A 72,089-nucleotide genomic window follows, 5' to 3' on the forward strand; every position below is an offset into this window, starting at 1 on the left:
TTGTCCTCATCTAAGGACAAGACTTGGCCAAAATACATTACTGATGTTGGGAATCTCATTAATGAAAGCAATAAACCAAGTAAGTGATTCCAGGACAGAGTGGGGCAAGAGGTCCATAGCTTTTTAGTATTTACCTGAACAGGGTCCTCAAGGAAAATAGGTTGGGAGCCACTGAATTAGATCAATATGAAAACCAACATGCTGCGTGTTTATCCAAACACCAACATGCACACTCACACAAGTTAGGGAGTAACCTTTTCCAGCAAGAGCCACAGGCGCCCTGACCCGTCTGCCATGATGATGTCATCTGGAAGGTTCCAACTCAGTAGCCACCTCACCGCAGCACGACTGTGCGGAGGAGGGCAGGTGATACCCATCAGAGTCGCTCCATAAACACCCTCGCACGTGCATGTTTAAGTCAACAAAAACACACATCACAGCGGTGGGTGGACAGGGGTGGCCAGCACGCACTCTGTGGACGGACGGGACACAGAATGACGGACAAACACGCTCATGCTGTGCATGATACGAAAGTACAAATGGCTTCAACCACATGCATGCTGATGTATCAAACTCCACCCTGAAGCAGCCTCATTGTCCCTGACAGGGTTTACGTTTCGAAGTAGTGTTTTCCCCGGAAAAAAAAAAAAAAAATCAGCTGAACATCAATTACAGAAGCCACATAATTATAATAATCATAGACATGAGGGATAAATCAAGAGATGTGCAAATTAAAAACCCAAAGGACTCCATCTGAATGACAAGAATGAACCGCACTTCTATGAGAAATCAATTAAAACTCAATCAAGAGCAAAGAAACACTACAGAGGATGGTTTTCATACGTCACAAGCAGCTATATACTCACCACAGCCTGAGGGACTCCAGCTTGTGGTTCCTGTACTGTATATTGAATGTGTGTCGCTAGTGTCTCTTTGATTCGCCTCTTTCCAATTTTCTCCTCGTGTTTTCCATCATGATTTGCAAATCAACTCGCTGTATAAATATCCAAGACAGCTGGAGGCTTGCCATCACATAGTTTCCAAGGAAAGATGCACTTTATTTATTTTTCTTCAAAGATTAAAGCGACAGCTGTTGTAGAAGTCCTGTGTTTATGTTTCATGAGGAGGAAGAATTGTTTTGAAAGGCCGAGCCTTGCGGCACATTTGCGGTACATTTCATACTCGAGTGGAAGTTAGAGATGATGGATTTGATTTATGGGGTTAGATGAAGGAGAAGAAGAGTGAAACAAACATCGGTCACTCCGCTAGGTGCACCTAATAACAATAGCTTGTTAGCACAAGTCGCTGATCAGCCAATCACATGACAACAAATCATTACGTAAAATGTTTTCACCCTAATCCAAACATCACCACGGACGCAGGTGGGATTTTTAAATTGGGTTGGGGGACCAAGCTGTCAGCCAATGATCTTAAATCAAGTTATTGTTGTGTAATTTCTGCACTCAAGCAGTCTATGGGCCAATGGATTACACTTAAAAGCCATTGGAGAATCTGAAATTATGGACAGACAATCTCTTTTTTTCTGCCTGCTGTGTGCTGACTGCTCTGCTCTAATGTACAGAAACTGGCCTGTTTTCCTATCTAACAGCTCGTTTTCAACCCTACGATTTCATAGCATGTGTAACGGCTACAGGAACTGGAAAAAATAAAAAACGGTACAAAGTGATTGTGCGGGAGAGGTGTTTGTGTTCCTTCAAGATCTCTCAGCTCTTTTCATTTAACACATTAACTTATTTTGCTTATATTGTCAAATTTGCATTTCAGTGCAGCCCTCTACATTTGAACAGTCTCTGTAGACATATTCAGTTGTGCACAAACACAAGCAAACATCAGCTTCTATTAGTCATCACAACAAATCCACTGCATTTCTCTGTCAGTTGCATTAACTAGCAGGCATTTACTGCTTCTACATTCAAATTGTAAAGATGTGAAAAAAATGCATTCTCATGTTCATATGCTGTAATATCTCTTTGGACACGTATTTCACAGCTTGACTATGTAACTGATTAATCTTTTGACCACATCTATTCAAATGAGCTAATGGGTTTTAGTCAACGCATGAAATCACATTTGGTTTAAAAGACCTTATTTGCAGTTTACATACTTTGAGGTCGCTGCTAAAAAAGCAGTAAAAGATAAAAATATTTTATATTACTCAGAGAAGGTGATGATGCAGAAATCATGTCAGTGAGATCCACAGCAGAAATGTTGGGATTATATTGCAGTAAACTCTGCAGTGCATTCCAATGTTGCTGTTGCTCAGTCCTGGTACAGAACAGGATGTCCAAAATGCTGTTAGCATCGTTAGCACTGGTCCTGTTTTGGCCATAACTGAGCCATAATCTGATTCAAAGAGAGAAATTCTTATAATCTGAACCAAAAACCAAACTCCTTTGAGTTTAAGGGGAGTTTCCCACAAGGCTGGCCTTTCGTGATGAAAAACTGAATCATGCAAATTAAATGCTAATTTGCATAAAAGAAAAGTGTAAGCTACATCTCAGAGTTAAATGAGAGTGTTTCATCTTCTCTTTTTATCATTCCAGGTAACAAAAAAAAGAAAAAAGACAACAGGAAAGAAGAAGAGCTGGGAGCCAGTGTGTGGTCAGTTCAGTATAAAATATGGTCAGCCTACCACTTCAGCCAGCTATAATTTAGGTTGTTAGCTTCAGTTGGTGGGCACTGGGATAACATACATATGTTAAAGAAGAATTAAACCCATTGTATACCGCTACTGTTCATCAGCTTTCGGTCACTGGTTAAAGCGTGAGGAAGTCCCATCATGTCATCTACCCTGCTTTTTCAACAATAGCAATGTGGCACGAGCAGGGACAGCTGCACCACACACCCTCTGGATGCAATTATAAATGTTTAGGGAGAAAATAAAAAACAAATCATGAACACTCAATGATCACTAATTTCTCTACCGGAGTAATATTTTCCTAAAAAGCCATGTGGCCTCTTCTTGTTTGGTTTGCCACCATGGTATTTACTCAAAAGAGGTCCGTAATAATTTGATTATTCCACGAAGGTATGCAAAATATAATCACTGTCATATTGTATTTCCACGTTGCACAGGACAACAGCGTGGATGGCGCAGCTTCAGGTTCAGTGTTCATGTTCAGTGCACGTTTAGGGTGGAAACCTGATCTTGGGATTCTTGGATCGTTACTTCTTTTACATCAGAATTGACCATGTGACATATCAACTGGCCTGGACTGATGATTTATGCCGGTGTTGTGTAGTTAGGGTTAAAGATTTTAATAGCTTTGTCAGTTGATAAGTCAAATTTTTATGGCTCAATATCTCAGCACTGCACAGCAAGGTCTAGATTTATGACCCACATGCAGAGCTGTAATTGGGCTGTTTTTAATGCAAATCCACATATGATCACTGTCAAAAAAGGAACTTAAAAGAAAGTTTCGGTTAAATGAAATCACACTGTTTTGTTTTCACAAAATGTACAAACACATTCTTTACATTGCTGATTAAACATGTTATATTAGCATCAATTGTAGTATATCTTTATAATACAATTAATTTAATCATAACTGACTCATCAAATAAAGTTTCTGTTTTCAGTGTTTCTCATGCATATACCTTTAGTTGTAATTGACATGATCGAAATAACTTCATTTCACATAAAACAAACTAGATACTGTACAATGTACAACTCAAATTGATCAACTGCCCAAGTTCATCTGGAAACATAGGAAAACATATATTTTATTGTGTACTGACTGGTATATTAAAATCATTTTTGTATAACATTGCTATGTGTTACAAATCGTGATGTCCACATATTGTTTTAATTTGAATCTTAATTATCCAAATAAAATGTCCCAAATTTTGCCACTTACAGGTCAAAATGAGATAAAATTATATTTAAGTTCCTAATATTTCCCGCATGTGATAGTTTTAAAATAGCTTGTGGCAACAGGTTCCTTTTAACATTGTGGCCACAGATTATTATATTTGCTAATGTCACAAGATGGACTCCATTGAGTTTCAAGTTAAGTTTGGTTGCATTATTTCAATATGGTTTCACCAAGTGGGGTAAGAATGGTTTTTATTGGCTGAATCCTGACTGGATTGTGGCCTAGTTTAATGTACCAACAGATATCTGTAGCTGTTGTTACCTAATTGACCCTCAGATTGTATAAACAGCTGAACAGTGGGAGAAGAAAAAGATAAAAATGAAATTGGAATTACATTTCTAATGATACAGCTCATCATAACTGCCTGTAGTTTAAAGACATTTGGACATTTGTAGAAGGTTGTCTGAACACATAACTAATATCATAGTAATATAAAATTCATTCATTTTCCAAACCGCTTATTCCAATTCAGGGTCGCGGGGAAGCTGGAGCCTATCCCAGTCGGCTTTGGGTGACAGGCAGAGTACACCCTGGACAGCTTGCCAGTCCATCGCAGGGCCACACACAGAGAGACGAACAACCACACTCATGCTCACACTCACTCCTAGGGGCAATTTAGAGTGACCAATTAATCATGCATGTCTTTGGATGGTGGGAGGAAGCCGGAGTACCCGGAGAGAACCCACGCATACACGGGGAGAACATGTAAACTCCACACAGAAAGGCCACTGACCAAACCAGCCAAAGATCGAACCAGTGACCTTCTTGCTGTGAGGCCACAGTGCTAACCACTGCTCCACCGTGCAGCCCAGTAATATAAAATAATGGATAATATTAAAATTAAACTTTCTAACTTAATCTATTGATTAAGGTCTTCGGACAAGAATTTCACATTTATTTTGTTAAAAAAATCATTTGGTGGATTTTGGGTTATAGAATCACAAACAAAATTAAAATGTCTTTGTTCGTTCCCTTTTTGAACTAGAACTCTTTAAAGTTACTTAAGTTTGAAACAAAATATTTGGCATTGGGTCCTATTCACAACCCATTTCTGCCTCTGTTTGGTTAGGTTAAGGAATCTAAAGTATGATTTTAGGTTTGGCCCCAGAATCTCATTTATCTTTATAAAGTAAAAAATGAAAATCTTGTTAAATGTGGATTTACGTAAAATCCTGAATCCAGCCCTTCACTCCTTAGCAGTTAAGTAATCCTTCCCCATGCCCCCAAGTGCACGCCACCATCTCCACTAATCACTCCAACATTTCCATCCTATAATGTAAGACAACACATTAATTGCAATGGCACGTTTAGGTCTGCTGCTCTACATTAGTACCGGTAATTGGTCTGCCACCACAAGCCCGAATAAGCAAGGCTAAAGTTGATAAGAAAAGTTTCTGGTTTCTGGTTATGCCACTCTGCATGGCATGCAACTTTTCAGCAGCTCGGGAGCAGATTAGAAACATCCGCTGAGCATTCCTCACCTAATGATAAAACATCAGCTCGCTGATTGTGAATATCACTGACTGCAGTTTGGATATCTGAACTGTTGGCAGGCTGTGAGGCTGCAAACCGCCTGCAAACCGGACAACTCTGGAGATATTTTTTCCCTCCCCAGTGATACATGAGTGACACCAAGAGTAAAACCTAGCAAGTGTAGGTTCTTGTTATTATGTCTTAATGTTATCTGTTGAACTTATCTGATATGCTCTAAATTAATTCAATCTATGGAAACCTGTTTGGGTTTCAAGACTGTAAAAACAAAGGATTAGTTTCAAAATTACCCAAAGTGAGGTTGTTTTACATTTGATTAATAGAAAGTCTGATTATTTTGTTAGATATATTGTGCAAATGTCAAAGTAACTTGATTTAAGTACAAATGGAAGTGATATTGTCAGATTTCCATTGAGTGAATATCTAGAATTTTAAATTAAACAGTTTCATTTTATTTTCATCTAATTGATAAAAGTATCCCTAAAAATACTTTTGATTAAGTTTTTATTTATTCAGATTTCTTCTTTTTTTTTTTTTTTTTTTTTTTTTTAAATATTTTTTTACGTTTGTTTCAATGTTGGCAGCAGTTCCAGACACATTGTGATTAAATGGTCCCCTTTGGCTCATAGTTTAGCCTGAAGTATTGGGTTTCACCTAAAATTAGCCATCAGACTCAATTTATTACCTCAATTGAGAGGTTCGAAAAGTGCCTGTAACAGCGCCTTTGCTAACACAGACTAACCTTGGCCAAACCATATAATGTTGCATTTTAATTCAGCTACAGGAATTGCCGGCGAGGCCGAGCCCATTATATGCCCCCCCCCCGCCCCACACCTCCTTTTTGTCTCTATAACCCAGAACTGGAGGAACATGCTTGAATATTAAACAGGGTACAAGAGTGTTAGCCAAACACTAAAATCCTGGATCATTTTATTGAGGTAGGGGAACGGCCTCCTCCGTCAGCCAGAGGACTTTTTAAAACATATTTTTTGGGGGGGGGTGTTGGTTTTGTGAAAATAGGGACACATGTACAAACGTATTAAAAAAAAAAAAACTTTACAACCACACTTGCCCTTGCTCACACACACACACACACACACACACACACACACACACACACACACAAGCATGTACAACTTTAAATGATTCAGTGTGACATTTTTTTTTCAAGTCTTTAAATAGACTCCTCTGTGTTTTCTTGGATCAGGTTAGTTTGTGGACATTCAGACAGAAATGTGTTAACCAACTTAGATGCCTGTTAAGTATCAGCAGCTCTTGAGTAATATGGACCACAGCAGCCTGAAAGAGTGCCACAAGTCTGTCGCAACTATGTGTCAACACTAACAGAGTTTAAACTGCATATCTGAGTTTGAGAGCTTGGCTCATCTCTTAATAAGTAGCTAAAGCTTGGGTTGTTTCAGAGACTAATTTAAAGTGCTAACATTTTAAGGGGGTAGAAAAGATGAATGCTAACTTAAATCTGTCCCTTTTTTCTGCACAACAAGCCAGCAGAAAGTTGGTAGGCTCCAGACTCTTCAGTCATGCTTCCTCGCTGTGCACTTGGCTGTGGATGATGCAAATACGTGCTGGCTTTAAGAGCTCAGAGTTCTGGGCACAAGACAAATGTCACAATGTCTGGGATTTTGGACTTTCCAGTGTTTATCTGTCATTTGAGTAACCGTCATTGAAATGAAAAAGACGCTGCGTTGAAGACAAGCAGAAATCTTTAAAAAAAAAAAAAAAGCAAAACAGAAAGACAGGCAACCAGAGCTTGAAGATTAGGATTTGGCTGTATATTAGATCATTTAAAAGCATTTATTGCTTGGCTCTTTGCTCATTGAAACTAGTTTTACCTTTGAAATTTGAATAAGAAAAATATTTAAATGCAACAAGCTTTCAAATGTATTATAATTATTGCTATTATGCCAAGTTACCAATAGTCTATTTGGTATTCATTGTTATGGAAGATTTGGGGCAGGGGAAGAATTTACAAGTCAGAATCTGGCGACCATATGACTGTGGGAAGGAGTCTCAATGTTCTAAAACAATTAAACCTAATTTATCCTTCTTGTATGTATCTTGTATGTCCATTTTAACGGTCAAATGTCACAACTCACTTTTTTTTTTTTTTGTGATTTAAATTAGCATGGTTGCTAGGCAAAGGAAAGTCCAGTTGTGATTTCTGGCATTGACGACAGTGTAGCAAACATGGCTAGAGTTGATTAAATTCTAATAATGCATATTCTTCAAAAATAATTTAAATTATCTGGACCATCAAACTGGTGTTTTGCAGCCTGAAAACCAAAACCTTTTAAACCAGTTCCCAAAGTGAATAAATGAGGGTCATCCAAATCTGCCATAGAATACAGTAAAAAATGGAACCATCACCACTTGTAAGGCTAAAATGTCTGCATCCAATTATTTTTCATCTCTGTACAGGGTTTAGTGAGGTCAGGGAGCAGGTGGAGCTACAGTAGTGGAATACTTCATGCCAATCCTGACAACTTTAATTTCCTGCAATATTTAATTAATAAATTATTTTTATGGAAACACCATAGAGCAGATGTTTTGTCCCAAAAAATGTATGGCGATATGCTGTTAATTTAACTTTGGCTTCACTGAAGAAGAGGGTCCGGCAATAATATAGTATTCATGGTAATAATCTTACTAATGAAAACATAAAAACTAGAATGATTTCAGTCTGTTTTTTAGTCTTCGCATAAGGGGGACTTTCTTGGAAAATAGGTTGGGAAGCATTCTCTCATTCATCTATTCTCTATGCTGCTTAGTCCAAAAAAGGGTCACATGGCAGCTGGAGCCTATCCCAGTAATCATCAGGCAAGAGGCAAGGTACAACCTGAACAAGTCGCCAGTGCATGAAAATTACTGCGGTGTGCTAATTGAACATAAACAACCAAGTAGTTCTCTCTCGGGTCGCATCGTATGTGTGTATTATTACCACTACTAAAGCCAGAGTCACAAATGTTAAAAGGTCAACATCTTGTGTTCTGTCAGCTGATAAGGTATAGAATGAGACGTAACTGTATTACACATGCCTTCCATGTATTTAGTACCAAGCTACTGCTAACAGCTAATGTCATTATGTGAAATCAAGTAGAGGAAGGACATTTACCCCCCATCTCCCTTGACAAATCAGGTAAAATAAATATGAAATAATAGAAAAACTCTGAAAAAAGCGTGCAATGTTCTGTTGGTATGAGTTCTGCGAAGACCAACTGTTATTGTTGCAATGGAGCTTTTCCACTGAAGGCTAACTAACAAATTGCCATCTTTGCCATTTTATGTAGCATACTGTTATGCAGCAAAGTAACAATGAAATGATCCAACTCAAATGGGAAGATAAAGTAGTTGGCATGTTTCTAACGTTATGCTAAAATAAACTTTACTGTTAGATTGAATTAGCATACCTATCCAGGAGAAAGCTGCAACCTCCACGTCAGTTTTGAAGTCCTTCTCCCACATGAATTGTTTCCATCTGGTAAACACTACACTGATGTTGACTCTTATTTTCTTCCCCTTTTTTTCTTTTCTTTGCTATATATTTCCTCCCTTTTGTGGGGCAAAGAGTAGGGATGGTCCTTCATTTCAGTGGAAAACAACAAGTTGAGTGATCCACTGTTGTCTTTGCTTTATTTCAGTATAACTTTTAGCAAACAAGTTAGCTAAATCTCATTGCAGTTTACATTATTTCAGTGTGGGCCAAGGTGTGGATAAACCAAGCGACCCATATACCTTTACTTTGCTTTACTTGGCTTAAAAGTGTGGTATTCGACTTGTAGCTATCCCACAATTAATCTTTACAGGTGCTTGAAAGAAAGTGTTAGTCTGCACTCTGCATCACTCATGGCTTTGCACAATTTCACCTTGACTTCCATTTAATGAAAATTTTCTCCCTGATGGTTACAGAATGCATGCAGCACAGCTCCAGGACTGTGGAATAATGGTGAATGTTGTTCACAGCCATTTCATTTTCACATTTGATTGAGTATTTTGGGTGATGGACCATCACATAGATGGGTTTAGGGGACATGGTGAAAAATATCCTTTTTTTCTCTGCAAGTGTAATGAGAAGGCTGTAAATCATATTTACTGAAGGTGTTGATTTTATAACCCCTCTCATATGGCTTTGCTGTTTCTCCTCACCTCCTCCCCAACTTCTCTCAGCTTTTTCTCTTTACTTTATTTCTCCTATCTACACAGGAATCCTCCACAAGCAGTTTGCTTTCCAGCCTATTCTTAGCTTAAGCTGCGGCTGCTCCAGTAATATTTTTAAAGATTATTATAGTATTCGCTAAGCCTTTTTCCTCTTAGGCTTGGTTCCAGAGCGTTGGTTTCTCCCTCCTTCCCCCTCCTTTCGACCAACCTTCTCGTTCTCTTTCCTCCACTTCTACCTTTCTCTTGACAGTGATCTTTGGTTGTAAAATAATAGGGCATCAGCCAGCAATAATTTGCAGTCCAAACAGAGCCGACACTGGCTGACGTTTATTGAAACCTCATCTCCCCGTGAGCTGGTTTCCCTTTCCCTCCCAACTTCGTTGATGCGTGTTTGTACAGACACGGCCCGAGTCCTGGCCATAGCTTTTAATAATGAGGTCTATGGTCGGCCTTGGCTTTAGCTTTGGCTGAGCTGGGCGAAAGAGGTTGGGGTAAGAGGGGTGGCTGCTTGGCTTTCATTAATCCTGAATAGTTGTCGGAGATGGAGGAGACAGTGTCGGACATTCAGATGTTCGAACCTCACAGGCAGACAGGTTCAGGTAATGAGGCTCCAAGTTGGATCAGTCTGGGGGGAAGAGATTGTCTCACTTGTATTTACAGCTTAAACAGCCCACAGAAGTGATGACCTGCAGGCAGAGCCCACACACAGCACCAGCATTTATCTTTATATGAAGACTTAACACAAAGCAACATTTTAGTTTTATTTCAAAAGGGTTATGTCCAGCTCAAAAGTTAAAGCTAATACGATCACCATGATTAAGCATAGCATTGCCAAAACTATTTGGCTTTTAGTCTCAGACTGTACAAGGGATTGCAGCTTACCTCGCATTGACTGATTTGTGGATTTTTCTGGCCAAAATTGATTGCTTGGACAACAATATAAAAACAAAAAACAAACCAACATAAATTTGTATGTCATGACTGAATTTGATGCCGTAAATGTACAGGGACAAGTAAACATTACAGCCAACATGTGATTTGCTTTTTAAATAATATAGAAGGAAATTATACTTTTATTAGACTGAGATTCACTAAATTCTGCTGAGATTCACTAAATTCTGCAGTATGCAGTACCGGCACTTTTAAATTCTATCCCTTTGTATACCCAGACTTTTTTTTTACAGCGTACGGTGCGTACCAAGACTTTTACTGGCTTTCCTCAACAATCAGTATACCCTCCTACGACTTCATTACACATTACAACTTATATTAGTTGGTTTAAAACAAAAAAGTCGCCTCAAAAGAAATGTATTGTTAAGACCGGTTTACGGCATAACGCTTGCTGTAGCCCACAACGTCACGCCGCACGTCACGTTGTTCACTCACTTCTGTGTTTACATTGAAGTGGACGTGCTTTGAATGAGAGGAAAGGTGGAGAAAAAAAAACTATGGCAGCTGTAATGTTAGCCTGACTCCAGAAGGGCTTGAGGACACGAACTGGAGCACAGTTGAGTGGTGACAGCAGTACTACTTAACAGTCATTTACTACACCAGACAATGAAGGTCAGATGCTGCAAACTAAGCGTATGGCTGATCAGTAGTTTGAGTTTTTGAAGATTATTTCTAGATTAAAGATAAGATAATATTGCTAAGTGGCATGGACCAGGCCTAATGCTGGGAAAACATATTTCACAGAGGAAAAGTGTAATAGTAATACACTGTTAAAATAGTCTGGTAATAAGCTAAATAAGTCAAAATGTAGAACTTTTTTTTTGTTTTTAACCCTTTCATGCATCATGTCCCTGTAGTGGGCACCTATTTACAAGCTCTTTTCTTGCATATTTTATTCATGACTGATTATTGTATTTTTGTAAATAAACCACTTCAGTGGATGTTAGTGAGTCATCAAATACATTTCCACTCACTGGAGAATAAATAAATATATATGATTGAACATACTGTTTTTAAGCAACTTTGCTTTTGGGATAAATAGGAAAAATAAATAAGAACATGATTCAGCAATATTTCACAGAAGATTTACAGAATATAATTATGATTATACGTTATTCTATAACTATTTTGTAGTGTACATTAAAATAAATCATACAAAATTCTAAATCTCACTAATTAACAAAAATACTGGTAGAAGGTAAAATACTATATTTAGAAAAATGTTGCCGTTTTTTTTTTTTTTGTTTGTTTGTTTTGTTTTTAATTAATTAATGCATGAAAGGGTTAACAAACTAAGTTGATGTATTTACTTTTCGGTGTTATTTTTAATGTCCATGCAATGAGGCCTGAAGTTCATAAGAAAGTGTCTCCATGGCACTTTGAATTTGGCAAATGTGGATTTGCTTTAGAACTTGCTGCGTTTGTTTTTTGTCATTTCTGTCCTATAAAACTATTAATCTACAGATCAATTTATAAATCTACATGTACGTATCACCAATGTTTTTGTCAGACAAACTGACAGCAAGTACCACGAGGAAGTACCACCACTTATTTTGTTCCACTTAAAGCACTGCCTTCCACCAACATTTAAATTAACTACATATTTAGTGAACTTTGAAAAATTTAAAGGCATGAAATAAGTGTCAAAATCCCACATGCATATGCTTAGCTGACTCTTCCACAAATGTGTGTGTGTGTGTGTGTCATTTAATGTTTTCTATACACTAGTATAGTTGGACCCTATCCTGCTACTATCATGCAAGAATGAGCGTACTTACCATTGCCGTTAGTTCAACATGTAAAACATACATGTTTGTAATGTGTGTTCTGTAAAGCTGTTTTACATTTTGTTCAAATTTTTTCACATCTGAGTGTGGATTTGAGACTTTTCCAGAGCATTATTTTGTACCCAGACTGTGTTCACACTGCACTTGTGAAATTAGTCGGGCCTTTTAAAAAAATGTATTTACTCTCCGCCAGAAGCATGAAAATATTCAGCTAAATGAGATCATCTTGGCCTGGGTTCATCAGACTTCTATCAGAACAAATTCTCTCATATCTTCCCCGTGACCTATTTCTGCCATCCAAAGCTGTCTATTATCCCACATGTATGCGTTGGTTTTGTTTACCCACAATGCAGTTAAGGAGTGTTTGCTGAACCCCCGATGCATTTTGTTTTGTAGTCCACTTCCTGTATTTGGTCCACCTAAAACGGACCAAGAGCTGCGTATGTAGGTATGTAGACCGAGTCTGCTTCTTTGATCCAAATCAAACTTCATTTCCCCATTCACATTTCCCCAAACAAAGAGGATTTTCCAATCAAACGGACCAGAATGTGAAGAAAAAAGGCTGGTGTGAATGTTCCCTCAGCCATTTCTCTGGTCTTCAGTAGTGATCCCTGACCTTAAGGATGCTGTTGAAACCTTTTGAATATTACAAATTTGAACCTTCATCTCCTCCATTGTGACACCTTAGCAAGTAAGCAATATTTGAAAATTTAGTGGTAAGAAAAAGTGTTATAAATTATTTAAATTTTGACTGAACAACTTTAAAATTTGGTATAAGGAAGTTCCAAGCACTGATTTAACAAAAAAGCAGTATAAGGTTATGGTTAACAAGTATATTTCAATGCTTGTTGGGATAGAGAGCTGTCTGACTATAGCGAGAGAAAAACAGCAAGAAAGTGAACGGCAAACAGGTGGCTGCTCTGCGGTAATCTGCTCCTTAGGGTCTAAAACTCCACTTACTGGAACTCCCATGGATTCCTCAGGTCAGCGGTCAGCTTAGACCAACTAATCATCAGTTTCTATGGACTGAGGTCCAACCACAGTGCTGCCCAGTACAAGGCCTAGCAGACTGAAAAACAATGAGCCCAGGTTAATTTTTCACCACCATTGCCACTAGCTGTGCCAAAACCCACTGAAAACAATAAATCCTGTATCAATAGCAGTTAGTTACATTTCCTCGTCACAATCTGGCCACACAAAATTGTTGCAGTTGTGCCCTGTAAAGTGAAGTTTTAATTAAATAATATTTGGCATGCTGCATGACCTTGGCCGCAGACAGGAAAAAAGAAAAAAAAAATCCATACATTTCAGCAGACGCAAAGTAGTATAGAGGTGGGCTTGTGTTTCCTCCTACACAGCTTTCTTGGCCAAAAACAATCTTGAGGAGCACAGCTGAATGTTTTCATTGTGTTTCTTCTGCTGAGTAGGGCACAAGAATGGGTTTCTGCTACCTGGTGCCGGCACACACTGGTTGTTAAACCCACACAAATGATACAGAAAGAGACTAAATACTGCAGCTGTATGAAGTGAGAACCCCCTGAGTTTTAACACTGTCGTACCTGCGGTGTTTGCTAGGTGCTAGACCAGGGGTGTCCAGCTCTGGTCCTCAATGCCAGTTGCATCCCTGCTCCAACACACCTACCTCAAATCAATCAGCCATTGGGCAGAACTTCATGGCTGCTGGATCCATTCAGTGTAAGCCAGGTGTGTGAATAGAGAAATCTCAAAACCCTGCAGGACAGCAGCCCTTGAGGACAGACTTTGGACATCCATACGATCGACCATACTGTTGTGTTGGAATTCGATACCAAGCAAAAAAAATTAAAAAATAAAATAAAATACTACTATCATCCATACCAATATAATACTTTTTCTTATACCTTTCGAAATTAGGAAAATAATCTCTAGAAATATTGTGTTTATTTCTAAAAACTTGCGAAGTGTCAAAGTGGTGAACAGAATTCACCATAAATTACTTTATGGGCCTCATAAAACACTGAACGTTTCCGAACTTTACATTTAGATAATGACAGCAGAAAACCCACTTGATACATCACCCAATTAATCATTCAGTCATTACATCTTACAATCTGGTCCATACTTCTCACCATCTGTATTTACCTGCTCAGCTCAGTTATGTGACAATACAACACCAAAACACAAGTAAAAGCAACGTGTTACTGCTTGGTACTGTGAAAAAAAGGCACTTTAGACAGACACAGACAGGCTGGTCACTTTGATGAAATGCAGCTGCACATACTGCTCAAGAGAGAAACTAAAACTAAGTAATCAATGTTATTGCACTATTATTAACTGATATAGACACCAGTGATATTGTCACTATCTGGATTGTTCTGCTTATCTCTACTGCATTGCTTGGAATAAGTTAAATTCGTATAGAAAAGAGAGGGTACACATGCACACAATTTTGAAACAGTGCAGTCATCACCTGAAGCCTGAGGAATCCACACTGGTAAAAAGGTGTTTTGAATCGGGAAGAATTTTGGCCACTTATGGCCACCGTCTATTTACAACTGTGCTTTGTATTTGAAGTTATTTCTATGCTCATCTTTACCAGTACATCTCAGTAAAGTTACGCGGTATATTTAATATAAAGATAATAAAATTTAAACAGGTTAGCTTGACAGTAAATCTGTTTTTACTGATATAACAATGCATGTATTGTGAACCCGTATACAGATGCGGAAGAGCATGTTTGGTTTGGTCAAATTAATATATATATATATATATCAGCTCACCAGATATCAGGCAGTGGTTTGAGGCTCCTTGTGCTTACCTGGTTGAGTGTGTGCCCTTTGATTTGGGTTTTATTTCTACCTCGTCTGTTGCTATGTGTCATTCCTGCTCCTCCTCCCTTTCCAACTGATCACTGTTAAAAAATACCAAACTGTATTAAGAAATGGTTTAGTCTACTTATAAATATTATATACTTGCCCAATTTCAACCTCCAAAACTGGATCTCTCCCCCACGTGTGCACACACATTTATAAATGCAAAGCTTCTGTCTCCTTCCCTAACAATCAATCAGTTAACCCAAATCTACTGTTGGTGATTTTCCTTTTGACCGTTCGGTGTCCTTCCTTTGCCTCCAGATCATCAAAGGAACGAGGAAATTAGATGGGACATTTCATTAATGTGCAGGAATTTAAAGCTTCAGAAAATGTTGAGCTGGTGTGATTGCATACCACCAAAAAAAAAAAAAATCATCTCAGGCGCCTTTTGATATGGAGTGTGTGAGGAGTGCTGGCCATCTCCAGGGGCATCATGGAGCCACATGTCTCCCCTCATATTATACAGATCTTACAATCATCTCTATCTCTAGGATAGGTGGAGATGGAAGGAGGAAGGAAGGGAAATAGAAAGGAATGGTGGGAGAAGGAGGATAACAGAGCTAGGAAAGTAGACAGAGGAGAATGGTCGCATGAAAAGATGGAAAATAAACTGAAAATCAGAAATCAGTAGCATATGGTAACATACTGATTCCTACTTCTTTTTCTAGACCTGTTTATATTTGTACAACTTCAATACCTTTCAGAAGTGCGAGTAAACTTTTACCAGTTATTACCATTAAATTATTATCCATATAAGGAGATTACAACGTTGTTTATTCTTACCTCATATTAAAGCGGAATCATACTCATTGTGTTGGCCTGGCAAAACACATTTGACAATCCATTCATATGTATTTAAAATTTATTACCCTCCAAAAAAATGAAGTCCTTATCTGTTTAAGCCATCTCTATTCCACACAACCTTACATTTGAAGCATACATCACCACTTTTGTTGCAAATACACCAAATCACTATGTAGCCATGCACAGTAGGAAGTTCTTTTAGGTTTGCCAGAAAGGACGAGCTGTTGGGTTTAATAAATGTTGCATTGAAATGATTTTTTCAAACAATTCAAACAAACTGGGTAATAACCATGCTCCTCAAGGGTGTTTTATCAGTAAATCTCTTTTCTATCTACACCCATACCATTTCTTGTGGCAATGAGAGAATGATACTTTTTAAGTATGTCAATGATATGGCTTTAGTGACTTATGAAACAGGCACAAATGCGCTGTCTGACTATCATCAGGCATCTAAAACACCAGCAGGCACTTTTCAAGAACCTCCCTTGTGCTAAACACCAAAATAGCCAAGAAGCTGTGCCATGGCTGCAGAGTGACTGGACTCGCCACTGTTAATGGTCAGCTGGTGGAACAGATGGATACTTTTAAATACTTGGGGACTGAAATCAACTTGTGCCCAAACTTCAACACACAAACACATGTCACCTCCATTCTGTAGAGCTCAGCAGATTTTCACCAGCTGAGGAAGCTCATGTCTTTTAATGTCATCAAGGACACTCCGGTTCTGGTTTACAAATCACTTACAGGATTCATTTTGTCTTTCAACACAGCATCCTAGTAAAATTTACCCAATTCAAACACACATAAAGCCAAACTCTCCCAGATAATATGACAAGCCAGTAAGATAATTGTACCCCCCTTCCCAAACCCCATTCAAAGACGTCAACACTCGGACACAAAGAAAGTCTTATCATCACATAGGACCCCACACACCCCCCGAACCCATCCTTCTTGCTGCTACCATCAGGTTGCTGCTACAAAGCCCCACTATCCTGAAAAATGAATTGATAAAAATATATATAAAACAATTTTACATTACCACAACATCGGCACACTGAGCAGTTTAAGATATTGTGTGTGTGTGTGTGTGTGTGTGTGTGTGTGTGGAGCCTGTCAAAGTAATAGATGTTTCTGTTACCTGTTACCAACAATAAAAGTTTATCTTAGTAAATCAAACCTGTGTGAAGAAATGCTAAAGAATTTCGAGATATCAGTCCATGAGTCCAAGATGGGTTAATGGTTGCAACAATTCAACCAACTGAGGACATAAGAAAAAAAATAAAAGAAGAAAATTTGTGGGTTATGATAATACAAAGTCTTGACCCCTACCCAAAGTCTTGGCATTTTTTTTTCTGCATTTATTTTACTTTTATTTACTTAGCACCCCTCCAATATTTGCTTCAGTCTCACAGTTGCCCATTCTCCACTACCTCAAACACAAGCACAGAAAACTGATAATGCTGGAAGCATTTATTTGCTTTAACAAAATGTCGCTAATTCATGGCTAGAAAGCTGGATTGAAAGACCTTTTAAGTATGTGAAAGAAGCACATTCAACAAACTGCTAAGCTGTCAATTAAGGGACACATTTGGAGGGTTTTTTATGTTGACTGACAGCTGTCTTAATTTGTAACTTTCAGATGTGGTAATTGCCAGACTTTCAACCACCCCTCGGCTAAATTTTGGCTTCACTCATTGGGAATCCTTGTGTTGACCAGGAGTATGTAAATCCAGATCTACCAAGTCTCACATGTTTCAAACAAACCTCTTGATGATTCCACAGGCAAAGTTAAATGAGTTTGATCCATATTTGGTGACTTTATAATAAGGGGCATTGGCAGAAACAGCAGCTAGTAAGGTAGGATCATTGGTAAAATGAAAGAATGAAACAAAACAAGAATAAAGTTGGAACTAAAATGCAATCAGAAGGTACAACTTGTAGGATTTGGAGAAACGGGGGAGCAGTATGACAGGAGGTGTGGGGGGTGGGCGTGGGGGACTGAGGGAAGGAGAGAGATGGATGAACCCAATTATCCCCCCCTAATTTCTTTTACGGCACTGAACCTCAGTCAAAGCAGAGAGTAGAAAAAGAGAAGGTAAATAATAGAAATGTGTCGAATGATGGAGGTAGATAATTAAAAAGGCCTGCATTTCTACACCCGCCGATTGTCGTGTAATTAACCCATTACAGTTCCACCCCGTAATTTTTTTTCTCCCTGTAATGATTACAATAAGTGTGAGGGTGAAGGCTTTGGCAAGGGAGCATTTACATGCACACTCCATTTGGTTCACTCAGACATGTCATGGTGATCATTAATCATGGGCTGTTTTTTAACTTCCAAATGGCTGGCTGTGCAGGCAGAGGCTTTGGCTTGTTAGAAACTAATAAAAAAAAATGACCCGCCGTTTCACGGCCATTTCTACGAGGCAGGAATGCCAGTTTGAAGCAAAAGAGTGTAAAGCTTTGGGAACAGACACAGTGAGAATCACCGTGGCCCAACAATGATTCATCACCACCATATTAATACGTGTTCAGACATGGAGTTTTGGATCTAAATCACATTGTCAAAGTGAGATTTTCTGTCTAAAAACCATAATCAGCAGCTAGAAAATACTTTATTTGCCTCTTCTCCAAAACTGTTCCAGGTTGCAACACTTCTGTCACTTAAACTGGAAATCCAAAAAAAAAAAATATTAGAAAGAGACTAATTTTTTCCAAGCCAAAATGGCGCACAGCTAACAGATTGAATAACATCGAAATTCTACCATATATTTAATACAGTCCTTATGATTCCCAGTGGCTTTGTTAGAGCAGTTCTACATTTTGGCTCTAGAGTTTCCAGGATTTACAACTTAAAATAGAAATCATGCCTGAGTCACAATCTTATATTCCTTCAAACATGGCAAGCTGCACTGAATTGTCTTTCATGATATACTGTAAATATACATCTTGACAACTTTTTCCTTTTCTACATGAAAGTTAACACTTTGTTTTAAATAGCTGCATATACAGATACAGTCTTATAACTGATTACTTACTTCCTTTACTTGTTGGCACAATGATTTAAGACTGAAAAGGGGGGTGGAGGGGGATCTTTTTTGTGACTCTTCAGCTAAGGTTTTTTATGGCTTTCTGTTAATTACATAGATTTATATGAGAAGTTATCAGAAAAGCATGAATTTCAGATGGATTTCCCAGCTAAAATGCTCTCAGATGGTTCTGGTCTTTAAACTAGATGAGTGATTATTTTTACTTCTCTTCATGCCTCCAGTCACAAAGTTCACTGTAAACATCATTACTCCTTTCTTTTAGATGCAGATTTCCCTCAGATTTATGGGTTCATTCTCCTTTAAGACACTCTCACCAGATGCAAAATGTGTGTACCTGCATGAATGTGTGGGAGACAACACTGGGTATTAGAGGAATGGGAGAGAACATGAGAAATAACCATTTATCACAAGGTGTCCAAGTTGTAGTCAACAATAACTTTTTTCAATTTGCATTTGAAGTTAGTGAATTTTTTTTTCTTTTGCAAGATATTACATAACAAACTAAAGAAAATGTCTTCTCTATAGTTTTTTTTTTTTTGCCAATCTTTGGATTCATTTTTGGATGAATAGATGGATAAATAGATGGATTGGTTGATGGATGGATGGATGGATGGATGAAGTCTCATAGTAAATCCAGTTTGTTCATGTTAATGAGTCTCCTTTACAAGCCAGAGAAAATCATGGTGTTCCTCAGGGCTTTGTGGTTAGACCAGTACATTCCATGTTGCTTTTGCTTCCTTTATTTATATTATTAAACACCACGACATACATTTAAATTCTATGCAGATGATATTAAGCAATTGGACTGTTTCTGTAAAAGTGCTTCAAGTTTATTTTATTGTGAATTAACTGGATGTTTATCAAATTCACAATTTAATTTCACACATTCAGATGAACTGAGGAGAATTGTGTTGAAACTGTTATTAAATTGATTGGTGCCTGGCAAAATTGGTTCTCTTCTGATCCTACATTTACAAAACTGAGATCACGTCCAAATTCACTAACAGATGGGACCCCTTTTTTTTTTTAAATACAATTTCCACAATCAACCACCTTTCCTTTACAGCAGCTGTTGCTGATATAGAATGTTATTAATTGCAGCAATATACATTTTTATTTTAATCGCAAGTAGTATGAGGAAGCCTAACTAACATCAAATTTTGCAAGAGACTTTGGCGTAATACATTTTTGCTTGATAGTGCAAGTCTAAAATTGCCACAACAATTGAGTCATGTGGCAACAGCATATTGTGCAATCTACAGGACATCACAATACACAATATATATCTAGAACTGTTGGTCATGACATTAGAATTGCCATCCATTTATTTTAGGGCTAGATATACTACTAAAATAGGTGAAAAATAATTATTAGATGATACAGGAGCCTGATATCTTTAGATGTGGTGTGTAAAAAAAAAAGAGAAAACCACATGTCCAGGTCATTTTGTCATCACAAAATACCTTTGTTTTCTGAGCATTTGTCTCTGCCATTTGTCAGAGCCAACTGCACAGTTTGAGCCCTGAAGTTTTACATGATAACATGATTTTTCTTCATTAAATGAACTGCAGTGCTGTACTTGCAACCCAACACCAACCTTTCATCCTCAATCACTCCCCAGTTGTTAACGCAGTCAGGACAAACACAGCCTCTTCTTTAAGTTTTATGTAAAGAGACTCAAATTTAAACACCACACTGACATGTACAAGCACAGCATGATTTATTCTAACCATTATGTCCTGATCTACTATGCCCCCCCTCCCATACACACACACACACACACACACACACACACACACACACACACACCCTTCAACAATAAAGTATGCTGTCTTTCCTAGATTTTATTTTTGTTAATTTTCCTTTTTTTGCTCGACAATTGTCGAGCAAACAAAACTACTTCAGGGGGGAGATATTATTTTAACAAATCCCGTTTTCTGAAAATGTCTTTTATGAAATGACCAACAGAGTTAAGAAAAAAAGAATATTTCTGACATTTTACAAGAGATGCAACTGAATAATCAAAATTCAGTTAGTATTAGGTTCAGCTATGAGACAGGAATACAGAAAATGAAATATGGTAAGGGGTGCAAAAAGAAGAAACGTAAATGAAGAGGAACAGGATACAGAAAAGCACTCGACACATACTAAACGAAGGTAACAGACACCAGGCAGCTATGCAACAGCCAACAGAAATGAAATTTGTCATTGAAAAAGACTTTTTCAAAAGAAAATTTGGGAAGAAGTTGCCTAAGCAAGCGGTTGAGGCAAATGATGGAGATAAACACAACTTTAAGAATTTTCTTCTCATGTATTTATATTCTTCCAATTTGATGTCAATTTGGGCAAGATACTGTAAATCTTCATTGTGAGTTATAACAAGCTGGGTAATGTATAGGTAGGGTCGACATGGACGTGGGATAGGCTTCGCAAACATCCAACTTACTAAAGAATCTCAATACCTTGGACAATTTTTTTGTCAAACTTTTGATGCCCTTTCTAAAATATTGTGAACGTGCAGATACAATGAAATGAGAGAATCTTGTATCTATGATGGAGTTTATGTGGTCTGCAACAATGATTTGTCGTTCGGGATTGTTAGAAATGGATGGATGTTCCACTGTGACATCCACACTACAAATGCGTAATGGCCTCCCATCATAAGGTTCTAGCCATTTATGTCCAATTCACATTCCTCCATCAGAGAGAGGAAAATAGACACGAGCATTTTATCCAGATGTGTGGACCATCATACCATGATGATGTTAATGCTTTGAGTGGACCTGTCTTCATGTGGACATAACATCAAGTCATGCCCTGTGGTTGGGTTGTGTTGTGCCAACGTGGAAAGTAAGGCCCTTGGCTGTGGACTAAACACAGGGAACCTATATCACAAAACCAAGACATCATACCTTGCCAGTATGAGCCTTCTGTTAAGGGAAGGAAATGATGAGAGGCTTAGGTAGCAGGGTGCAACTGTTTGCAGGGGTTCCTAGCACTGCTGGTGACAGACTAGAAGGTCAGATCCTTGGCATCATAATCCAGTTTATGATACTTTATGTCCAAGGACAAAGCAGATGTTTCTTGTAGTCATTCATGATTAAATGTTCGGTACATAGACATTGAATAATGAAAAATGGGGTCTGTCTGTCAACAAAATGTGTTAACTTATTGTGATAGCTCTTGTTATCGTTGCTGTTAATGATGATCATTGAGGGATTCAAACAGTATGTAAGAGAAAGATCTTTGTTGCTTCTATTTTGAACAAAAATACCAACAGATACTAAAACTGAAAATGAGAGATAGTACAATACATAATATAAAGTTTATGACGTAGTTATGACTTCACTACTATACCACACAATTTGAAAAAGATGTTTATGGAAACAGTGGACACTTGAACTCTCCAGATTAAATTTACTCTCTACAGAAAGAGCGTAAGACACCATGATTCCCATGACGAACTTGTTTAGTTAAAACATCTATGTGTGCACCATTGCAGCTTGTCCTACAGATCCTATTTAGATGTAACATGGGCTGGTTATTGAGGGAGACAACTTCTCTGGGACAACAGTCACATGTGATTGTGCTGATCAAACCTAGCTCTGAGTGCTGCTGTCGCCATTAGCTGGACAGCTGTGATTAATGCTTGTGAACCTGTGACCTCAACCCTTGAGGTGTTTGCTTGACTTGTTCCCGGCCTTATCATTCACTGCTGAGTTTGAATCCCACAAAATGTACCCAACTTTGCTCCTTTGTTTTTTTAAATTGACTTGCTAAAAAAAAGTTCTAGCTTGCTGCTTCAACTAGATTAGGAATCTCCCGTCAGGAACTTTGTTTAAATAATGTAACTGAGAGATGAGCTGCATTTTTAACCAAGACAAAGCTTAAACAACCTGTTTTGTTTGAATCAAATGAAGTCCTGAAGGGGTTGCTGCACGTACTCCTTTCCAAGTTCGCAATTTTGTGCGCTGAAGAAAAATTGACCTAGCTTAGTTGTAATTAAAGGAGCAAGCAAGCTAGTTCATTAGCCACACATGCAACATTGTACTCCACTTTCTAAAACTGCAGAGTTGTCATTCTTTGGGTTGTGTGTTTTATCTCTTGCATGAAATTGTATATAATTAAATGATTTTTCATGTCAACTATTTCTTAGCAATTTGTTGAAAACAGTTTGATGGAATCTAACACAGCGCTTAACGTTTGTTTAAGATAAATATTTGCATGCTATTTTAAATTAAATACAGTACTACCACTGTGGCATTGTGACAAAGAAAGGAGAGCAATACCAAATCAAGTAAATTTGTAACTTGACAAAACATTCGTCAGTGAGACACCGTCTTGTCGGTACTATGCACATCTGTATAATGTATCGCTAAATTTGCCTCTGTTAACCACACAGTTAGGTTGTATAAAATAAAAAAGATAATAAATGCTGGAGTTGCCTTTAATCGCACAGATTTGTGGTGGGAGAATCTTAAATATTTGCCTCTTTGTCCTGCATGTCATTGATTTGCTACTTGTATTGTCATCCAGTGGTCCTACAGAGGTTGCATTATGCTAACTCAATCAATAAATGTCTCAAAATTTGACAAATTTTCTCCAGTTTAGCTTCCTTCTCATAAAATCCATGTCTTGTCCATATTTTTTCTGTTAAGATTTGATGTTAGGTTGTAAAGCATGGCAGCAATGACGAACATGTTTTTATTTTTACATTGCATGCCAGGTACACCCGTTACGCAGTGTATGTAATATGCATGCAACAGAAGTTATATCAAAATTAAGATTTACAGAGTTTTGGATTTCTTCCCAGTTCCCAAGAGAATAGGGGATTTTCCCATGCTTTTTTATGTAATGTGAAGGTATTCACTGTTAGTTTCATCTTCTTTATTCCACAATCCTCTACAAATATTCATACTGCCCATTTCGCTGCCTAAATTTCTTATGACTGTTTTCCTTGACCAAGGTGGGATTCTTTCAGGGCTCTGTGCACCCCTTAAACGAATGTGTTTATTTTGCTACAACTCAGCCAGGTTGGGAAAATATTATTTCCCCAATCTCTAAAATGGTATCTGCGTTACCATGGATAGGAGGGCAGGGCTCAGACAGAGTAAACATCAACATCTAAAGCTGTAGGCCTCTGCTGTTTGGCTTAGTGAGCCTTTCTGGGGGTTGGGCCCTGTAGCAGCTTTTGGAGTGACGGGCAAACAGAGGTAAACACTGAACCCCCTTCCTTGGAGTTGACTCAAGGGACTCAGTCAAGTATCTATTAGGCTAAGTGAAGGTGAAGCACGTCAGCGTCAGTTCCGCTCAAACACTGACTTGTTTGGGGAGTTGCTTAAACCAAGTGGTTCACAAGTTTGTTAATGGGACTGTAACTTTCAGCAGAGTTATAGTGTTTGTGTTTAACTTTGGTGCCTAAAATATCAGACCTGGCTTTGGTCTCATTACAGTCTTTCAACCCTTTTTGCAGATTTAATGCTTTTTCAATCTCTCAAATTATTTGTTGGCGTTGGTGGTAAAAATCATCCCCTACAAACTTGCAGAATAAAAGAAGGAAACAGCCATTCACATATTTTCTATACTGCTTAGTCCAATTCAGAATCATGGGGAAGCTGGAGCCTGTCCTGGTAGTTAGCAGGCGAGAGGCAAGGTACACCCTGGACAGGTTGCTAGTCCATCGCAGGAGAAGGAAACAGTAAAAGACAAATTATATTAGAGTTGAGGGTAGCCCCTCTTTTGACCTGGTGCCACACCATAGCATACAAACACACACATCTACACACACACACACACACACAATATGGCATCCCCAAGGCACAGTCTGCCACATAGGCCTGCAAGTCCATGAAAAGTCCCTTTATTGACATATTTGGCATCTTACAGTAAGATCAACAGTCCTGCTTTTCACCACGCGGCACTTACACACACAAACTCAGCCGGGGTGCAGTTTCGGAGTCTGCCAGAAGCCAGTTGAGTAAACTGATTTTCTCAGGGAGGGGTCATATCAAAACGCTTGCGTGATATAAAAGCTTTGCTAGTTTGTTTCATTTCCAGGTATATTGTTGTTTTTCTTCTTCTACTGCTGCCGTCCGACCTCAGGCAGCAAGTGACTAAAATAACACAAACTAATTGAATCAATGTATGTTTTAGGCATACCTGAACCCTCAGGTTCTGTACAGTCAAATGAAAAATGTACAGGTATATTAAAGAGGTGTTCAGTTACAACTCTATTTTGAGCAGGCACATAAAAGTCCCGACACTGAATACATTATTTTATGTATGTACAGAGAGGTTGATGATGATTTTACGTCCGTGTTTGTTCTAAATTGATATAAATTGTTTGATTTTACTGACCTCATCTCCTTCCTTTCACCCGCTTCCACTTGCTCCTACTTTGATGCGGCCTGTTTTTTATCAATGGGCTGTCCTGGCCTGTTTATGAATGGGAGTTGTTGTGCTGCTCCTTGGCGCTCACCCTCGCCAGGCTTTTAAAAGATTTCATTTCTGAGTTCTCTGCTTACGCTTGAGAAAGATACAGTTTCCCAAACATATCAACAGATGTTCTAAAGAGGAAAGCTATTTTACTTGAAAATACAAAACTGCCCTGAAAGCATTCAGTTTATGAAAAACACTGAGGATTTGGAGAGTGTGCATCTTTGACCATTGGGTTGATATAGGGGAAGATGTTTTACATCTATATAAAATTTGCATCAGTCACAAAGTGTATGACCACTTGCGTTGCATTGATGAAAGATTGACGATGTACCCAATGCTTGGAAATGAAGGCAATGAAAGAAAAAAAACAGAGTTAAAAAAAATTATTTTAATTTTGAAGAGAGATGCTAAACCACACAAAAGTGCAAGATTTGGTCTCAATAATGTAGTGACCCCTAACAATACATCATTTGTAATTTGCTCCATCTTGCCTCCGGTCTCTTCTTTGAGCTCTCTTCCACTGGTAAAAGTCAGTCTAAGATTGAGTAAAAGCCTTGAGCTGCACCACATTTTGTCATATTTTGTGAGAAACATTTTCTTGTGTAAGTTTTCTGTCATGCAAAAGTGCAATACGCATTTATTTTTGGATATAGGTGTGTGTTATATGACAAATTCTTCATTGGTGAATCTTAAATGGCTCAAGGAAGAAAACCAAAACAAAAAAAAAGTCAATAGTCAAAATGAAACTAAGCTGTTGTTCAAAGCAAGTTCACAGCAAAGTCTGGCCTTTTGCCTGGCTCTTAAACATCAGCTGAATGATGGGTGGTTTAAGACTTTTGCAAAAGACTACAATATTTTACTACTGTTCAATCACCTCAGAAGTTTATGGTTCATGAGGAAGATTGGAGCAAGCAGCAAACACGACCACATTGCTAAACATTCAAATGCATTTATAATTTTTTTTTTTCTATAGTGACATATTTGACAGCTGAATCAGTTGTCAAACCAACTTTAATATTGACTATTGGTACTGGGTATGCATTCACAAATTGAAATTTAACAAGGTGTTGGAAAAATGTTGCTCCATGTCAATTTGATACCATCACACAGTACCTACTGATTTGTCGGCTGCACATCTATGATGAGAATCTCGAATTCCCCCAGATCCCAAAGCTGCTCTGCTGGATTGAGATCTGGTGACTGTGCAGGCCATTGGAGAACAGGGACATTTTTGTCATGTTCAAGAAACCAGTTGGAAATAATTTGAGAAATGATGTATTACTCTGCTGGAAGTAGCCATCAGGAGATCCTACACTGTGGTCATAAAGGGATGGACATGATCAGGTTGTTTTAAATGATACCCAGTTGGTACTGAGGGGCCCAGGGAAATATATCCCCTCAACTATTACACTACCAAACCAATCTGAACCATTGTCACAAGTGGAATCCACATGTTCATGTTGTTTCCACCTAATCCTGACCCTACCATCTGCATGTGGAACTGAAATAGAGACTTGTCAGACATAACAACATTTCTCTATCGTGTACTGTCCAGTTTTGGTAAGTCTATTATCTGTTCTTAGCTGACAGGTGTGATATCTAGAGTGGTCTTCTGCTCCTGTTGCCCATCTGCTTCAAGGCTGGACATGTGGTATGTTCAGAGCTAGTATTCTGCAAATTTGGGTTTCAACCGGTAGTTCCTGTTGATTTTCTATCATCTCCAATCAGTCTTTCCATTCTCCTCTGGCCTCTGACATCAACAAGAAATCTGGTACAGACAACTTCTGCTATTTTCTCTTCTTAAGACCATTCTCTGTAAAACCTAGGGAGGGTTGTGTGTGAAAATCCCAGTAGATCTGTCATTTCTGAAATACTCAGACCAACAACCATGCTCCGTTTAAGGTCACCTAAAGCTTTCTGGTGCTCTGTTCTAACTTCAGCGAGTCTTGACTATGTGTACATGACTGAACGCATTGAGTCGCTGCCATGTGAATTGCTGATATTAGTGATATTCTAAACAACTGAATAAATGTGATTAATAAAGTGGCCAGTCAGTACACGGTATTTACATACTAATTCATTTAAATATGTAGCAAGCTGTGGCACAGGCACTATGCGTACTGTGCTGTACTTATTATGACTCTTTCAATGTGAAGTCTAGTTCAGAAAAAAATGACAGGGAGCGTTGAAAATTGTAAAAACTACAAGACATTTGATAATGTGATCTTTTTACAGATGTCTGACAACACTTAATTCTGAACATCCTGGAAATGGTTTATTTCAGCCTAAGAAATCCGGTATGATATCACAGAGCTGGAGCTTGTTCGGCAACACTGTGACGTAGCTCTGTTTGGTCTGTTGTCATGGTAACGGGGAGACAGGAAGGAGGAAGGCAGGAGCCAGAGTGAGGTGAGCTATTGCAGGTGATCTTATATGACTGTCTGTACCTCCCTCCTCTCGTGCTGCTGTGATGGATGGGAACTACTGTGAATAGACATTTGCAAGGATTTGTGCAAAGAAGTCTGTCTGTGTGTGTGTGTGTGTGTGTGTGTGTGTGTGTGTATCATACTCAAAAGCCAAGTCTTGAAACCATTACCGGTGCTTGTGTTTTTACACGGACTCACGTATGGCTTGCTGATTTCATGCCACAAATCTCAATTACTCAACCAGCTGCTACATGAAATGCAGGTTTAGCACTCAAAACTTCAATAAACCGCATTTAGAATGTCAGATAGACTGTTTTACTTTATTATATGATTGGTTTGAAAGAATCCTAGTCTTGTTGCCACATTAACATCTAACACTTTAACATCACATCTATCGCGGTGCAAGAAATACTAATCGGGAATTAAACTATGCATTTAAAGTAGATGAAAGCTAATTTCTTAAATGTTGAGCTTATGGAGTATCTCCCTTTTCTTTGTTCATGTTTATGCAGTCAGCTTAACATTAAATGGTTATTTTAAATTTGTTTTTTGCAGAGTTGCATGGGTTCTCTCTGGGTACTCTGGCTTCATCCCACCATCTAAAGACATGATGTTAGGTTAACTGGTGACTCTAAATTGAATGTGAGTGTGAAGGTTGTTTGTCTCTTTGTGTTGGCCCTGTGATAGACAGGTAACCTGTCCAGGATGTACTCTGCCCAATGATTGCTGGGAAAGGCTTCAGCTTACCCGCAACCCCAAATAGTACTAAGCAGTTCAGAAAAAAATGACTCATCAAATACTTTTTTCCTTTGTTCATTAGAGGAAATACTAGCCGTCATAAATGGAAATCGCTGTGAGGCAATCGAGTTATAATAAATGAGAATGAGAAGTATTTACCTTTATTTACAAGCTGACACAGTTTTCTGACTTCTTCAGAATCTGTAAAGCATCTGCACCCAAACTGAAAACAAGCGAAGCTGCCAATGAGACTGGAGATGCAAAAAAGCAAAAAGTTGATCATGTTTTACAGTAACACATTGATTCCACACTGCCTAACATATCTATTTGTACACAAACATGCTGTAACATGTTTGTGTACAGTAACATGCTGTAGACTCTTACTTAGAGAATAATTGCAGTTGCAACTGTTAGTTAAAGTATTTGAAATGACTGTTTGGGTCTGTTCAGTTTTGGTCAGAGATGTTTTCTATTTCTTTTTACTGTTTCCAAGTTAAATTAAGTTGTCCGACATTAATAAAGTTTAATTTTGTTATATTAATCTCTTTTTCTATTATTTGATTTAATAATCGCCTAGAATTCAAAGGAAAAAAAGAAAAAAGTTGCTTTTTGGGGCAAATTTTATGTCATTAATCGAGATTAAGCCTGTTCTAATTTTTTTTTTTTTTTTTTTTGAGCCCCACCCCATATACATATATATATATGTATATGGGGTCCGTGTAAAAACACACACACACATATATATATATATATATATATATATATATATATATATATATATTTTTTTTTTTTTTTTTTTTTTTTTTTTAATTAATTAATTTATTTTTTTCTTTACACGGGAGGAGCCAAATAAACCGGCAGATAAATCAGGGAAATCCTTCCTGCATTTTCTCAGCCATGAAGAAACTTATGGAATATAAGAAATGAACAACTATTCATATATATATGAATATATACATGTATATATATATATATATATATATATATATATATATATATATATATATATATATATATATAAATAATTTAATTTTTTATTTTAAATCCTGAACCCAATCGGATATTTAGCTAGAAAAAAAAGACTTTAAAGTTCTGCATTCTTTAAGCTGAGTTCACAGTTGTCACAATGTAAAAGACAAAATATTTCCATTCACATACAGTATTTTAAAACAGGAACTCGGGTTTATTAATTAGTGTCTCAAACAAAAAATAATGAACAAGTTATTAAGATTGTGTCATAATGACAAAATTAAACATACAGACGTTTGAATGAGATTTCATTTTGAATTGATGTGTTTGACTCGCTGACAGTTTAACTGATCCATCTGTATATCGTAAGACTTATTTATCAAGTGATATCTTTCTTTTTAACATTACACTTGTACTTATACATTATCCCTGACACCGAGTAAATCGGTCATACTTGCACTAACTTGTGCTTCATCTTTCATTCAGAATATCTGGTGAATATGTGCAGCTTTAGCGAACTGACAGTGACATTTTTCAGCCACAGGTGAAGCAGAGGCAGTTTGAGAGTGCAACATGAAAAGCTTCCAACAAATCATTCTCACCTGCTGCCATCTTCTCTTTGGCTCCTCACAATATCTTGTCATCCCCCTTAAATTGCTCTGGCTTGTCTCAAGTTCCCCTTTTCCACTGATCCTTCCAATTACAGCGTGCTTCTGCTTGCAGTGCAGCGGCCGCTGCGTACCTCTCCTAGCTGTAACTATGTTTACACAGGGGCTAGAAGCAGACATTGAGGTATTTGGGTTATTCTTTTGGTCAGATTTGCAGCGCAGCTGAAAATCCCACAGAATGGATGTATAATGGTGCGGCAGACTGAAACAGAGTTTAGTATTTGAGGGTCTAGACTGAAGTCTGTCACCCTTCTCTCTCGCCACTGATGTACTCTGAAGTCACTATAAAGACAAGAAGAAGCGAGGGGAGACCTCAGTGTTTTTACCCATCTGCTGGTTCATATAAAAACATAGGGGTGGGTGTCGGGGTGGGGAAGGGGAATCCCAAAGCAAATCCAGTAAAGAAGTTTTTTGCTGTACTGCAATGTGGCCATTTCCTTTCTTTTAATCTTCAACATGCAAAACTTCAATTTGCCCACCAATATGTTCTCATTGATTCAAACTGCAACTTCTTTGACTTTTACATGCATTTCTCAAAGGTTTTTATGCAAAGCATTTTGACATGAATCAAACCGAGAGGAGAAGGAAAAAGAAATCCACCACAGAGTTTGCCCTAATCAGATGCAAGCAGCCAGAACGCCTAAACTGAACTGTTATTTTTGTGGTCTTGAGGGCAGCAGGCTTGTAATCTTTGCTATGTTTATATTTCAGATTTTAAGCAATACATATATAAAAAATTATGCACATCACCTTCTCATATTAGACACAGTCTGGACACTGGCATGCAGCTATAGTGGGTAAAAGTTTGCCAAGGCTGAAACCGCTGGAAAAAGTGTGTGGGCTGAGCCACGGACTCAGTCAGGCCTTTGTAACATGCAGGCGAATTTTTCGAGAACATGCCTCAAAGAATGCAACTGCATTAAGTAGATTTGCCAAAGGAGAAGCTATACCCATCCAAAGACTATTAATAAGGCTGGGAAAGAAATGAAGTCAACAGGGACAACTCATCACATTGAACTCGGCACCATCGCAGGGCTTTCCCGCCTAAAAGTGTGACTTAACAAGTAAGCAAAAGCAGCACTTAAAAGGCGCCCTGGCCGCAGACGTTATTGAGAAATGACTGGAGTTAGCTCTTCATGTGTTTCACATTTCCCATTTTGATTGAAGTGCAATAGAGCGGTTCTCCACATTTCCACCAGAGTTTAGCAAACTGTGGTTGGAATCTCCTCTATTATCTAAACAATGGTAAACAGCGCTCCTGCCATTAGAAAGTTGGGACATGCAGGGGGGGGGGGGGGGGGGGGGGGGGGTTTCCACCCCAGGATCAGTGCATCTCCCTGTTTTAGATTCTTGACATATTGCTTGATTTTGTGTAATCTGTTTAATTACATAATCACATTCAAGGTTACAGTTTGAGTTTCCTATTTGGAGTAAAAACACCTGCTAATAGAAGCACGTTGATTCAATGCCGTCCAGCAGAGGAAGGAAGCAAACCGGACGATTAATGCTATCCCTTATCGGGATGCAGGGACAGGTGTATCAGGACAGTGGAGTCTATACTTCGATGAATGCCAGTGAAATTTTTGATTTGATACTTGTTGAATATTAAGACACCAGCGCTCATATAAAACATGCAATTTTTTCTCATCTCTGAAATTTTAGGGAATACAGCAAAACTTTGACAAAGCAGAGCTCCACCAAACAGCTTATTTCCACCCATATTGGGATTTCCGCCCTATGTTGTAGTCCTACATCATTTCGTATGGATAGGCTATGAGATTCCTAGATGCATTGATAGTGAAGCCACAGTATCTTGGCAACGTTGTGGTTGCATGTTTATATCTTTGCTTGCTCTCTTGCCGTGATGTGAATTTCCTGTTCTGGATCATAGTTTTCAGAATTTTGCTGGGATCCAGATATAACTTTGATTTCTTGTACAACCTGTTGAATTCATCTCCTGGAGTTTTCGGAAGAGTCCCCCTGACCATTTTTTGTGGAGCACATATGTACCTACACTGAAAAAGGCTCTATCTTGCAATGATGCTGATGATCAATGATGAATCCGTCAAAACATTTCTGGACTCAGATGGTTGTCCAGGTCATTCCCAAAACTGAATGAAATGTAAGTTAGACAAACCAGTTCTGAAAAAAAAAAAAAAAAAAAATTGTGTAAAGATGCTAACAAACAAATAAAGACGTGAAAACTCTTGGCAAAAAAAGATAGAAGTTGTCTTTTACACTTTTTGGTTGATGCAAAAGATAACATAAGGCAGAAAAGGATAGTTTTAAGTGAGGAAGTACAAAAACAGAAAAAGTTTCAGAAAAAGATTTTCTCAGCACCCTTTAACAACATCTTGCATCCTGTCTCTTCTCTGAGCTCTCTCCAGCGACTCAAGGTCAGTATGATGTTGACTCTTTTCCTTTCTCTTTCTCTGCCCTTCTCCTGGTTTCCTCCAATAATTTGCCGTTTGCATTTCTTTGACAAAATCAGCCAAGATGTTCCTTAAAAATGGCCAGTGTGTTCATATTGTTTTCATTGATGTGTTGTAAAGTTGGGTTCCTCAGCCTCAGGACAACGCTGGGCAACGACAGCTTCAGAAATGCACATAACATATTTACTTGTGTCATCAAAACAAGTGAGAAACACATATTTTAAGATCATATTTTAAGTGCTATTGTATTATTAGTAGTAATCTCAACTGTTTTCTTGATATTGTTTCTTAATGCAACATTACTATCCAAAGGAAAATGCAATAGAAACATTTTTCTTTTGCTTTTTTTTATGTTAAAGGGTTAAGGACCTGGAACACTCTCTGCATCACTGAACTTCATTATGATGACCTGACAGCTGTTGGCCAAGAAAGAGCAAAAAATTTACGGGCCTCATAAAAACTGACCTTCTCGTAGGCTATAGCTTCAAATTCACTGGGTACAAATTCTGACTTGTAATGATCCTCTCATCTAAATCTCAAAAGACAGTATATATACCAAACTGTAAGTCCTTTTCCCAACCAGGAGTCCCACAGCTCACAGGGGCTTGCTCCACAGAGGGTGTAGAAATTTGATTTGCATGTGTACAAAGTCATAACACATTTACTGGGCTATCAAGGAGCTTTGGTAAAGGAAGCGCTGCTGTTATTATAGAGCTTGGAAACAAAAGACTTCTCCCGTGAGGTGAATCCCTGGTGGATAAGTTCACTCTGCAATGAGACCAAGAAGCACAAGGTCCTAAAACGAGTGAAAGGATTAGGAAATTTTCCCTAAAATGCCTTTATATTATTTCCTTTGCATTTCTTATACCTTAAATCCCAAAAAGAACTCTATTTCCACCGTTTTCAAAGAGTTCTGTTTGAAGGACAATTTTTTGGTTGTACTCAGGTTACTCAGCTTTTGTGTGCTTCCCATGCAACAGCTCTACTCCCATGAGGTAAATTAGTAAGTTTCAAGTAAAAGCACATCACTCTGAGTCATTGAGAGGCCTTGCTTATTTTCATGTACAAATTAAGCATGATAATTACAAGCTTATGAGGTGTGCAATTTAGGTGAATGGACAGAAATCTACTTGTTTATTTGTCTGTGGAAGTTTGACCATGATTAAGTGCCATGCTCTGAAATTAATGTATGTGCTGTTACTCAAATCCTCTTTCTTTAAAATATCCGGAATCACACAGGACTTGATCTTCTCTCTCAGAGGCTTAAAAAGTAATTAATATGAAAACAAATAAATCTACTTTAGAAATGTAGGTTTCTTCCAAAAGCACATAAATGGATCTGAATTATTTCACAAAACTGTGGCGGCTTAATGGTGTCCCCTGACATTTTTACATTTTGCAGTCATATAGAAAAAGACATTGGGGAAAGATATTTATGGATGAGGAAACCAAGTAATTACAGAAAAGCCTGCCATGCTATGGATGTAAGTGATGTGTTGCATATCATCCCTTTGATAACTGCACCATCCAGAGAGGGGAAAAAAAAAAAGTCTAATTTTGCTTGTAAAACAATGTCTCACTAGTGCTAAATGGAAAAGGTTTTTCTCTGTTCTTTACACCAATAAATCCAGAGACCGAACCCCATCCATGTTAAAATAAATATTCAAACCAGATAATAAAGCATTTTGAGTTTCTTAGCAAATTCAAATTTTAGTTTAGTTTTTTAATTCAAATTCACTGCCTGAGTTCACAATATTATTGCCTGTGAGTATTATTTGATTTAGTCTACCACTAATATTTATTCAAATAAAAAGAAAAAGTGTCCCTTTTGTTATGTAATTAAAGCTGGGGTAGGTAATCTTGCTCAGATATTTCTTTTTACTCTGTGTGAAGTGGTTCCTCATCCTGATTGTAGTCTGTACATTTTAAAATCATGAACAATAAGAAATATAGTTAGACCCCTCAGTTTCCTGTAAATCTGTAAAAACTCTGACCAATCAAAACGTTCGGGTTGAATTGAATTTGTTCATTTCTTATATTCCATAAGTTTCTTCATGGCTGAGAAAAATGCAGAAGGGATTTCCCTGATTTATCTGCCGGTTTATTTGGCTCCTCCCGTAAAAAAAAAATAATAAAAAAAATAAAAATAAAATTAAAAAAAAAATATATATATATATAAATATGTATATATGCACAAACTTTGTAAAATGATTTTCTGCACTTTCAAAGGAATAGAACTTAAACAGCAAAGTTTTGAAAAAAGACATATCTGGTTAACACATTGCTGCAGTTTTATACTATGCAGGGTTACTGGGGGGGCTGGAAATGATCCAAGTTTCCACTGGACAAGAGTCTGCATTCAGGTCTTTCATTGTATATGTCCATATCGGATTTTGTTTATAAAATCAACACTCAATCAATGTGATCAACAGTATTACAAATTATCTCATGGAAGGTCCCCTTGTGATCATTCTGAAACCTATAAACGTTGAAATTGATGGCAAAAGTGTGGTCTTTCTTCTTTTCTTTAGTCTTATTATGGCAGGATGTGTAGTGGGGGTGGGACGGTCGGAAAAAGCTGCCCAATCACAAAAGAATGAAATAAAGTCGGTGAAAAAAAAATATTTGTAATCAACTAAACCCAGAAAAAAACAATTTCAGTTCAATTCAATTCAACTTTATTTATATAGCGTCAAATCACGGCAATGCCATCTCAAGACGCTTTACAGACAGAGAAGAAAACATAATGAAGGCCAATTCATAACAGCCTATATAAGGAAACCAACGGATTGAGTTGAGTCCAACTCAATCTCCCATCCTGAGCAAGCACACTGGCAACAGTGGGAAGGAAAAAACTCCCTTTTAACAGGAAGGAAACCTCCGGCAGAACCCGGCTCAAGGACAGGTAGCCATCTGCCTCTGCTGTGTGGGGGGAAGAGGACAGAAAGACAACAGACAACAGGAACTGCTACTCCCGGCCAGGGAGACCTGCTGAGACAGGAGACATACATGTTAATGATGCAACACTGTTATTGGGGGAGGGGGGTAAAAGGACTTATCAAAAAGATAAGTCTTCAGCCTAGTCTTAAAGGTGGGGAGGGTGTCTGCTTCCCTAACACTAACTGGGAGCTTATTCCATAAGAGAGGGGCCTGATAACCAAAGGCTCTGCCTCCTGCTCGGCTCTTTGAGACTCTAGGAACCACAAGTAAGCCTGCAGTCTGCGAACAAAGTACTCTGCTTGGTATATAAGGAACTATGAGGTCTTTAATATATATAATGTAAGGAGAAGGATTTTAAATTCTAGTCTAGATTTAACAGGCAGCCAATGAAGAGAGGCTAAAACTGGAGAAATATGATCTCTCCTGCTGGTTCTGGTCAGGACTCTGGCTGCAGAATTCTGGATCAGCTGAAGGCTTTTCAGGGCATATTTAGGACAACCCAGTAATAGAGAGTTAAAGTAATCTAGTCTCGAAGTAACAAAAGCGTGAACCAGTTTTTCTGCATCACTCTGAGACAGAATGTCCCTAATTTTGGCTATATTAGGTACATGAAAGAAGGCTGTTTTAGTAACCTGCTTAATATGTGGGCCAAAGGACAGGTCCGAGTCAAATATTACTCCAACAACTTGTCCCTTGTTTCTGTGGACCATTGGGAGAGCAATTTCTTAGAACAAAGGATTTCAGGACACCCCCACCTAGTCTCTGTGAAATGTCTGCTGATGAAAACCTTTAACAAACCATGTCAACGTTAGCAGAGGGAAAGAAATATTTAAATATTATACAAACTGTTTGATAGTAAAGCATGCAAAACCAGTGTGAGGTCTGAAATTGAAAATTGCTTTTACTTTTTTGATCTCGCATTGTGTGGCATTGAAAGTCAACACATGTCCACAGCTACACTCCTCAAAGATCAGGTCTACGTCAGTGGCACAGTTCCCAGCCATGATTCCCATGAGAAGTCACTGTCTTGTATTGATCTGCATTCTAGAAACATTTACCGCCTGGCAACTCTGTTTAGTGTGTAAACTGCAGGCTAAACAAACCAAACCGCATAACATGATGCTCTTTAATGATGCCTGGGTTGCGCTGAGGGTCACAGTCTATCCTATAATCTATGTTAACTTTCTGTCAAGCAACATTTCCATCAACATTAACTGCAGCAATCAGTGTATAATCAGCATTTGCACAGAGACAGCTTGTGTTTTTAGGAACTGGGCTATTTCAGCACCGTCATCTTCTTTTTTGGGATCGGTCTGTTGTTATGTTGGGCTGGTCCACCACTTTTGTCAATTCTAATACATGCAGAAAAGTATTTGACAGTTTGTCAAAGTTTTATTCAAACAGTCATGAATTTCAGATGATATGAGTTCTCTGGACTTTGTTTTGAGACTTTTCCTCCTTTTGCACACTGGTTGGCATTGGTGGTCTTGGTTGAAATGTTGATTTGATAAACGCCCACAAACTCTGATCCACATTTCAAATAATTATTCGATTAGTATTTGTTGTGCAATTGTATGGAATTGTAAAAATAACCTTAAAATGCCGTTTTACCATTCACAGCTGTTGTTCATCAGTTTAATCTTCATGTCATGACTATAAAGCTTGTCATAGTTCAATTCAGTACATGTTAAGTTGAAATGATCTGGCTCTTGTATGCTAAAATATTGGAAAAAAAATAGGACATTTGAAGCATTTTACTGGGGTTTATCCAACTTCAGTGACACAGAAGACACCATATCTGTTTTTTGTATGAAGCATCAATAGGACTTTAGTCTTTGGATTATAGAACTGATCTGAAAGGGTCCATGTCAAGGCACACTAGAGTATGAAACATGAAAAAAAACCAAAAAACAAAAACACACCTGATCAGAGTCTCAATCTCCCTTAAGTGCATTTATGCAAACCAATACAAAATATGCATGCACCCACCACTACCAACACCCCACTATTCTGATTGGCACTCTAATATCTGGCTTCTGTCTCTTTAACTACATATTAATATGGAACACAGCCATAGGTCTGCACTGCAGGACCCCCACAGTCATCGAGACAAAAGCATTTACCGCGTCAACAGCTCTGCAGACTAAGCAGACATAGACCCAGCATGAATAAGGAAAAATACTGGGGTTAAAACTATGAAGCAATAAGACCACGCAAAAGCAACAGGGATAAAGTATGAATAAGGGAGTTGACAAAAAGCAATGTATCTGGGTAAATTAATACAATAAAAACAGAAAAGCCTCTAAAATAGGGTTTTTAAAATAAATTTAAAAAAGCGTACAATTAAAAACTAAATTAGAAATAAATCTAAAAAATTATTAACATATAAAAGAGTGAAAAAAAAGAGTAAAAATCATTTAGCCATAACCTAAGCTAAAAAGAATAGGTTATGAGTCTCTTTTTTTAAATTTCAGTAGAATTTCAGCAGAATGTCTTGATATTACTCGACAGGCCAAAAAAAAAAAAAAAAAAAAATTAAAACATTTACCAGTAGTTTTCTACAGAAATGAACCAAGAGAAACCATTGGGGAAAACTTGTTCAGGCATGCCATACCTTGTCATGAAGAACAAGTAATCCACAACGGTCCTTTTCCAACCAGACAAAGGTTATATACAAAACTGAACTTCACCAATGAACTACTAAACTACAGCAGATTTTCACACATTGTTGTCCCTTAACAAACACTTTTTTGGCGTCTATATTGCATCCTGTCTCTTCTCTCAGCTCTTCTCAGCCTTTCTCTTCCTCTAGTAACTCTACCTTGTGGTACTTTGCTGAATCAGGGATGGTGCATTTAATCCAGGTACTAAGATGTGACGCAGTGCTGTGAAGCAGAATGCAGCTGGAAACTAATCGTGAAGTGCAGTTTCTCTGTCTTGGGACACTGCAGTGCAACAACAGCTCCAAGAACGTACATAACAACGTACAAAATGAGTCAGAAGTACCGAGATTTAAGGTCAGAAACTTGTCTAGTGTTGCTTTAAAGTATCATCCTCAAGTGAAAATAGAGTGGAAAGCCTTGCGAATAGCTCTATGAACTCTATGCTAACACACACCAATAGGAACGTGGTTTTAATAGACAAGAAAACAGGTCTCCCTGAAAGGTCCACCAGACAGCTGCAGTTACTCCTGAAGGCTGCTGCTCAAGTCCCCCCTAGACCAAAAAAGTGGATCATATAGCACCGTATTGTGTGCTATACAAATGCACTGGCCTTGCTTTCCCCAGTTCTGCTTTTTTTATCAGAGGAAGTAGAGTCTTTGAGATAAGAAGGTACCTTCCAAAGTTGTGAAATGTGGCACCACTGCAGGCCACCTGTAAACACTGCTGGTTTAAACTATAAAGTCTGTGTTATGGACTTACTCGTGGAAAGTTCCATGTTGAAATCTTCCTGTCATACAGTTGTGGTTTTTCACTTACTTTTACAATGAAGGTCACAATTTGTGTCTGTAAAGAAGATTTACATTAATCTGATATGATGCTGCGCTAGGTTAGATGGTATGTTTACAATGCCTGTTAATCAGTGCAATATCGATTAAATATCTAATCATCCTTAATGCCTGAAGATTTGGCTTTTTTTTAAATAATTATATCAATAGTGGAGATGGGGAGGGTTATAATATAGAAGACAAAAAAGCCAGGCAAAGAACAGATGACAGGAAAGTAGGACGGAGGAACTAGTAATGGTGGAATTGTAAAGATGAGTGCCACAATGACAACGTGGCTCAACAAATAAGACTGACCAGGAAAAGTACAAGGAGAATGCTTGGGTGGCGACACAACACGGAGGAAGAATTACCAGAGGATGAGGGGAAACAGAGAGAGCTGGAACCAGCCAATTGACTTTTATGTCATCTGGCTGTGTGTCTGGTTCATTTGTGGTTCTGTTCAGCATTCCTCAGCAGACCACTATGGGCCACATAAAGCATGTGGCTCTGAGTCGCAGGAGAGAGCAGGTGTGTGTGTGTGTGTGTGTGTGTGTGTCGGATGGTCTTTATTTAAAGAGGGCATGTTTACGCACCATGTCTGCTTCATCCCACTGCACTTCCACTGAGCGCAGCGTGAAGGTGGCTTTATGGCTGCTCGCTTTTCTTTCTCATGGTCTGCTCACTTCGACAGCCATTCTTTTCCAGCCATCCATTTCAGGTTTGCAGCAGATTCAAGGGCCATTCAGAGGGTAGTCGCAGCAGTCCTCCATGTCTGTTGACTAAAACCAAGATAAAAAGCTGCCTTGAAGAAAAGCCCATCCAGGAAACAACGGATAATGAAGCTTCCATAATGAAGCAAAACCTTCAACAAGTGTGCGCAGATGTATGTGTATGTCCCCTTTAAAGTCATGCACAGTGATGCCAGTGTGCATGGGAGTGTGTCACTCGTGTTTCAGCAGACGTTGTGGTGATACTCTTTAATCTGCGGCTGCTTGTCCTACGAGTAACCGCTGGCACAAACACACAAGGCGTAACACAAACTCTGAGGCTCTACTTAATGTATGTGAACTGAGTTTGTGCCATCCAAATTGTATGGAAATAAATCTGGTAATATCTGGTAGCGGTGGGAAAGGATGGATTTCCACGGCTACAACAGCTTGCTGACTGGCTATTTAAAGTTGGAAGGAAAATGAGAGTGTGTGGGAAATGTAGCGTTGGAATGGAAACACGCCATCTTTCCGTGAGTCAAAGTAATACAAAGCTGCTGGCTGCAAAAGCTTAATCATTCTAATAATTCTACTTATCATCACGATTCCTTCAGAAACCATTTTGTCATCATCAAATCTTGCTCATGGAACGCTTAGAAATGGCTAAGAAAGTCATTTATTTAACTTATTTTCTAAATAGATGAACAGTCTTGAGAAACTGTGAATACATTTTATACACTTTAGCCACACTCCCCGAACCATTTTCAAGATCATCTTATATTTCTAATAGTGAACATATTTTTCTTTGAGCTGCTTCTCTGCTGATCCACACTGAAAAGAGACAAAGTTCTGCACATCTTCTGCACAGCATCGGGATTACACAAGTCTTCATTCTGGTGTCTTTGCATACAGGAAGTCGTTTCTTTGACAACCAAAAAAAAAATGTCTGTGATAAGGATTTACTATGAAAAAAACGAAACATATGCATTCACAGCTGGATATATAAGACAATAGTGTGTAGCAGCAACTGTTAGCAGCAGGGTTATGAATATGTGGCAGGTCTGAAGAAGGTATCCATAGCAGCTTCAGTGGTTCCCTTTCTTATGGAAACACCTCCTAGTTTGGGTTTAGGAAGCAGACACTGTCTCTACCTTGAAATGAAGTTTAACTCATGGCTGCCAGCAACTTTTACAGCAGACATCGCCATACTGCCAGCGTTTTGGAGCATTTTGGAACACCTTTCACAATGCACAGAATAATGAGTTCTGGGACTACAGATGTGGAGTCGGAATTGTGTGTGCATCAGGGCGTCTTTGAGTTTGCTTAGAGTGACATTGAAAGACTGGTTAGGGAGCCAATGACTTGAAAGCTTCCTCACACCACTTCCCTCAACTTCTAACTCTTTAATATTCATTCTTATCAGTAATTTGGTCTTCTCTTTTTCTTTCTCTGCAAGTATCCTTGACTTAGAGTTACGGTGCTTGTTTGTTGACACCTCTTTCCTGTCCTCTCCACCCTAAGAGGTGGAGGCAGATGGCTGGCCTTCCTGACTGGTTCTGCTAGAGGTTGTCCTTCATTTTTCAAGGGAATTTTTCCTTTTCATTGTTGCAGACCACTCGTGCACTGCCAGGATGGAGGGTAAATTAATGAATGAATAAATAAATAAATGTAATCCATTGGTTTCCCTTGGAAGGTGATTATGTTCTACATGAACACAGTCACTACAGATGTAACAGATGTGGCTCATATAATACATTTGTTTTAATTAGATTATAATTGAATCAAAATAAATGGGATTGTTGAGATGACTTTGTGTGAATTGGAGTTATTCAAATTAAACTGGATTAAATCGAATTGCCGAGAAGCTTATAGAAAGGTAAACAGGGAGAAAAGGCTGACCTATATCAAAAGACACAAGAACTGGACTCAAAGTCCATGGACACGTGTCTGATGGAGTGATGAATCTTCCCCTAAACCTCAACATGGCTGGAGGTGTATCCTCCAGTCATCCTGTCAGAAATTGTACAAAAACATCCAGCGGTTTGGAAATTCCTCCTAAAGGTCTGGAGAACTAAACTGTTTAAGGAAATGACAGAAAAGGATTCAGATTGTGTTGAAGAAATTACGCGGTCAAACAAAATGTGAGCTCCTCTGAATTATGTCAAAGAAAAACCAGAAAAATAGAAAAAAGAAAGATTCTATCCACATCATAGACTGCATATAAAGAGATGGACGTAGCAGCCTCCGTGACGTCACTGTGAGGTAGTGTGTCCGAGGTTGAAGAGGATTAGACGTAGACAGAATCAGCAGTCCTGGAATTTTCTTTAAGATGAACATTTTATTTTCCAAAAGTTTTCCATCATACAGTTTCAAAGATCGCAAGCTCCCATAACTGACTACTTATATACCCCATAAGACACACACCTGATTTGATTTAGCTTAAAACATTTCCCCATATCACTATCCCCAGCAACCTTATTCTACACCGACATTAATAAACAAACCAAATTCCTAAACAAACAAAAACACACAAAAGGAATATCAGTTCTAATACATTATTTCAACTAAGCCCACATTTAAAGAAACTACAGAAGATGAAATCCTCCACTTGGTTTCTCCCAATCAACTAATGTAGGAAGTCATTCACATCTGCAATGAGGAAGTACTGGGTTGGCCATTCCCCAACACCTATCCTGCAAGGTGGAGTTAAACAAATAATAATGTTAAATGGTAACACAATGAAAAATGCAACACAATGCAAACACTAACAATCTGGGATAGTAAGTTCAGCATGGTTACCTGGCAATTGAAATAACAGAACAAAGTTAAAGGAACAATATGAGAAAAGGTCAATGTTAGGGACAAGTGGTGAACAACTGCAGTCTCACCCACTTTGTCACGTCAACCATAGGTTTCTGAAGAGCTGAATTGAAGTTCGGTGGGCGGTTCCTACCGTCGCCATGTTGGCAGCGTCATGCCCGTCATCTCCCCCGGAAAATACAAATATGGGCAAAGAGGTGGAGCTGAGAGGGCAGCCGTGAGTGTCGCGGTGGATGATTTACATTGAGCGAACTCCGAGCTTTCTGTAGCTAAAAGCTAACCGAGCTAACCCCGAGATAACGGGAGCTAACCAGCTAACGGAGGCAAGCGGGCTAAAGCTAAGTCACATTGTTAACCGGCAAAAAAACGCGGTTGTTCTGTGTTCTTCTTACTTGAAGCCGGAGATTGGTGCCTGTGAATCAAAAGGACACGTCCCTAAATATGCCAAACTTCGAGATTAAATTACTTTTAAACAGGCGAGTTAGAAAAAAATGTCACTCCCCCCACAGTTGTCATGAAGGTAAACCTGACCTATAAACCAAAAATGCATTTTTGAACCAGGCTGTAAACATGTTTATTTCTGCCATCAAGTTGGTCTTTTTAACATGGGAGTATATGGGGATTTGCTCTGTTTTGCAGCCAGCCCCTAGTGGATGAAGGAGGAACTGCAGTTTTATGCACTTCCGCATAGGCTTCACTTTTTACCACCGGAGGTTGCCACTTGATCAACATTCACACATTTTAGATCGATTTATCATTGATGTACTTTTGCATTTTCAGCAACAATAAACAAAAACATTATTTAAATTGATGCTTTTCACATATTTCTGCATTCATTGATATCTTTCTTTAATCCTTCCAAGTTGTGCAGCTTTAGAGCATCAAATACATAAAATGTGATAAAGCTGTGATTCCGCTAGTTCGCAGTGAGGAACATCTTATAGATTCACTAGTGTCTAAGTAGCTTCACCCAAAGTTCATCTTATTTCTGGGTCTAAATAAGAAAGCCTCCCTTGAATATAAGGCTCCTAACCATAAATCATGTAGGTATAGAGTCATGAATTTAATTTAAATATCAATAGGTACCCCGCAAAGCCTGACATAAAATCCTAGGCACTAACTCTCAGATAATTAGCCTGTTTTTTTTTTTGGCACTTCTGTGATTTATTAAGGAAGCTGCAGGTGTTTGCAGCTTGAGTTATGCCCACTTTTTAACTGCCGAGCTCAAGTTCACGCAGTTTAGGCCGGAACTTTGTCCCCTTTTCCTTCCACTATTCATCCACCCTTCCCTCCTGCTTTCTCATCCTGACCCTGATACTTCCTGTTCCTCGCTTCTTCATACCATCCTACACATTCGACCTGTGACCTCTCCAAGCATCATGTTGAGTTGTGGGACCATTGTCACCCACCCGTTTTGTGAGAGCCCCATAAAGAGCTGCTGGGGAAAGTTGATGAAAGAGGCCTTGTCCGGAGTGAAGATTAATTGAAGTGGACAATGGGACAGGCCCTCCCTTTCTGTTGCCACCGTTTATGAGCAGAGTCACAGGTCGCCTTTAGATGTGTCGCTCCTCTGAGTTAAAAAGCTGCTGTATAGCCAGGAGGAGGGGAATATGTGTGGGTGAGATTTACACTTCTCATAAAATTAATTGATTGGAAAAGTCACATGGTGTTTTGCATTCTTTTGCATTCACTATTATTCTATTAATGAAATTGTAAATTTCCCTCCATCTAACATGAGAAAAAAACAAAAATAAACAATAAAAAGATACATTTAATACATGTGGAATTTTGGACCGAACCTACGAAACTGTCACCGGAATAAAGAAAGGAGTATATCATGTTTAACTTTGTAGTATAATGTAAAAATGCGAAAAATTTACATTACAATGAAATGCGTTTTGTGATGCAACTGCAGATAAACAATATTCATCTTACAGGAGATCAGAGAAAGAATCAGTTTTACTTCGTATGAGTTGAACACAAGGAGAGATTGAGAAATGGGGGAACTTGGAAGACTCTGCGATAATGTAGATGTTAGATCTTTAAACCAGACAGAGCTACGTCTTCATGTCAGCAACCTTTTCCCCCCAGCGGTGCATACAGGCTTTATATTACCTTTCACTCATGGACGTTACCACTGGTACATGTCAACAAGTAGGCAGGTGACATAATGTGTTGCTTATAACTGTCCCACATTCCTGCGTGTACAATAAATCAGTAAAGTAGAGCAATAAATCTTTGACAAAAAGTTTGGTTCATGGCGAGAATAATGGTCATAAAATATATTTTGCTCCAACGTCAAGGTCACAACATCTGCATCCATTTTATATTTGATGTTCTTACAAAAGAAAAATGTATCCTGTTCTTGCAGTTTCACGTTTTAATGATAACATTATTGTTTTTAAAACAAATTGTTGTATTATAATGTAATATCATGTAACAACATAATAAGGTCCCATTACTTTTATGTTTTTACTGACAGCTGTAAGCTCCTGTAAAGCAGTTTCAGCTCTATTTTTTAATTCTGGCTTGAATATTTGGGTACATATATATATATATATATATATATATATATATATATTTTATTTTTTTTTTAAAATTTATTTATTTATTTTTTTTGTCATATTATTGATAATCTTCGATCCATGCAATGATCGGGTTTGTAATGACATGAACTTGACACATTTGCATTTTCAGCCGCTAATGCTAATGCTAATGCTAATTGTTAATTCAGCAGCAGGCGAGTCAGTTTGCTTGGCTTTCATGTTAAAGGGCTAATACCTTGTTTTCAGTGATTGTGAGAACATTGTCTTAAAACTTGGGTGGTATTTAACAGGAGGGTAAACGGAAAATAATGCAACAACTGTTTTGTTTTTGTGCATTACCTTCTTTTACCTGCTAGCTCTGGTTCTGTCGCTACTAGGATCACTGTCAAAAGTATAGTTTTGGTTTATGAGGCAAATTTGGTAAAAGCAGAGGAAGGTTACAGCATTTACTGAAGTAAATTTGACAACAAAATCAGTACAGTTTTTTTTTATTTATTTTAAATTAAAAATAATTCATTTAATGCAATGAAAACAGGGTTCATGTGTGAGATGCCTTTTTTGTCAGGTCATTGTGGGATATCTTTATTTCACCACCTCAGTTCTATTTTTTTTTATTTGATGTGGTCACAAAATATTTTTGCCAGGCCAAACCAGATTCACAATTACAGTTTGTATCTCACTGGTTATAAAAGAAGCTTTCAGACCAAAAATGGACTAAAGCCTTAGTGGTGCAGTTTTGTTTATCTAGATTTAACATATATGCTTTTTATTAGGTCCAATTATAAGCGTTGTGCAAGATACTACATTTAATGTTTCCACCATGTACATCAGATATAGCCTCTTCTTCAAAACACTTGTTTTATCAGCACAGGGTGCTGTCCACAGCTCATGACTACTCAGAGGAAAGACGTCCAGCTTTAGCCATTTGCAGCTAATTAGCGAGCATGTGAATCATTCAGGCCGCTTATAAACACCATCGCATCTGACTTCCATTACAAAGCAGATACAAGCAAAGACCCGAGCGAGAGAATGCAGTAGCAACGGCAGCGAAAGTGGTCACAAAAGCACCCGACACTTTGTTAGACTGTCACGCCAGTATGTAGCACTACATCATGAAGTACTTTACGCTAATTAACACACACAGACGCTGTGGTTGTACTTCAGAAAATATACAAATTAGGAAAACATTTCCACTTGTGCTCAACTGTTGGGAACAGTTTTACATTTCGCACCGTGAGAGAGGCAGCCGGGACGTTTCCTTCAGACCAGTGCCTTCTGCCCTCTTCGTGTTTCCCAAAGTCACACATACGCAGGACCCGAGACGCATTATTGAGCTCTCGTTGTGAAGTAAACAATCGCTTGGCATTGAAATGTGCCCTGCCATTCTTAAGACGACTCAAGCAAAAACAAATAGGCTGGAAACAAAGCAGACGCACACCTCTGCACTCTTACATTTACTCCCTGACACATCATTTGTTCACTCTTTGGAGCTGGCCGCTCAGCAGCTGTTATGAGTAACGCCACATAATATTGAGCTGCTGGCGCGAAAAAAAAAAAAATCCCAACACTGATTTCTTACATGAACAGATGACTAATTAAAAACACAGCAAAGTGTGTGTAATTAATGAGTCCATTAAGTCTAGGTAATCTCAGAGATCCAGTATTAACAAACTGTAAGAAGGCTGGCATGGAGGTGATTAACAGTGTGGCCATATTGGTTCTAATTAACTACACAACCACAGTCACAACTGGAGTCTGTGAACATATGTCAGTGTATTTTTTTTTCAGTTTGCATGTCTGACAGTGGAATGAGGTGTTGCAACCAGTCTGTACAGGGAAACATTGGACATTTTTCATGTCAAGATATTTTTAACATTAAAAGAAACTATATTACTAGACCAAAAGATTTGGTCTTTTCTGTAGCGCACAAAACAGCAAACCTTTATAAAAAAAACAAAAAAACAAACATATTTAAGACATCAGTCAATGGCTATATTGCCAAATCATTTTTGTTTTATTTATTACTGCCAGCAAATGACTGATTTTTGAAATGCACCCATGTCAAGTACAAGTCCTTGACAGAAAAGAAATAATAATAATTAAAAAAAAAACATCCTGGTATACAACCCATCAACGTGTTCATGCATTCACTGCCTGTGGAGGTGGTTTTATCTTATCACAACCATCTGCCTGGTCTGCTCCTGCTTTGTCCACAAAGATTTAGGAAAAGATAGCGTTGGCCAAAAACATTTCACAGTGCAGAAAAGTGTGCCTCCTGCTGCCTGGAGAGCCGCTTTCATCTCTGCAGCTCATTAGGCGGCACTTCCCTGGCTCAGGAGCCAGGCATGACGCAAAGACAGTAGGCAGGAGCCTTAATGCATTCCCTTTGTGCGACTTACGTCAGCGCGTGTGCACGGATGCGTTTACTTGTTGTCCGTCCAGATGTCGAAGCTTTACTCTTCAGTAGGGGCTGATGCAATAGCAATAGCGATTTGGAACCACTGCCATGACCGGAATGTTTACTTTTTTTCATTCGTCGTGATTTTGTGTGCATGTGCTGAATATTAAATACATGCTAAATAAAAACAAGACATCAAGATACGAAGCCAACTTGCTGGATCCTGGTTACATCACCCTGATGAGGTCTTCTACTCGGTCTGACGCTGGTGGTGTGCAGTGGAGACAGATCATAACCTACAATTTGATAAGGGTTTGAGTTGGTTCCTGACTATTAGTTGTGCAGCCAGATATCAAACTTCCTGCCACTGGGTGACAACACCAGGTCACAAAGTTAGAGACCCCAAGTGGCCCATTTCAGGTTTTTGATAGCGATTAGATTGGGGGAGCTTTGCTCTTACTGTTCATTAGAAACATTAGAGTCACATTTGATATAAAGACAATTAAATAATAAATCACTGTTATTTACAAAAACAAAATATAAAGCAGGTATGCCAAATCCAGTTCTCGACATCTACCATCCTGCAACTTTTATATGCATCCCTTCTGCAACACTCTTCATTTAAATGGCTGAATTTCTTCATCCACGTCATTCAGCTCTGCAGAGGCCAGACAATGAGCCAAATGTTTGACTCTGGTGTGTTACAGAAGGGTTGTATCTAAAGCTGAAGGATAGCAGATCATAAGGACCAGACTTGGGTACCCCTGTTCTAAAACCTGACGGAAACCCAAGAAGGCAGCATTGCTCTTGCCAGAACTATAAAAGAAAAGGAAGCGACAAGACAGAGAAAGGAAAACAAACTGCTAACAAAGTGACATGATTTAGGTCCAAAGAGGAAAACAGGGAACTGATACTTTTGCAGAACTTATGGAGAAACACTCATGATTGGACACATATTCTTTTAAAACGAATGAACCATCTATTTACTCTTATGACTAGTTCTGTGTATGCATGCGCTGTTTCACAGTCGTGGGTTTTGTACGCTATGACTTATTCGCAAATTAAGTTTTCCAACCTGCCAAATAAGTGTAAAAACCATTCGTTAGTTGAATATTCTGCTTCTTTTGTTTCCATTTTATATTAATAACTAAAAGTTCTTACAATGGCTGGCTGAATAGAGACAACTCGCAACTGTTTTCGTCCCTCTAGCAAGTTTAAATTAATCTCAATAACTACAGTACTTGACAAATGAAACCAATGTTTTTTTTTAAAGATATTAGGTTCCCAGAAAATGAGCCTCAATAATCTTAGTGACATCTTGACATTTACTGGAGGGCTAGCAAGTGTTTCTTTTCCTTTTTTCTTTTTTTTTAGCGTGTATAGTAATATTATCACAAGACCAATGCAGCGACATAATTGTACTTGACCTTTTTTTTTATTACTGTTTAACTGTGGAAGCTATATGATCCTTTGGAAGAATTTTATACATTAAAAAACTGCCTAAACAAATAATAACAAAGTAATCTGACCCAAAAATATATGGATACACTCTTCAGGACAGGTTGAGGACAAACACAAATCCAATTCCTGTAACAAAATGTTCATAAACTACACGAGCTAGATCTGAATATCTATATGTTCTTGTGCACATGTATGCGGGTGCAGGCCTGTCGTCTACCTATTTCCCCCATGGGAGAGACACGGAGTGTCAGTCTACGAGGCTGTCAGTGCCTGCTCACTGACAGCCTATAAGTTCCCCTGGTTCCCTTTTTGGAATAACAGCCACCCCCTTATTGAATAACCTCTGTTTAACCTAACCCATCAGTGTGCCCCTCGTCTCCCTCCAAAAGCCAAATATAAGCTGAATATTAGCCTGGTTATTGATAAATCCCCGTTCCTTACCCCAGCCGCTACAAATTACCATATTATAAGGCTTACAGGTATTAGTTTTAGGAGGCCCTGACCCAAATCAAACAAGGCATACCTGAATTACTTTTGTGTGTCTTGACAGGCTGTGATGGAGACACTGGATGCAGTCAGAGAATTAGATATGTGGGGGGTGGAGGGGGGCATAGAGAACTAAACATATGAGCTGTGAGACAGAGGTATGGAGGTGGCGTCATCTGTACTCAAAACTGATTAGTCTCAGAATATTGCAGGACGAGTGGCAAGGCTCGCCACTGTTCGCAATTTACCAACCCTTAAGCAAACTACTTTAGAGTGACTATTGATTTGGTTTTATTAATATAAAAAGGAATTTTAAGCTTGTGAATCAATGCCAATTGAGCTTGATTTTTACATCTATTTGCAACTTAATAAAGTTGGTTTACAGACACCTCTCTTGGTTGTGTTATTTAAAGCTAAATTAGCTTAAAAAATGATTGCATGCAATCCAGTAGCATTCTGGCAATTTGATGACTTGCAAATACAGTTTTAAAGTCAACCCAAGTGTTGGCATTTAAATGGATCATAACATTATTTTTATGAGTGCATTATGGCAGCAGAGTATATCTCTCGCTTAAAAAAGACCAAAACAAAACATGCTTTTATAACTGTGTGCGCTATACGGTCTGGCCACGATTATATCACCCCAGGCTGAAGACCAAGGTTGGGGTGATGAGTTTGCCAAAATAAGGAATCTCTACAGCCATCATTTCTCTACTATCAACACTTCAGTCTCCCACAGAGGGATGGCAGGCAGAGGGGAAGTGAACAGTAAATACTTTCAGAAGATGAGAGACAGATGGTTGGACTACCGGAGGGAAAAGAATGACACACAGATAAACACACACAGTGATCCAGTTACTGAAATCCTCTACATGTATATTTTTGTCTTATTTATGCAGGGGAAACCTCTGTTAACACTATTACACAGTATATAAAGCAGCTTATCACACTGTGCTAAAGTGTAGTGCCGAGGTAGCAGTTAGCTTAGCTTAAAAAGTTAAAGCAGTGGGGACCATTAGCATGGCTTTGAGTGAATAAATACAGCAATGTGCACCTCCTGCAAGGCTAGCTGTTCCAGGCTTCATGCTAGACTAAGCTAATTGACTCTTGGCTCCAGCTCTGTACTTACCTCACAAACACGAGAGTGGTATCAATCTTCTCTTCTAACGCTTGCCAAGTATGCTGGAAAGTATAAATGTTTTAATGTCAAGCTATTCATTTAAGTCATGTTCTGACAGGTCCAGGTTTTATTGCTTCTTTGAAATGACCAAGTAGCCTGTTGAGAAGAGATTGCAAAAAGTTTTGTCATGTTGGGGTTTCTTTTAGGCAGCTGTAAACCGTTGCAGGTTGCCACTAGTCTGATAGTTTGTACAGTCACAGTAAATAGAAACTATTTACACTTTCAGTTATGAGACTTTCAGGACATGAAAAAGATAATCTGGTCCAACAATTAGATATATATATATATATACATATATATATATATGTATGTATGTATAAAGAACCTCTGCTCTAAGATCATTGTGGATGTCTTTCCTCTCTGGCATTGTGTTAACACACACCTGAAACTTCATCATACATGATTCCCGAAACCCCCTAACCCTAACCCGCTTGATGAGAATTGATTAGTTTAATTTAATTACAACAGTAGGGTGCTTCTTGCCATATTCTTCTTGCTTCTGCTATGGAAGCAGACTACATTTCTTTCACCAGCTTTGCATTTTGGCCTAGATTTGGTTAAAAAAAAAATCTTACTAAAACTTAAGAATTGAAAGAGGGTGTTGGCCAACTTTCTTTTTGCCATGACTCTATCGCCGCTGCTTGCTGTAGCAGCCAATATATACACAAGTCTGGATTACTATAGTGGTTAAGTGCATGCACTCACGGCTTGCAGATACAGCAAGTGCCAACTTATCATGCATTTTCTATATGGAAATAAAAAAGAGACGGATCCAACCAGATAAAAAATGATAGACTGGGTCAGTGAGGAGGCAAAGGAGAGACACAGAAGAAGCTTTTTGCTCACATTGTAAATACTGAAATGTTTACATCACTGTGTTCTTTAAAAATTGCCTTGACACTGTCGACATTTTACAGCATGTTTTGTTCTGGAACATGTGCGCCTCTTCCACATACTCGGTGTTCGCACAGCACGATGGAGGGTTAAAGAGCAGCAGGAGGAATGTAGAGCCAAGGGAGCTAACATAATGAAGTCATCACACAGTGACCTTCAGAGTTATGAGGTCCGAATAGCTCAGTGGCTGATGGATAAAATAATGGGGTCATCACTGCAGTCATCATGCCAGTTAGGATGTCATTCAGTGTCAAGTTCAATAAGATCTGGCTGTATGACTTTGTTGATGAGTTTCGTTATCTGTCTCAGGGTGGTCACAAGTACATTATTAAAAAAAAAAAAGAAAAAAAAAGTCAATTCAGTGTTCTTTTAGTGAAGTATGCCAATAATACATCAATTCTGCACACATTGTAACTGTTAAAAAAAGATATTTGATCAGTTTATTCGCTTTATCGTGCATCAGATTTTTTTAGTTCGAAGCCTATTGCAACTCAGTAATGCATAATAGAGTCCTGCACAATTTACTCATCGATCACAGGTTAGCACTAACAGATAACCAGCCATGCATGAGCAGACTGTAATACATTGAGGATCCTTAACTGTGGCAAAAAATAGACTTTATTTGTTCCTCAAATGTTCAGTGCATCTGAGCTGCATTTCCATTACCCGTAGAACTGCACAAAACCTAAATATTGCAATAAAAATATGGCAAAAGAAACACCTATATTTAATTCATTAATTAATTTTCCTAACCGCTTATTCCAATTCAGGGTCGCGGGGAAGCTGGAGCCTATCCCAGCAGTCTTTGGGCGAAAGGCAGGGTACAATCTGGACAGCTCGCCAGTCCATCTCAGCACCTATATTTCAAACTGACTCAAATATTGCTAAAAAGTTTATACATTGGTTTTTTTTTTCGTATATTGCAAAAGTGTAATGGAAACACTTTTTTTCCAAGTAAGGTGACCAGTTCCTTTCTGGTAAAGATGGAGCGTTATGGCGCAAACAACAGTGAAATGCTAAGTTTTACAAATAATTAAAAAGACAAATTAGGGAGAAGGGCTTCAAAAAGCTGCGGCAAATCCTTTGCAGCAAGTAGAAATCCCTGAATTAAAGCTACTTGGGTATCTTGCATTATGAAAACACCTGTAAATTGCAATTGTAGTTTGTCAAAATTTTACAAATAAAGCTTTTATTTTGCAAAAAGCTGTAATGGAAACACAGCTACTGATGCATATACAGAAAATAAACGCCCATTGTTGTTCATTAAGGATCTTAAAGACACACGTCTTAACTATTGCCATTTTCCCCCATCATGCACCCCTATCAACGGCTAATTCAGCATCCATCTTGCATCCTACCTGACCTGTTAGCTCTCTCCAGCAAGCAAAAGACAATGTTAGAACCTTAGAACAAATCCAGAACCTTCGTTTTATGGGGTGATGCTACACTACACTTTGACTTGCAGCTTATTACAATTCACATTCTGTGAGCCAATGGTGGGAATGGGATATAGTCTGTAAAGGGTGACGTCTGTATTCTCTAGTCTGCTCTTTAGTTAGCTGGTTAGTTTAGGTTCTGAGTTTAATCATCTGTTGGATGGGAAAGTTTAACAGCTAGGAACTGGCTCTTTATGTAGAGGAACCATTAAAAAGCTATTGGAGCTATTGACCAGTACCAGTGTGTTCCAGCTGGCTAGCATTAGCTTGTCAACTACAGTAATACAAAACCAAATATTCAACAAACACACACAAATTCATTTCATTGTACTATCCTTCCTAGCATGACTGGGAGAGGGATGACCCGATACTTGTACTGTAGCACTATAGAAAAAGCAAAAATGATGGTAAGAGGGTGTCAGCCTCTCTCCTGCTCTCCAAATGTCCACTGTAAGTTTGTGGAGCAGCAATTTCCTTCGTAGTGACGTCGCCCAGACTCAGGCCTCTCATGACTCAGTGCACAGTTGTGAAAGTCTAATTAATTTGGGCCACTTAAGGCGATTTTCCAGTTAAGTTTGTTTTCTAATGAGCCAAGGCAGGGCAGTGAGGTGATTAGGGTTATGGCAGAGCTGTGCTTTTTTTGGGCTTACAGAAATGGACAGAATCTAGCCCTCTGTCTAAACTGTGAAGGAGTCATTAGATAAATAGATGACAACAAGCTGAACAGGCATACTTTCGCCACTTAAAGGGATGGTAAATGTTTTATTCCTACTCACTTGTTTTACTAAATGTGTGGTCATGGTCATCACTTTAATGACACATCAAGCTAATAAGGCAGTGTGAAAATCTGTCATATGTGAACAGTTTTCTCACTGAAACAGCAGCATTAATGTGAAGACTGACCAGCAAGCCCCTGAGAAGCAAAAAGAAAGACATGTGAAGAGCTGGAAAGCAGCAGCAGGTTCCCTTTCAGTGTCATGGCAACCTGTATTTGTTACTTTCCCCAGGTAAACCACATACATGTGGTCCATTGCCCCACTCATCTTGAGACCCGCCCTTAGTTTTCACCACCTTACATGCATGTCTAGACCCAAAAGGTGTTAGCAATGGGCTGAGTGAGTGTGTGTGTATGAAAGGTCTTTGCCAGTGATTCATCTTGAAATCATTGTAGCACATGGAAACATGGAATGGCACTGCTGACTTCTGTGCTGACAAGCTGACCCCATAGAGGTGCACAAAAGGTTGGCCTGGTGATCACTTGCATAAACCCCTGCAATCAACAGTTTCATTAAGGTTGGCATTTAACTTATTGTATGTTTTGTGTGTATATCTACAATATGAATACATTATACATAGAGCATATATAACAACAATAAACTCACTAATAATAGTGACAAAAGATGTAAGTTATTGTTATTTGTTTAAATTATGCTGGTAAAATAAAACTAGGATATAAGCAAGCACCCTTTGCTTTGTGTAGAAGGACAATTGGAAATTTGTTTTCATTTGACAAAATTTCACAAATGAAAAATTAAAAAAACGTTTTCCCCAAGACTTATATTTAAGCAATGTCTACTTATTATTCATCCTATAGTATCTGAAATATCAGATCATCCAAAAAAAATTGTACAAGGGACCTTTTTGTTATTGCTGTGCAATTTCTTTCGTTTATATCCTCGCCCTATTAAAGACTCAAGTGAAAAATGGTTATGAAACTATCCATCCATCCACCCCTTATGATTCTTTTGGATTATGACGATAATTAGATCTTCTTTTCCACTTTTATCTTTGATTTTTTCACAAACAAAATAGTTCAAATGTAGGTGTGAATGTATGTATAAAGGATAGAAGGATAGCTGAGGTTTTAAGCCCATTTTTTTATTTTCTTCATTGTGATGACGTGAACACTGGACGTGAAAGTATTCCGCTGGCTACATTTGGCTCCTCTGGTGTTTATTTGATAGAGCAGCTTCTTTTTCAGAAATTAGCACTTTTTATATGCCAGACCTCAAACCTCTGCAGGTAATACTGCATCTCTCCAATTTCACTATAAAATTAAAAATTTTATTCAAAAATTAAAGAATTCAATCAATGAGTTTAAAGCTTCTCGGGGTATGGGATCCACTCTCTCGGTTTGATGAACCGGCCCTGGGGAAATCTTATCTGCAAACAGATATGCAAACAGCTCATCCACACACACACACACACACACACACACACACACACACAAACAAACACACGGTGTAATAGAAGCAGTTTGATGTTTGACAAGGAATAATCACAGCCAGTATGAAGATACATTTCCACATGCCACAAGCTCCAGGATTCATGTACAGGCACATTCAGTTTCTCATTAGCAGTATAATATGGAAAGAATTTTATGATATACAAAAGGAATTTGCACACTCAGCTAATATGTTGAAATTTATTCCTTGATAGATTTATGGTATTTGCAGGTTCTCCCTGCTCTTACCATAACCCAATTAAAAAGTGGCTGGAGCTTAAAGCTCACATCACAAAGAATTGTTACAAGATCCTCCATTCACTGAAAGAAAAACTGGACCATAAAGAATAATAAAAAAGGTGTAGATCTGTCCAGAGTGTGGGACTAAAAAGTAGTGGCAGTAGCTGCACGAGTGTTTTCTGGGGCAAATGAGTGCAGTTTGTTTTGGCGGGGTGGATGGCGACACAGTCACACACCATAACACAGCCCTGCCCCTGATAGCCCTGACGGAGTCGTTTTGTCTCACTGTTACCGTCACAGAAAATTCAGGTAAGGGATTTACAAAACAAAACAGTGTCTGAAAATGAGACTGAAGGGAAAGAAAACGAGTGAAAGAAGCATTACGAGACCTCTCCCTGTGTTTACCTTTGCAATTTTGCCCAATTTGTCTAAATTGCTTAGCTGACCTCTTAGAAAAAAAAAAAAAAAGCATATGCTTATAATGTCAAAAAGGAGCAAAATATGACTGATCACCTTCATTTTGTCCATTTGGCTGCTTGGCGCGAGACTCTAAATTGTGTATTCTTTCCATGGCGCCAAACCACCCGCCCTGCATTTAATTAATTTCCTCTTTTTTTAAAGTCTATGGCTAAATCTTTACAGGAGTTTTTCTTCAGGTATTGTAGACTTTCCTGCCTTTGACAAGCCAGACCGTCGGAGCTTTAGTTAATTACTATTAACACTCAAATTATATCATTTTGCCTGTCTCCATTTTTGTCTCTTGAGTTTTTTTTTTTTACCAACTTGTGAAAAAAATAGCAGAAATTCATTTGTCAGGATAAGGTTGTTAGAAGATGAAATTACTGCCATCACAACCAATCAGAGAGTAATGTTGGTGAATGTCTCTGGTGGCAGGGTAATGAGCAAAAGGGCTTTTATAACTCATTCGAGGAGGCCAAAGATCTAGCCCAATTTCCTAGTTGATTTGGCTTCCCATGGATCATTGCTTAGTGGCTCGAGAAAAGAAAAATGAAAGCAGGATGCAGACAAAATGCCAACAGTATCAGGGAGTCAAATCATTTCTAAAAGGTAGCATTCAGGTTTAAAACAGATATAATCTTAATGCAATCTGATAATTTGGACAACCAATTGGAACACAAATGACCAAGTCACTTTAACCTCATTTAGAGATGAGAATTGGCATAAATGAAACTGCTGAACATGAGTTTTTGTTAACACACCCTGTCAGTTTTTAGGTTTTAATGCACATAGTGCAAACTGCACTCCTGTCTCTCTTCTCCTTCATTCTAGCCAAAAGTTGAAGATGTGTTCTTTCTCGACTCCATATTTAATACAGTTCTTTGCTTGTTTACCTGAAAAGCCATGAAGTTTCAAGTAAATGAGCCGTCAATCCATCATCTCAGTGGTGGGTAACCAGACCAGGCCTGTTTCCACTGGGGCTTTCAGGCCCTCTATGGAGGGACCTGGGTGGGCATACTCTGCATTGGGCCGGAGGGGGCATCTGTGAATGAGGGAGGCTGGGGACTCATGATGGATAAATATAGCAAAGGCCTAAGTAAGGCGGCATGGTAAAATGGGCCCAGGTGCAGACTTTATGTGCAGGCATGTTTTATGATTTATCTCTCCAAGCAGGAGCAGATTTGATACCATCCACTGGTTTCCTAAGCTTGGCCCTTTTTCAAATTATTTGGTTATATGTAAACACAGTTATTGGATTAAACTGAATTGGATCCATTCTGATTGAATAATAATGGCACTAAAATGTATCTTTCAAAGGGCACTGAAGCAACGGTCATCAAAATTGGACAACTGAAAATAAATCAACATGAACCAAATTAAGGTCAGTAAACTTGTTTGGTCAGTTTTATATTGAGGCTTTTGGTAATTTGTTGCTGGTGTTGGTAGCTGGTAGCTGTTGCCATGAACAATATTTTTTTCTCCAGTTTAATTCAATTTATAGAAGCTCCTAATGATTATCTGCTACTGCTCTGTCTTCTTGCAGAGGTCGGATGTTTTCCCAAAAGTTTTTTAACAGGTGTAGCAGGTGATTGCCTGGTTTCTTCATTTCAGCTGTACAATTGTTGTTGTTATTTTCAGTCAGTTGTATGTTTGTCCTCTTGGGCTTTTCGACCGAGCTGGTTCGGAGCCAGAGTCAAACTTAGCATTGTTTCTGTGGTTTTCACCCGCCTAAGCACTGGTTCTGTGTTCTCTATATGTCTCTTGCAGAACAGGTAAACAAGTTAACTGCACAAATTCTTTCAACAGGTTAGTATAAAGCACATATGCATTGTTTGGGAATGTTTTGGTGACCCATTTTTTGTCCGGTGAACAGGTAAACGAAAGCGGGACACTGATGCAGACCTGCTGGGTTACCTGGAAAGGTCGGAGGACAGAGTAGGGGAGAGTGGGGTAAGATGAACCAGTGGGTAAGTTGATCCACCACTTTTACCTAAGTAACCTTGCACATACTTTGTCATGTGACCATAAATTCAGGAAGTACCCATCTGTTTCACCATGCTGTGATGCAGAAAGTAGATGAGAGAAACAGTAAGAAAATCGAAAATCAAGCTAATCTCAAGTATAGTGATTCATGATGTTATATTCTAGTTCATAACAAACATGTATGATATATTATTTTATACCTGGATAAATTTGCTTTGACATAACAGTCATTTTACCCAATATGTAGACAATTTACTTTGAGAAGCAAAAAAAGGTTTTTGTAGATGAGAGAAACATCATTTTTGTAGTGTCAGTGCACTACAAAAATGCCTGAGTGACATTAAAGATTGGATGGCGTTAAACTTCCTCCATTTCAATAATTCAAAGACTGAGGTTTTGGTTGTTGGTCCCAGTAACGGAGTTGCGACTGTGGACCTAGAAACACTAACTAAATATTCAAAAACTGAAATCAGGAACCTTGGTTTTAAAATGGACAGTGACTTTAAGTTGGACAGCCAGATTCGCTCTGTGGTCAAGTCCAGTTTCTACCACCTAAGGCAGCTAGCCAAAGTAAAGCCCTTTTTATCACGACAGCACCTTGAAACAGTGATCCACGCCTTTGTCACCACACGGCTGGATTACTGAAATGCACTTTACTTTGGTGTAAGCCAGTCCGCACTTACTCGCCTGCAGCTTGTACAAAATGCTGCTGCACGTCTTTTAACTGGCACTCGTAAATATGAGCACATCACCCCTGTTTTATCGTCTCTTCACTGGCTGCCCGTGCATTTTAGGATCCATTTTAAACTTTTATTTGTTTTTTAAATGTTTGAATGATGTTGCCCCGTCTACCTCTCTGAGTTGTTGCGCCCTTACTCTCTGACGCGGTCACTCAGGTCGGCTGACCAGCACCTCCTGAGTGCACCAAAAACCCACCGTAAACTCAGAGGGGACAGAGCCTTTTCAGTTGCAGCTCCAAAACTACGGAACGAGCTGCCTTTGCACATCCGACAGGCCTCTTCTGTACCTGTTTTTAAATCACGTCTTAAAACCCACCTGTTTTCATTGGCTTTTAACACCAGCTGAGATGTTGACATTATTAATCTGACTGTATTCATCATGATTTTACCAGTTTTAGAAATTTTATTTGTTTTTGCACTCTGTATTTGTATTATGATTATTATCTCTATTTTACTCTGTACAGCACTTTGGTCGACTGTGGTTGTGTTAAAAGTGCTATATAAATAAAGTTGCAGTTGCAGAGAGAAACAGTAAGTATTTTTTTTTAAACACAAAAACCTTTTTTTGCTTGTCAAAGTAAATTGTCTACATATTGGGTAAAATGACTGCTATGTTAAAGCAAATTTATCCAGGTATAAAATAATATATCATACGTTTGCTATTAACTAGCATATAACATCATGAATCAATATACTTGAGATTAGCTTGATTTTCGAAGATAGCCTATGTTTTCAAAAATTGTGGCCATGGGGTAAAGTGAGCCAAAGGGTATGTGGTAAGTTGAACCACTAGATTAACTTTCATGAAATAAATTTCATGTAAGTCTCTGATGTATGAAACTATTTTTATTTAAGTACACTCAACTGGTTTGGTTTATTTGTTATAATCATTGCAGAAAAAGAAAAGGTATCATACCGAAAACCAACAAGAGGAAAACAAACTGGGGCCCATCCCCTCTGGAGGAGTGGAAAGAGTAGCCAATGATGTCAAAGGTGGAAAGTCCATCAGATCATTTGCAAATGAGATAAATATTAACAGATCAGCACTTAAGAGACATGAAAAAGAGGGAGGCAAAGGAAGGTTCCAGTGGAACAACAGAAGAGGGTCCTCTCAGAGGAGCTGGAGAATGAGTGGGATCACAAAAAAAAACCCCACCTTTAGATTCAAGGAAAAGGATGACGCCTCTTCCAATGGAATGATGTGCCGCAGAGCCTATAAACCTCAAAATGTTGGAGGAACTGAAAGGAAGGTCAACAGTTAATATTCCACTGCAACCTTGACAAAATTGAATAGTAGCTTTACTTAAATGGCTAAATGGTTTTGAAGAGAACTGGTGTTTTTGTTCTGACAAGTCTGTTAAAGCTGTTTGCTGGTACAATATGCTCAGGATTACATTATAAAACTAATATGGTCTGTTTACCCAAAGGTGGATCACTTTGATCTCCAGCCTGAGAAGGATGTAGGACCACAGCAGTGCCATGGTTGGACAGATGGGGCATGTAGTATCCGTAATGGAAGGAGTCTCTAAAATATAAACAACTTTTTAGTTAGACATATATTTTTTTGTCTCTTTTTATCCAATAAAACATATCATTGTTCAAGTGGTGTTTCTGTTTACATTAATTTTCTGGGTTCCAGAAAATTCCAGAAGATTACAGTTTTTTTTTTTGTAATTAGTAGTTCTGAGACGTGCAGGAGCGTGTACCTTTCAACAATCCTTAAATTATTAAACAAAGTCCAACAGATAATATAAGCGCAATTAAGAAATATTCAATCAAGTTCAGTGAATCCATTTTGTTTTTAGCTCACAAATGTGAAGGAGGTGTGAGACAATCAGATCAAATGTGAGGTCTAATATTTATTGGATACTCATAAGAAAACAAAAGCAATGTTGAACAAGTCCGGTTCATTTTTATTGTTCAATTGAGTTAGTTTTGCAGCATGCAACCAACCGTGTGTGACCAATATATGGACATGCGCAACAGTTATTGTTCTTCACTGCTGAAATACTCCATTAAAGCTGACCTTATGTCAGACCCTTCAGCATTGGCACTGTCAGGTATTGTTGGAACAGGAGGCTCGTTGTGATTGTAGATGTCTTGGACAGGCTCAAAGTAGTCATTGTGCTCTCGCAAATATTGTGAAGTACACAGCAGGTCAGCACGGGTCATTTCTTTTTTGAAGTGACGTCCATCACCATTTCAACCTTCCAAAAGCCATTTCAACTACTGACCGTGCACGGCTCAATCAGTAGTTGTAGGTTAGTTGCTCACGACTGAGTCTGCCGGTGTCTGAGAAGGGTTTCATCAGCCACTTCTGCATAGAGTAAGCAAGATCACCAATGAGGTAATGTCCTATTTCACAACCAGATATTGAAACCTTGTTGGACTCCATGAACTGGCCATTGCTGAGAATTTCCCATAAAGCAGACTGACACAGGGCTCTGGCATCGTGCACACTGCCTGGAAAACCCACATCCACATCCCAAAAGAGTCCTTCCCATCCACCACTGCTTGCAGAACAATTGAATGCCATCCTTTGCGGTTATAGTAGTCCTTGGGATAGTTCTGTGGTGCAATAATTGGGATATGACTTCCATCTATTGCACCAACATACTGCGGGGTCCTCCAGCAGGTATTAAAAAATGTGGCCATCTGCATTAATTTCAAGGCGTCTGGAGTGATGATTTGCACCGGAAGGAGCGCTTTAATAACAGCATCACAAAAATCCTGAACACAGTTATACACAGTGCTCAGGCTTACTCCACAAAGTTGGCTTATTGTCCTGTATTCAAGCTTCCAGATGGCAATTGCAACAGGTTTTTGGGCAGGGATGCTCAGCCGATATTTGGAGTCCTCTTTTAAAAGGCTAAATTAGGTTTGATTGCAGATGTACTGGAAAGATTCCCTTGATACACACTAGTTTTGCACAAACTGCTGCACGGTAAAATTTGTAACAACGGAGTCCCACCAGTATGCTGACTGTGGATGTGCCCAGATGACTGGAGACCTCCTCGTTCCAATCCGTCTTAATATCATCTGAAAACAGACATAATGTAATGACTGTTGTGATTCAGCACTATACAAATAAACCTGGGTTAAATTTAATTGAATCAAATCATTCTGCTTGCTATAATGCAGGACAGGGTGGGACCTCCTGTACCTTTACATGCAAGCTTTTTATTATTATTGCTTTAGCTCTATCAAGCTTAAACAGACAGTTTGCCTGAATTAGGTGGCAAAATGGCAAATTTTGCTAAATACTAAGTGCATTGACTCTAACAAGTGGTTTATTGATGTTGAAGTACTTATAGGATCTGATTGAAGTCTCAGTTTTTCTACAGTTGGAATTTGATGTATATCATATCTGATATGATTCTAATCATTCTGATGATTATAATTTGCAACAGTCTCACAACCAAGCTCACATAGGTTCACACAGATATCCCTTCCCCTTCGCTAGCATCTTGACTAATGTCCACATCACAGCACTGAGCAGCTACTTGATGCTTTTTCAAGACTGCAGAATATGACTATTTGGTCACATTTTACAACAGTGTGGCAACATTATACGTGTAATCACTGTGGCTTGAAATTATGCTTTAAGATGAGCTTTCATTATTATATTACTTTCTTTTTTGAGTACAACATTGACAATAAATGTCACCTGTTCTTATCAATGTCTGTGGTGATCTAATATACCAATGCATTTTTCTACACTGTATGCAGAATATGTCATAGTTAGTATGGACCAACCTCATCTACTAAAAGAAAATGATGTCTGCTAATTTGTAATTCACCCTGTGGTACAAAACTTAGATGTGCAAAAAATGTTAAACAAGACAAAAAGAATAACAAAAAATGCAATAAATGGCTGCTGATGAGCCATAAACTATGTGTATTGTTGGAAAATATTGATAATAAAGTTCAGTTTTCTAGCACATCATCTTTAACAGAAATTATTTTATATTTCTTAAATATTTCATCACTTGGAAATGGAAATAAATTAAATAATTTCCTCACAACTTTCCTTTTTTTTTTCCGACGGTGACTCCACTAAAGATTTTCCAACCGTCTGGATCAGCGTGTCTCTGCATGTTTGTGTGTCAGTGTGTGACAAGAGGCAGAAACAAGCACAGCACGTCATGTGAAGGAACATCTGATGGCCACCACAGCCGAACATCCAAGCCTGTTATTCCAGTGGGCCCACCAGAAATAGCACTGCAGTGGCAGAACGTCTGCTTTTTCTGTGTGTGCGTGTAAAAGTGACACATACATACACCCACACAGGAGGAGGTGTTCCCCACCCCTATAAATACAAGCGTCAGGATTCCCTGTTCTATTTTGGGCTCTGCACTGAGCTGCTTTCTGTGTCCTGACTGTGTTTTTGAGGTTTTTTGCCACAAGCACATTGACTCGCAGTCCGCAGATCCCTAGCATCTGTCAGGTAAATTTATCACCCCCTTAAAAACAACAAGTAACACCTCCTGCACATCCTGAATGAAAAATTTAGCCAATCCACATGAGCTCTATCCAAGCAGGATCATTTGTTATGTATATATTGTATTTAATATAAAGATCAATTAATGTATTCAGTGTGGAAAAATGGGAATTTTTAGTTTGTTCCCATTTATTCATCAAAGGTCATTTTTTTCAGATTAAAAATTTTATGGAATACATCAACATCTTTTTTCATGGCTGAAGCATACTGTACTTAACCCTTTAACCATCAGGGCTCCGCTCCGGGTCGTTTTATTTGCTTTTTCTAAATAGAAAATGTTATACATTTACACACATATACATATATGTATGTATATACATATACATACATACACACAATTTTTTTGACGTTTAATATTTCAATACTACTGTGCATGATGGACCAGAAGGACCAGCAGGTCCATCATGCACAGTAGTATTGAAAGACAGTATCAATAATTTTTTGATATAACAATAATATACAAGAACTATATGCGTTTAATATCCACAAGGGCTGAGAGAAACCTTGCTTTTGGGACTTTAAAGACGCATTACGTAACTTTATGACCTTAAACCACTGTGTCCCGGACTTGTTCGATGAGACGGCGACATCTATCATGTGCATTACTTGAACTGCCGCCACCTAGAAGCATCCTGAGACCCAGAAATGTTTCACTTCACGGTATAATAATTTCTGTAGTGTATCTTTAAAACAAACAAACACTTTTGCAATGAGGCTTCAGTTAAAGTAACTTGCTACTATACTAAAACCAGAAACATAATAGCCTATGTTGTCACCACGAAACAGAAAAATGCTTGACTTCAATGTAGTATGTGTAACATTGTCATTTATTTGCTAATGTTTTTTCCATTTCTCTAGAAAATTTTGCTTCTAATTTCCTTCCTCAGTGGTTCCATACCTAGCTTGTATATCCAACATATAGGTCCGGGAGTATGGGGTACCGGACCCCCTTGTACAAGCTGTCCGGTCCCTGTACGACAGGTGTCAGAGCTTGGTCTGCATTGCTGGCAGTAAGTCGGAATTGTTTTCGGTGAGGGTTGGACTCCGCCAAGGCTCCCCTTTTCTGCGAATTTCTATAAGCTGCTGAAGTGTTGAGGGGATCTGGTTTGGTGACCTCAAGACTGGGTCTCTGGTTTTTGCAGATGGCGTGGTCCTGTTGTCTTCATGTGGTTGTGACCTTCAGCTCTCCCTGCTACCTGAACCCGGATAAGTGGATGAAAGTGGATGGATGGATGGATGGATGAATGGATATATGGATGGACGGACGGATGGATGGATGGATGGATGAATGGATAGATGGATGGATGGATGGATGGATGAATGGATACATGATACATGGATGGACGGACGGATGGATGGATGGATGAATGGATAGATGGATGGATGGATGGATGGATGAATGGATATATGGATGAATGAATGGATAGATGGATGGATGGATGGATGGATGAATGGATGAATCTGGTCTGTGAGCATTTCTCGCACTGCAATATCCAATATTGACAATATTCTTAAAACTACTAGGATTTCTCCTTTAAAGATTAAAGACAAAGTAATCTCTCCTAACTAAAACTGCAGTGGTTGTTGGTATTTATCGCCATTGATGGGCAGAAAATACCTTGGTGAAACAACAAATTTTCTATTTATGTTTTGTAATACAAGTGCCAAAAATGAGAACAACTCACTTTTTCTTTATGGAGATATTGATTGATCAAAGTGAATCATATGGTGGTTTTAAAGTTACCGCAAAAACTTAAAGACAAAAACTACAGGGCAGATGGGCACGGACAGGAGTGTAACACCTAGGTGGACAAGCTAGTTTTCAGTTGAAGGCATTGTGCTGGGAATGAAAGAATGGGTACAGATAACCTATTATTTACGAAACATGGCAAATGGTTCAAAGTTTTTGCATGATGGTTCTAAATGTTAGAGCAACAACTTGGAGACAAAAATAAATTAGACTGAATATATTTAGCTTTCTGAAAGGCAGGAAGGGCAGCTCACTGCAGTTCCGTAGTTTATGATTGAGATCCTCAGTTCATATCAAAAGCTATAAATAATAAATACATATAAATCCATTATCTCTGACAGTTGTTATTATAAGAAAGTGTGGTCCAAATAAAGCTAGTCGGTACAATGTAATACACTGGCTTTACAGACCGTTATTTACAAGTATGTCCACAGAGATTGTTGGGAAGTAATTTAAATGGTTTGTGTAAATGGTTAAAACTACTTTACTGTACTAAAAATACTGTAGAATTAGGCCATTAAATAGTGTAGTGTAATTTCTATATTAAATTTCATATCTTTCATATTAACTCGTCAATTCTTATATGTACCTTTATTCTTCTTATCCATTAAAAAGGTAAAAATCTTTGCTTCTTTCTCATTTTTCTGCAGTAACAGCATCATGGCCGAGGCCTCACTGTAATTTTATTGTATATGTGATGTCCAATGACAGTATAGGCTTTGATTTCTATGTTTATTAATGACACAAGTATGCATTTGTTCCACATTTTAAGATATGTTCATGGGGATGTGCAAAACATGCTTCCAATGACAGGAAACAAAGAAACGTTTAGTACTTCACATCAATTAATCAACAGTAAATCATGTTAGAAAGTACTGTTGTAGAACTTTCTGTTAATAAATATTGTAATTATTCTGCTTTTGGGTTTGAGATACAATAGAATTTGGCCATCATTTAATGTCTATGTGTGTGTATCCTAGAAGGAGACAAAGACTATTACTCACTCACCCACCCTCTCGCTTGTCCTCTCCGCGAGTCCCTGCTGGCTCGTGGTTTCCACCGATTTGTTTAATGAAGTGCCAAAGTGCAGGTGGTCATGCTTCCTCTCAGCACAGACAAACAGTGACACATGGGATATGCTTGGGTTCATCTCAGGAAAGCCTGGAGTGTGTGGAACTTGAGCGGGAATAACAACCTGGCTCCCAGCAAAAATATTTACAACACAACTGCACCAAATTCACCGTGGATGTAATTATCCATATTGATGAAGGGCTGGCTGTGTGATGCATCATCTCGGTGGCAACGGGTTTGTGTAACATCCAAAGCGAAAAAGAAAATATCCAAAAGTACATTTGCTTGCTTTTCTGGCAGGGAGATGTAGACAGACATGCACGCAGCCTGCACTACACAGGACAGCTTGTGGGAGTGTGTCCCTGTTGTTAATTTTTTTTTTTTTGTTTTGTTTTCTTCACTGATGTCCTTGTTCATGACTTCCATATGATGTGATAGACCACAGTATCAGAGTGTGGATAGTTTCATGACATCATTCACGCTACATTTCCAACCATGAGCCAGTTTTTGATTAGGGCTGTAAATCTCCTTCACTATCTTCAAACACAAATACACACAATGACAAATGTTTCTAAAGGTAGCGGTTCAGTAATGTTCTGTTTGTCTATGCTGATCCATATGTTCTTTCATCCACTGAGCCTGCTGCAGTGGGCACAGGCCTTTAGAACAGCGCCCACTCTGTCCACAAGCTGCAATTACAGAAGAAAAGTCCCCTTAAGTGGTTCCTTGTGTCATTATGATGGCACAACAAAGGGATTGCAGGAATAAAGGATTAAGATGATATTTTAATCTGTAGTATTCAGAGGAAAGAAAGTAAATTAAAGGAAAATGGTGACGATTCACTATGAAGACTGCATGCAACAGGACAGCTGTACTGAAATAACAAACAGCAGCAGAAAGAAAAAATCTTGCATGAAGTGCTACAACAGAGGTGGAGAAAGCTGTTCTGATGGGTGCTATCCATCAGATGAAAGATGTTTCATTGTTCCAACATGTCATTCAAATGAAATGGATTCAGCAACTTATCAAGTTCTGTAAAGTAACTAGTGACTTATTCATAAAGCAGATGAGTAAAAATATCTCAATCATGCAGGAGATTGGCCCTCACCACCCTTGCCCCATACAATGAGGGAGCTTTTACTTCATGCAAACAATGCAGCTAAATTTCAGGAAATAGATGAGATCACAGAGGCAACATGGAGCTGGAATGGGTTCTGGGGCTATTTATGTTATGTTTTTAAGATATTGCCCTTTCAAACCTGTTCGACTTTAGTTTAAATTTATTTGCATAGTAAAAAGCATCAACTAACAGAACACAACAAAACGAGGATTATCCCCAGTTCAAGTCACCCAGCTGTGAGATTATAATGAAACATTAACAGGGTCTTAAAATCAGCAACTCATTATATCATTGGTGGGCGATCTGAGGTCTTTGTTGGTTCAACACCAGTCACATATTAAAATTTACCTTCAAGATGTCCCCAGCATGGTTACAGACAACATTTGAAAGTAGATTACTACATAAAGTAAGTCAAAATGTTGAATTTTCTAGAATGTTTCTCCTCAGATGGTGTGTGTCTGCACCATAATGATTTAATCAAAGGCAAGTCATGTATCTTAAATCCTGGCTTTTAGTATTTTAAGTAGATTATTTGTTTAAATTTAGCTATTTACTTAATTCAAATATGTAATATTTCCACCTTTCTGTAACTTAATTCCAAAAACCACACAAAGAAACTATGTAATGTTATTTATTGTGACCACCTCATTTTAGGAGTGACAGTCAGGCAGTTGCATAAAATGTATATTTTATTACACCTGCAAGACCTACATTAGCTGATGTATTTATTCATGTGACATGAATGAATGGAAAGGATCATACCACAATTATGTTCTTGGAAAAGATGAAACATCACAAGAATCACATCTTTAGCAAAACAGGGTAAAAATTAACAGGACAAGTGGATTTACCATAAAATCAATGTAATCAATTTGCTATTAAAATCTTTCCAGTTTATTCTTTTAAGCATAGACAGACATTTTAAGTCTGATGCAATTGATAATTCAAGTCACAAAACAGACTTGGCAAAAAGCTTAAACCAAAAGTACTTACCAAATCTCCAGTAGTTTTCAGGCTGTTTTAAACCATTAACACAAGAGAATATAACTATTTTACATAATATTGCTGCAATGTTTGACATTTTTAGGAAGCTTTAGCATTTGGCTAAACAGTGTGAAAGTAACACAAAAGGCAAATGCATGCTTACAAACTAAGCTAACTAGCTAAATGCAAAATGCAAGCTCTTCCATCAGCTTCTCTAGTCAACTACCTGACTAGGCATAAAATTAGGCCCACTTTGTCACTAAAAAGAGATGAAGCAAAAAAACAAAAAAAAAAACAAAAAAAAAAAACTACCAAACTGCAAGTAAAATCTTTCCTATTATGAGTCAAACAACACCCCTTATAATCATTGCTAACTAAATATTAGCATTTTCATTTCCCAGCTAAGTTCTTCATGCACTCCCTTTAATGGGACCATTGAGTTTGCATGCTTTCATTATGACTACAATAAATACAAATACAAAAGTTTCCTTCTTCCACTCTTAACATTAGGTCAATTGGTAATTAACCTAAGCATTTTAAGACGTAGGCGAGTACTTCTCAAAAGTTTCAAAGATCCATCTTCAAACATTAAGCGCGTTACCCCAATATTAGATGACACTGATTATAATAAATGATAAAAGACAATTTGTGGTGAAAAACAGGAAAAATGTGCTTTATTACAAGAAAGCATTTAAGTATATTGTGTCATCAAGCCAGTATTTTCTTTCAAGGTTGCCACTGTAACTTGCCACTTAACCCAAAATACATCACAACCAACAGCTAAATTTGATCACTTAGGTCACCTCCTGGACACGAAGTTTTGAATCCAAGTGTACCAGACTGAGAAATTGAATTAAAAAACTTCATGGTTTCTTTCCAACCTGAAGTCATAGAGTCTGTAAATACTGTTGTTTTAGAAATGTGTTTTTCTCTTTTATTTCCACACAGTGGGGCTCTCCACGGCATTTCAGATTTGCAGGTTGCTTTATTAGCCCAACTCAGTGAGTGAGACTTGACTTATTTAGAGGTTGACACTGTGGTGTCAGAGGATACGGTGCTATGAAATCATCTCGTCATTACACTGTCAAGGGTGTGGAATTTTCACATCTCTTTCATGTCGGAGCAGAGGAGAAGTGAGAAACACAGAGGAAAGAAACACTGGTATTTTAAATGTACAAAATTACTAAAAACATAGACTTGCCACATCATCGCCGCAAGCATGTTTACGCACAGAATACATTTGAACTTGTCTCATTATGAAATGCATTAAAAGTTTCCCGTGTTAGTAAAAAGACCGTGAAACTTATAATTCAGCTAATTATGGTTATGCCTCCATATTACCCCTGTCCTGTTTTCTCCTTCTCTCATCACTCTTACAAAAACACATAAATCAGAAAAGTATACACTGAATCCCCCGCTACACAACACACTGGGGGATACCCCTTAACTATCCCGACACGTCTCAAATTCAAATTTCTACTGACATTCCAGATTCCCAATCCTCAGATCGGGTGTCTGAAAATAACAGCGAGGAACTCTGGCCCTGCTCTCCCCTTGCATTATTCCCCGTTTAAAAGGTAAACAGAATGACGAGCAGGTGGTTGTGGGGGATTTTTGCAGAAACTTCGATGCAATGTCTGGTGGCAATTAGGTGTAATACAGGATGTCAGAGCCCACAGCCGCTGGCCTCAGATATCTGCTGCCTAATGTTAGCTTTACAGATTCACTCTGGCATATGGCTTTGACTGCACAGCCCAGGGCCAAATTAGTGCAAGCTATTACCTCCTTTCCCTCTGTGGAAAAGGGCACAAAGAAAGAAAATGGTGGCTCTCTTGCTGAACTTGAAATTTCAACAATGTCCGGATTAGATTTTGTACCCTTGGTAAATTCTGCATGGAAGTTTCAGTGACATTCAGATGCAAACTCTTTGCTGTGAATAAAAAAAAACATACCTGAATGGATTGAAGTATCTTTCCAAGGTGTTATCTGAAATCCAGCAAGCTGAGCGTGATGTATAAGGTGAGGCCTCTCGGGGTTGTATAGCTCTCCAATGAAGCGAGTGGCAAGGCTTGTGCAGTAACTAAATCTACAATATCTTTGGAAAGGCACGATAGCCGGGATTGCTCAATGCAGTACAGATGGCAAAGGGTGGGATTTACAAACAGATTGTCCTTGAAAACTGCTGAGGTGGACAACAAAGTGCTGAGTGAAGAGAGGAAGATGTTGGGATATTAAACAGAGGAAGTCAAACGATATAAGCAGCCAACAATCTTCTGGTGTCACACAGCAGCTTATTAGTGAGTTGGCTATCCTGACTTCGGGTATGAAATAGAACCAGTAGTTGTTAATTAAACAGGAAATTTGCAGTTTAATGTCACGCAATATTTCTTAAGACCGAGCAACCGAACCCTCCGAAGCAGATTTTGACTGGAAGCTAAAGACTTATCCTAGGAGTTCCTCATGTTCATCACATTTGTATGACTAGCTCTTACACAACACCGTGTTGTAGTGGTGATAACTGCGGCCTCAAAACAAGAAGGTTGCTGCTTTGAGACACAGCTGGGAGGCGGTTCAATTGGTGGTCTTTCTGTATGGAGTTTGTATGTTCTCCCTGTCTATGCGTGGATTAAATAATCACTTATCAGGGGCGTTTCCTGGACCTGGGAACATTGAGGGCTGAGCCCACAGCTTCGTAGAGGAATCTCTGTAAACCAACGCAACAAAAAATGTTTTTTATTTAAGCTATCTAGTCTGTCCTGTCTTCTCTGCTCTGGTCCTCTTTAAGATTTGCCAGATTTGTTTTTTATCATAATTAATGACATCAAAAGCTGATCTTAAAAGCAAACTGACTTTTGCAACATGATTAGCCTTCAAGTGTCATTTCTTGGGGATATAGGCTCAATAATCCGGTTTAATTAGGAAATTTGCTACACAATGGTTTAAATGTATTAAAATGATCCTTTCTGGATAGTTGGAGATTATGCCTATAGGCAAAAATTTGTGTATATGATAAATGTAGAATGCAAACATAATACGAACATTTTATGTTCCAGAGTAAATCTTGAAATGTAAAGCAACAGGACTGTTGTCAGTTATATGGTAGTTAAGCATTCAAAGTAAATCAAATTATTAAATTAAATGTTGATAATTTCTATCAGGTAGCCTCATCTTAATTAACAAACAAAAAGAAAAATCCTCTTGCACTGCATGGCAGGACCTGTGTCCAACTGGACTCCCAGCAGTCTGACCAGCACTTATCTACTTTGGACCCTCCTGTCTGATTTACTGCATGTGTTATTTATGTCATGTCTGATATTCTATTCTATTCTATTCTATTCTATTCTATTCTATTCTATTCTATTTTACAGTCATTTAGCAGACGCTTTTATCCAAAGCATCTTACATATGAGACTGAGAACAACACTAGCACAAAATCAAACAATAGAGGACATCATGGGAAATTGCTAGTAGACTGCTGGAGTCCAGTTGGATGCCGATCTTGACATGTAGTGCTACAGGCTTTTTATTCCCTCCACCCCACAATATTACCTATGTTTCTCAGTCTTCAACGCCCCATCCTGAAGCAACACACACATACAGTGTGGCAACCACTATCCTCATTAATACATAGACACCTGAGATCATGATAAGACTGGTTTCCTATTCCAAATATATTGTAAAGTAACATAAGATGTAAATTTGTCTACAGCAGCTAAACTTTAGCTACTGAACAGCCAAAAACCTGCAGATAAAAAAGTTAGTAAATGTTATAATAAAGCTGTTTGAGCTGAAGTTGCAGCTAGAAAAAAAAACTTTCAACACTGATGTTAAAGCCGTTTTCATCTACTACACACGACGCATGCACATGCACACTCACAGCTGCAACTCCTCCTTAGTGGTTTTGGAAAATTCGGGAAGTTTTTCAAACCCCACTGGATTTAACGCAAATGTATAGAACAGAAAAAGACGGGCCGAACAGTTTAG

This window comes from Telmatherina bonti (genome assembly GCF_933228915.1).
Source record: "Telmatherina bonti genome assembly, chromosome: 21".
NCBI lineage: Eukaryota > Metazoa > Chordata > Actinopteri > Atheriniformes > Telmatherinidae > Telmatherina > Telmatherina bonti.